Genomic DNA, 71,848 nt, shown 5'->3' on the forward strand with positions numbered 1-71,848 from the left:
TCTCTTGCTAAAGCATCCACTCCTGCCACTGTTGGCACTGGGCTAGATGGACCATTAGTTTGATCTAGTATGAAACTTCTTATGTTCTTATGAATATGAAACAGAAAAATGACATCTTTATTTCACAGAAAGGAGTACGAAGATGTTATGTTGCCTGTCTAAGATTGTATGCAGAGTTAACAGAATAGTTTGCCATTCTTACTTCCTGTCCCCACTTCCCTGCTTGGACATTTTCCTTTCCAGTAGGTGCATCTATACATGCAAGTGCTGCTGGGTGAGTTTACTTCAGAGTAAATTACTCTAAGGTAAACCCACCCTGGGCAGGTATCTACACGTGTGCCCATTTGGGAGCAAATTTGCTGCTGCTGGCAGCAGTCTGTCTGTTCCTGCGCCCCTCCAGCCTGCATCGGCCCCCTGCAGTAGCCAAGGAGATTGTGATCATGGAGCAGGGGCTAGGAGATACCTACTGCCAGGGCAAGGGGCCATTGTTCCCTCCCAGGCTCCTCTGGCAGAGCCCACCCCGGCAGCAGGTAGCTCCCGGAGGCAGGGAGCAATCTCCTAGCCCCTGCTGCCCAGGTGATCAGGAGTGAATTTGCTCCCAGTCAGTTGTCTACATGTGCCTTACTGCACGGTAATTACTCAGCAGTTAATTTGCTACTTGCATTTTCAGGTAGCAAATTAGCTGCTGAGTAAAGAAAATTACTGTGCAGTAAGGGTCTGCATGTGTAGACAGTGACTCTTACTATGCAGTAATTTGCTCTACTGCACAGTAAAACATCTCATGTAGACACACCCGGTTTGTAATAACAGAGAAGAATGAGTGTGCCAGTGGTAGGGTACCAAGAACCAACATATTGAGACATGCTACTCATTCGTTCTGTTCTGCAATGAGTTTTCCCTGGTGAGAAAAGAGACTCAAGGTTTGAGTCTTACACCACTGTGATTGAGTCCCTTGAAATCACTCTGAATTCATAGCAGTGTGGGAGGAGCCCCCAAAGACCAACTGGCATGGCTCCGAGTTTGCATATATGCATTTCTCACTCATGTTATTGAAGGCAGCCAGTGGTGAGCTCTCTCTTTCTTTGGCAGAACGTTTTAATTTCAAGATGAAGGAGTATCATGAGAAAGACTGGCGCCATGCTGCCCATTTCATTACCCCACTGAAGAACCATGCCGTGTGTCGGGGCCATGACTGCACCATGAGCTGTGCTTACATCGGCAATCCCCGCCCAACAGTGACCCTGTACAAGGGCAATGTGAATATCACGGCACACTCAAAATTCTGGTACAACTCAACAAGTGGTGTCTGCACACTGATGATTCCAACCGTCACCTCTAAGGACAGCGGAGACTACACCATTGCTATTGAGAATGAGTTGGGCCAGGAGAAATGCAGCTGCACATTGACCGTGTATGGTAAGTTGAGTTCTCCACTAGCACTGTTCTTTGGCAATGATTCTCTACCGGGCATGTATCTCCATCTTGGATGTCTGTGACCACAACTAACCTTGTCACCTCTCTGAAGTTGTCTCTTTCATTGCTGGTGAAAGACTCGAGGCAAAGACACAAAGAGTAAACTCTTTTCCATTTCTATGAACTCCCTTTCCCCATCCCTCTGTTTCTCTTGTTTCAGAGCACATGGAAGTTCCCCAATCCAACAGTGCTCTTAGTTCAGAAACAAGATGATCTGTTCAGGTCCCTTCCGACCCTAGAAACTATGAAACTAAGATAGTTTGGTTAATGGTGACTTGTATTTTTTATGTGGGACCAAATAAAACCATGGTGACATTGTACCAGCAGGACAGGTTGGAGATGTGGTATCAGCTGTGTTACTGTCTACTAAATTTGGAGTTTCCTAATTGCCTGGCAAGCTGGTTATACAGGATAGATGTTAGGCATCTGAAAATTGTATCTCATGAATTTTAATTTAGATGGCAACCTTTCTTGGAGAGTCTTTAATGGTGAATTTTTACATGTCAATGAATCCCGTGAGTTAGAACCCCAAGGGCAGCTCATATGATAAATCTTTAAGAGTAAAAGTTCTCCAACCCTTTGACATAGGACTGAAGTGCATTTATCCTTTATGGGCTCCCCTTTCTCAAAGTCCAAGCCTTGATGCTTCATGGCACGTCAGAGCTCTCTTAAATGGAAACTGAGAAAGACATTGCCCGGCACAGCTTGTAAAGAAATTGATACAGCACCAATAATGAGAGCTATATTTGGATGGATCTTTCAGCGTTATTTTCGTATGTGACTGTTGCTTCTGCACAGCTTGCTGACAAGTGCCAACAATAGCACTCTGATGCTTCAGTTCCTTCTGTCATCACTGCAAAGTAAAAAGTAGTTCAACCTGCATCAATTATAGGAGAATAGTGATGACTGCAATTACTGCTCTGAACTATAGTTTGATTTTCAGGTAGAGTTTTTTCCCCTGTGTTTATATACACAATGTGTGTAGGGGGAGGGTTTTTTTCCCTGTTCTCTGAGCTGAAAAATGTACAAACTCCTTTTTCCTACACTTCTATAGTGGAAAAGCAATCAATCTGTGTTGGTCTTAGTACACAGAAAAATGCAGATACAAAGTAATTTGTCTGAAATAGCTGAAGCCAGAAGCTAAAAACAAGGAGGCTAGAACAGACCCTGGAAGTCACAAAAGTGTAGGGCTTGCTTCCCACAAAAACTGTAATAAAATAACCTTTTACATTTATATATTGATGTCTTTTGGTGCACAGACTCTTGAAGCATTTTCCAAAAGTTCTACAGAAAATTATAATAAGCTGCTAGTCAATTGTCAGTGGTTATAACACCTCTCTCTCTCTCTTTTCTCCCTCTCTCTGTCTCTCTCTCTCAAGATAAAGATGATAAAAGCCTTCTGGACACCGTGACAGAAAGTTTTCAGAAATCAAAGCACATAATGTAATCAGAAGCTCCAGAGCTAGCTTTGTCCGGTTCAGCATGCAGAATAATACATGTAGTTCTGTCTAGTTTGACTTAGATGTGCATGGCTCAAAAATGCAGCTGCATTGCTTTCTATGATGTTTAATTAAGCCAGATGCTAACATGTGAGGCCTTTACTATTCAGGGATAGTTCTGATGTTTCAATGCTTATCCCAGAGAGAGAGTTTCCAAATGGCAGTGTGTAGGAATAGTACTATTTCCAATACAGGATGGAAATATATCCTTAAAATAAAAGGAGCCAAAGATTGCCTTGCTGCATTGGTTTTCTCCACATCATTCAGTCTGTAACTTGAAGAGGAGTTGAGCTGGGTTCTGTCTGCATTACCCGTCATTGTTACTGAGAGGCCCCAGCCTGTGGTAGGAGTCTTGTGCCAGGTACCATGTAAACATATATGCTAATGTGCATGTTGATACTGCTTCCATAGCACTCTGGAGAACACTGCCAAGAAATGTGCCCACTTACCTGCTCCTGTACTGCAAGTGCAAGACCCAGAAATCATGCAGCAAAACTGTCCTGGGGACACCTCCCACAACTGTTCTCAAGCACCCCAAAGACTGAGAGTGGGTGAGTGGGACGTGCTTCTCCGCAGTGTTCTCGAGAGTATTCTGGGAGCCATGTAGATATAACCTAAGACACGATGCCTGTTGTGTGGAGCACACATGCTTATAACTAAAAAAAAAAAGAGAAGTATCATTGCCCCCAATTAATAGATAAACCAAGGCATGGTGATCAGGTGACTCAAGCAATGCCACACAGGAAGACAGTGGTAGTCAGGAGTAGACCTCAGGCCTTCTGAGGCTCAGTCTAGTGGCCTGGCTATCCCTTCTCCCTGTAGTACAAAGTAATTTCATTTGCAGGAGCAGGCCTCTAGCTAGTAGCAAGCCGTTAACTATGGCCGTGTGTAGATGAAATGAGGGGCATGTATGTGCAACACTAAAGCAGATTAAATGCTGTTGCACTGCTTTAATGGTGTTGGTGTTTGCACACGTTGGCTGCGTATTGTGCAGTAATTCCAGCTACTGTAGCAAATTCAGCAGCATAATATGCCTTAAATGACTTGGGCCCCAGCAAACTAAAACTCCTCCAAAGAGTTTTAGTTTGCTGCCCTACAGCCATGGAGTGAAGCACCAGGCTCTGTGCAGCTCAGGAGCTCTGCAGGAAGCCCGTGCAGGAAGTCTGGTAGCAGCCTGGGAAGGCAGGCTCCACCCAATATCTTTTTTTTTTTTTTCCCTGGAGCCTTCCTGCCTGCCTGCGCTACACTGGGGCCTGGTGCTTCCCGCCGCATCAGCAGTGCCCCCGGGTCTGCCCATGCCAGGTGCCTGTGGGCGGGTGCTGCTTGTGGGGAGGGTGGGGAGCCACCACTGCCGCAGAGGGAAACAGCTGCTTTTGACTCATCAGACAGAGGGACATCTACCCCGAGCACTAAGTTAGGAAGGGCACTGGAATTACCCCCACACCCTTGCAGAGTCCCTGCCCCAGCTGCAAGAGCTGCCCTACAGCTTACCCATGCCCAGAGTCCAAAATACTCCCCTGTGGCAGGAGGTTTGGGCAACAGTTGGGGTGGGCAGAGAAGATGGTGGCAGCAGCCAGGGACAATTTAGGACTTCCTGGCATGGGTAGGACTGCTGTACCCCAGCAGCAAAGTCCCATTCTCAGAACCTACTACTTCCCCTGGCCTGCTCTCAGATAGGGAATTTTCACCTGGGTTAATATGAACGATAGTTTAGATCAGTGATTCTCAACAAGGATATCATGCAATATTAGCATTAACAAGTCTAAAAAGTATCAGTGAGTCTAACAAGGTTGAGAACCACTGCTTTAGATCCTAATGCTGCAAAAATTTAGGCCTGTGATTCCCATTGAATTAAAAGCACTTCTCACAGACTTTTAAGTTTCCATGCATACCTCTTCGCAGCATCATGTCCATAACGCACAAATAAAAAATTGGTCCATCAAATGTGGCCTTGTCATTAGTGACAGGCAAGATGATTTTGGGCTTAATGAAGCCAAAGTAGCTATTTTGCTGCATCAAACATAGGTAAAAATACTGGGTCCAGTGTCGAGAGTAAAATGACACGGCTTCCTCAGAAGGCACTACAGCTCCTAGCCTCCGCTGAAGACCTGCTCCTCTTACGGGAGCTCACTTGCTCCGAAGTTCCACAGCAGTGAATCAGGACATACATTTTGAGCTGAAAGCCTCATGGAAATGGAAAACTAGCAAACAACAGTTCCAGGAACTCAGGAAAATATTCAGCAAATTATCATTTTAATTATTTTACACAGATAATAAATGAGGGAGGGGAAATACATTCCAAATAAAGAACAATAGTAAAATCAACATAAAAATACAGTAGTGAAAAATCCTCGAGCAAGTGGCCGTACAACAACATGGTGACCTTTACAATCATGGCAAAATAGACAACTACCAGTAACTTAGTAACTTGAAAACACGGCTAAGTGCTGACACCATGGAGGAAGGCAGTTGTTTGGTTTGTATATTATATCTTTCACTAGGCACTGCCTGTGAGTCCTGGGAATGGAGGAGATACAGTTCAAATAGGAATCATCCATATTAAGATGTCAAAACTCCTGGCCCAGTCCTGCAGTGCTTACTATCACTATCCCGTGGAGTTTCCTTTATGGAAGGCCAGAAGCTGTGAACCTCCCTCACTTTGAATACTGCCATACTGAACTGCCCCTATGGGGAAAACACTTGACACTTGTTCTGTACCCGTCTCCTGCGAGAGAGGGTACAGAACCTCATCCAAGTAAGGACTACAGGAGTAGGCATGGGATTTATCAGCTATCCTGATTTGATAAACTTATCATGTGTGTGTTTGGGGGTTTTTTTGTTTGGTTTTTTTTTTTTGTTTGATTGCTTTGTTTTGTTTTAATTAAGTACCCAGGTATTTAGTTTTCTAACTAGTGCTAAAATTCCTGATGGTTTTTTTTTTTCTATTTTACTGCCAACAGGAATATATGGCAAGGACATGATCTCACTCCATCTGATATCACTGGAGTAGGGTCAGGCTCTAAACCCATCTTTCACAGAGCTAGCTGTGAAGGTTCAAAAGTAGCAAGTGATTATTAGCTGCAACACACCCAACTGGTACTTCACCTACTTGTAGTTCATTTTTCTTTCAATATCAATAGGGTGTCATCACAGAAATGTTAGAGATCACCTGAAGTGTTGGCATTCCAGCCAGCTTAGCCACCTTTTGCATTTTTTAGTCTGTCTAGTTTTATAGAAATCCATTTTATTTTTCTTACATTACAAGAAAAATACAAACATCAGCAGAAAGAAAACTAAACCTATGAGACACTGAAAGAAACAATAAACATTTGCATTGTATTTGCCTTTGAGTTCATATTAACATAAGTTTTACTTCAGCTGCTTCAAAATTATGGTCCATTTTACATGTACACTTCCATTTTTTGAGTGCAGCTTTTCAGACTTCAGCTGTGTTTGTACATAACCTGAAACATTTGTTCCTAGTAATCAGGAACAAATCTTGTATAGTCTTGAGGCCAGATCTGCAATCAGTGAGCTACAGCAATTTATACTGGTTGAGGATCTGGAGTCATAATTCTGGTTGTAAGTTTGCTCTGGGGCCTGGTGGCTGTATATACAAGCACATCTTCACCTGGAGAATCCTTTACATCCTTCATGTAGACAGAAAAGAAATCATTCCAAAAAAGACATCATGGCCTTACTGATTTCCTAAGGGCCTTGCTGATTTTCCTCTCCATTTGTTTTAAAGCCAATAAAGTTGACAATCACAGAAATCAAACTCCCCTTTTGTAAGTAAATCCCAGTTGTCTTTATGCAAGGGGAAAGTTGAATAGAACCACTGCATTTTCAATTCCAGTGTTTTCAAAAACAATTATGTGAGAAGAAAAACACTTTATTTTGGCTGAATCAGCAGAAATGGCCCCAAGCCGCAGATGTAGTCACATCTGCAGTTTCGGCTCAGGCCTTTAGATTAGCTAAGGCCAGCTACAAAATTTGGGATGGGATTTCAGACTTTTAAAGACCCTCTTTCCTCAAAGTTCAGGTGTGCCTGGGTCCAGAGCTTTGATTTGGGCCCAGCCCTAACAGATATCAGAGATAAATAGTTTGCATTTATTTTTTCCATCCAATACAAAACGTAAGAAGGCAGCTACATCACATTTGTGGAGAATTTCTACAGTCTCCTAGAAGCATTTATATAAAAACTAAGCACTTTTACAGCACATCTTGTCTTCAAAGCAGTGCATAAATATTAATTAATCCTCACACCACCCCTGTGAGGTAGGTAAGTAGTACTGTCCCCATTTTACAGCTGGGGTTAAAGACAAACACAGAGAACCACTCTTGCAGCAGAAGTAAACTAGTGTATCTCCACTGACTTTAATGGAATCACACCCATTTACACTCACTAAGGAACTGGCTGAGAGAGGTTATGTGACTTACCCAAGGCCACAAAAGGAGTGAGTCTCAAAGCCAGAATAAGCACTCAGGAGTTGTTGATTCCCTGTCCTGTGCTCAGACCACCAACTGTGCTGTCTCATGTGCTGTGCTGTGCTCTCCATGTCCAAACCAAGCAATTCCCCCCTTCCATACATCCACAATACAGAAAGAAACACAGCAATGAGCTTTACATCTGCTCCTTGCTTTGACCTTTTTCTCCTCAAGGTCACTAAAGAGCTACCTTAGAAATAACAATGGTACCAACACAAAAGGGTATGGAAACATGAACATGAAAACCTATGGGAAATAAAGAAAGGAAAGACACTATTATTTTCAGAGAGGAATTCTAAAAGTTTTCAATGGTGGCACCATCAGATAATTATGTGATTTCTTCAGCCATCCTATTTCAATACTGCTTTTAAATAAGTCTTACCCCAATCAATGTTCATCACTGCCTCAATATCATGAAGTAAGGACCAGGGAATGAAACACATCAAGTCATGTATTAAGATCTTCAGCCTGGGCAAAATTCCCATATAATTCAATTTTGATCTGTAAGCAGTGGATCTGTTGAAGTCTATGGGCCTTCTTCTCCTCTACAACCCCGTGCAACCCCAGTAACAAGAATCCAGCAACAAGAGTTTAAAAACAGAGTAAGGTCAGAGTCAAGTTCACTGTCCTCAAAAGAGGTTTGTGTAAATAAAGGAGTTTGGTACTGGGTCTTGCATACAGTAACAGATATATCAGATAGACTCAAGACAATCTTAGTGTCCCGCTGAATAGTGGATCTGCTATCACTTAAGGATTAACACACTCTGAAACAGGTGGCCTAACCTATATTACACAACCTCAGTAAGCCATGCACAGGAATTTTTCGGGGGACTCTGAGGACAGTGTACTGAGTGTAACTACTGGATGCCTCTTATCTTAGGAAGCTAAGACCAAGGCCCAAGAATACAATGTACTGTATGTACATTGCTTGTACTCCCTTCCTGTAAGGTTGTTGTGCCAAAAAGCACTCCTTAAAGATTTTGCTTCTAAAGGGAATGTAAAGTCAGGAAAATGGAACAAAACCCTCAAATTTAAAAGGCAAAGAAAAACTGTAGGAGAGGCAGGAAAATATTGGAAAAGAACCAGTCAGTTATGTGCTCTCCATTCTTATTTGGCTTTCACTAGTGTCACAACAACTATTATCAGCCCAGGAGAGAGGGTCAAACACAGACACTTGTCATGAACTGCTCCCTGTTTCTGTGTCCATAGCAGCTGGCATTTTCCCAGCAAGACACTCTCTGGGAAAATGGTTTTGTTCAAGTAGTACAGATTAAACCACACACAGAGCTGGATGGGGGAAGGGAAACTGATCTGGGAGATTAAGAGCCAGGGCCTGGGACACAGCCCAACTCTCACTGTCTTCACAGAGCCCCTGGAAGCAACAGCACATTTTACAGGAATCATACTCTATTTGTATTAGCTGCCGTACACTGAACTGGCAATATATTAACACTATTTATTCCTATTTATACTAATTAGTTCCTATCATCAGGTTCAAGGCCTGATATTGCCCACAAAATTACTGAAATCAGGTTGAATGAAAATTTTGGAGAAAACTAATGGGATCTTCTTCTGGACACTGAAGAATACTGATCTCCACAGCCGAAGACAATACTGTAAGTGTGGGAGCTTACAACATTTAAATAAAGGTACTAATGGTATTCCTTATTTTTTGCAAAAGTGGGGTAGGGATCCTTGGAAAAGACAGTGAGGAACAGATATGCCAAAGCAATAAGGGATAGTTAAATATTTCAACTCACTATTCATTGGACTCTGGTCACACTACCCAGCAAGCAGTTTTAGCACTGACCACACATATTTTCTCCAGCTGGCTTATTTTATGACAAGAAGAAGTTTGCAATCAGTCTGGCCATATAACAGCAAATGACATCTGCAAAGAGCAGCAAGGCAGGGTTCAAGCTGGGGCCACGAGGTAAGCAAAACTGATGAATGAAGATGCTGCATGGTATAAACCTCTTATAGCAGTTGATTTCAGGCAGGCACAGAATTCCTCTGGTGCCAATATTATGCAACAGCATTAGCAGGCGGAGATTATACAGGCCTGTGTGAGTTACACTACTTCCTCGTGCGTGCTCCAGCAGAAGATGACTCCAGAGGGTAAGCATGGTCAGCAAACATTGGTTATGTTCGCTGAAACATGCTGGGTGTTATGAAGGAAATGCTTGTTTCCCATACTAACTAGCACAGTGGTGCCCAACCTTTTTGCCCCACAAGCCAGACAGGTGGTGCCAAGTCCATCTGCAGGCTGGATCTAGCCAGTGGGCCCACCCTGCCACAGTGGGGGCCCAGGCTGGCACTCGGGGCAGGTGCTGCCAGGGCCCTATTCAGCCACATGGCAACAGCCTGACTTGGGGCTGATCTAGTCATGTGGGGTGTGAAAATCTGGCAGCAGGGGAGGAGCAGCAGTGTTAATCGGTACCGATCCTCTACCACCAAATTTCCCAACGTGTGGAGAGCTCCACAGGCCATGGCTCTGCAGGCTGCATTTGGCCCTTAAACTGGGGGTTGAGCAAACCCTGACTAGCATAATACAGATGATGTAAATCAGCATAACCACTGAAAAGCATTTCAAAGTAACCCATTTACACCAATTGTGAATACTCCCAACTTGACATTTGGGACTATGTTAGATCTGCTAGTGTCTCTTCTAAGTGCTATAGTTCCTCCAGGAAAACCTTTCCATTTCCCTTCAATATTTAATAACAGGGAAAAATGGGAGTGACCTTCCTGAGGGAATACAGTGAAGCTAGAAAGAGCAAAAGCTCCAGCTGTATCTGGACTAAGCTGAACAGTGGTAAGTCCCCAGGGGCCACAGGGAGCAGGGCTGTAGCAGAGACTCGGTGAGAGTATTGCCATTCGCAGAAGGAACACACAGGATCAGGCTCAGACATGCTAGACACAAATATGAAGCATGCTCAACACAGGGCCTTACTGTGAACACCTCACTCGCATTCAGAAGTAGTTATTCACCCAAGTAGCCTCACTAGAAGCAATGAGCCTACTCATAAGTAACTTCCCTGAGCAATGGGAGTAAGGGTCTCACAGTGCTTAATCACAAGATAAATGTTAAAGGGACCCTATTGGGATTCAACAAAGGGAACAAAAACTATACGATTTACTTGTTTCCCCTTCATATTCATTTGGAAAGCCAGTTGGATTCCTTATAAGTGGTGATCCACATGAAACACTTTGAAGCATTTTTTAAGCTTTAAAGAGAAATTGGGGCAGCAGCTCAGCCCATATATGCAGTCCTGCAATATATAAAGCCAATTCATTGGAGGGAATGAATGACTGGGAAAGAAAAAGATTCCAGTGTCAAGCATCCCACGTGAAGGAGGAATCACAATAACAGTTAGAAAAAATGGTTAAAACATAACCTCACTGGAGTTCTTTACAGGAAGGAAGGACTCTAAAGGAAGAAGAAAATCCTACTCTGACAAATGACCAAAGAGCCAGGAATGTAATGGAATGGGTTTTCCCATCTCTCTCTCTAGTGTCTCTGATTCTGTAATGAATCCATGGCATCAAGGAAAATGTGATGACAGAATAAGGGATACGCCATTTTGAATACACAGAACAGTTCTTTTCAGGAAGCTGTATCTAAAGTGGGAGTTTTACAAAGGCAAGTGAACATCAGGTTGGTTCTTTGCCATTGGCTGGGGGAAAAAAAGAAAGCAAATAAGACATTTGGTCTAGAAGAGCCAGTTTCATAAGAAAGGAACTACACAGCAGACATATACGATGGATAGTATTCCAAGCAGCAGCATAACATACAGTAGCATAACTAGGGGGTGGACAAACAAGAGAGCAGAACACAAGCCCCAGGCATTGACTTAGAAAAGGCATAAGAACGGTAGCCGCCACTGCTGCCTGCTTGCCGACAGATGCTGCTCAGGCTGCCAAGCTTCCTAGTTATACCTCAGAAAGCGAAGATTATGCATAATGAATGCCAAGTATTATCAATTATTAGCCTAATGATTGGCTTAATTGTCAGATTCCAGTCTCAACAAAAATTGAACCCAGGGATAAAACACAATTATGATTCATTACTGAGACTGACCCTCCCCCCCCCCCAACCCTACTGTATTATGTTTAGTACAATGCACCCTTGGTCCTGTTAATACCTCTGTTTGCATATGATGGTTGCTAACACTGTACAACTGTGCATGTACATATGAGTGTACACATGTGGCAATAGAGAAAAGCCCACTGACCTTATTTAAATAAGCAGATGCTGCTGAAATTCTGCCAAGCTCATAGGTACAACAGTTGCTTGTTCACTCTAATGAGGGATCCAGAGACCTCTGGCTGGAATAACTGTCACAGTGCTCAAAGTGCTATGTTCCAGATTGGATTGTGTGAAGTGCTTCCTGTTTTAATACTTTACCTTGATTTTGAATTCTTATGTAGTTGGCCCAAATATTGTCACTGATTCGGGGGCTCCAAAACACCTTTGCTGAAGGCAGAGTGGAAGTTCATGGGATTTCCTGGGTGACAAACTGAGCCAACAAGGCCACTGGTGACACAGGTGGAGGTCTGATATTGAAAGGTAGAGCCAATGCTCCATCACACCTTGGAACTGCTCTACAGGATTATCTTAAACCAAGATGACACATGCTGAAAAATGACTGCTAAAACTGCCACCTACCTTTAGGCACTTGTCCCTGGATTGTAATCTATCCACTTAAAGAAACCTTCTCATTTCCTGTTTTCACAGTCTCTGAATGTCATTGCGTTCTGCTGTTGTCACTGTAAGTCTGCCATGTTTTAAATGCTTGATAGCATTCACATTAGCCAGAAAAAGCCTGAAATGGCCTTTTAGGAAAAGCTTGAATGAATCTGGAACAATGAAAGAGCCTTGGTTCAAACCAAGTAGAGTGAGAATTTCCTGCCAAATGTTTTGCTAATGCATCTCAGTCCTGACCTGCAAGACCCTTTTGCCTATTTAATCACGGTCATCCTTTGAGCAGAAACTATCAACTGCCTCACACAATGTAGCGGTTTTGTAATGCATGTAAATGGGACTAGCTTAGAAACTAGATTAAACTCCTTTTCACTTATCACTTCAGATGGGATTTGGAGTTGTATGTCCAGAGTTGAAAGTAAGTCTCAACCCAGTGCACCATGCAGCCTTTTTTTATGGTCTCTTTAAATTAGCCCTCTCCTTCCACAGCATTCAGCACCAGCCTCATGCTTAACAAATACAACGTAGCATTAGAGAGGACTCCTGAAGTTTTCAAAGAAGAAAAGATCTATGAGTAGCTACTGCAGGAACAGTCTAAGCATTTCTGATGTGGACTCCACAGTGAAGTAAGCTGCATTTAGGGAGAGCCAGCTAAAAAGAAGCCCCAAAGATAGTGCTTCAAAGAAGCAAAACTATATCACCAATGCACCTAGAGAAAAGGAGTTGTTCTCTCTCAGAGATGAAAGCAGCTTCAGCACCCCAGTGATACCTAAGGAGTTCATGAACCTGCTGGCATTCCATCTAGTTCCTCTTTTTGAAGTCCTCTTCATCCCTGCTCTCCACAGCTGAGAGTGCAATGAGCATCTGGGCTGCGTAGTAAGTGGCCATGATGATGACATGTGAGTAGGGCACAGGAAAACAGAACTTGTTAACTGCAATGGTCAGATCTGACACCATGAAAAGCATTGCACCAATGCAGGCTGAAAGCTTGGTCCAAGTCCAAAGGTCATTGCACAGTTGCACCCCAGCAATGGCCCGCCAGCCCATGAAGCCGATCAGTGCAACGTAAACAGCCACCAGGTAGGTGAATGGGCCTGAGAGGTAGGAATAAAGGAAGGTATAACAGGAACAGGAGATGAGGACCATCACAATGCCAGCTTTCAGGTCCAAAGGCTTCATCCCGAAGGCTGAGGAGTACAGGATGTGTGTAATGGCAAACATCAGCAAACCTGGAAAGAGACATTGTCACAGTGACTGTGAGCTTTAATCAGAGTGACAAGCAAACATTACCCCATCACAATCAGGAACCCAATGGAGGAAAGGTGGGAATGTATAGGGTTCATTATTTATGATGAAGTCTCAGTCAGCTCCTAGCAGTAAAATTCCCACTGTAATGTTTTGAAAATCTGAACCCCTTTCTTCAAAAGAATAATCTTAATACAGAGTTGCCTGTAGAGAAGGCCATCCTTACCAGACAAAATGCTTCCTTAAGAAATGACCTGAGTACCTATAGTCACAGGAAGTGAAATCCTCTCTTTGATAACCTCCTTTGTAATCCCCATACATGAATTATCCAGTAGCAAAATGAGCGGTGGGTGACCAAGACACCAGATACCAAGACATCAGACTCAGGTGTCCTTTTAGAGGAGGTGCAGAACTGGTAGCCACCTCTGCAACCAGTCCAGCCCCTACCACCACCCCTGCTGCCACTCAGGGTGTAGGCCCTGGTCATTATACCTCTGCAATTATGTATAGAGAAGAAAAAAGGTAGTCTTTCAGACATGAGATTTTAGGCCTGCACACTAAGAATTGAACAGTGAAAAGAATCTGAATCAGCTGCAATCTAATGCAGCAGGCCATTGACTGAAAAGCAGATCACTATGTTATGGTACCAGGGGAGTAGGGACTCCGTAGTCACTGAAATAGCAGTGAGAGGTTTGCTGTACATGTTTATTACAACCATATGCCAAAACACTGTACTGAAGCATCTCAGTCAGAGGGAGGTGTCTTCACCTTTGGTGAACATCAGAATGAAGTTCCACCATGAGTGTTTCTATGTCCTACCAAGCCACTGCAGCACTGCCATACACAGAATGGAAGATGTACAGAGAGAGGTACGTCAGACACCACATGCAGAAAGCAAGGCACTGAAGAAGATGAATGATATGGAAAAAGGGAAGGAGGTAAAAGAGAAGTGCAAAGGAGAATAACCAAAGTAATTTGGGGAACAGGAAGTGAAAAAAATTCCAGGAGTTAAATGTAGGGACCAGGGAAACTACCAAGAAGCTGGAAGAAAAATTATTTGTTCTACATCAAATGGGAAAACACCATAAAGGCCTATATGAAATTAAGGAATGTGAGAATACTTCCAAGCAGATGTCAGGAGAGGTTTCTTTTCCAAAGGGTTTACTGACATTATGTAAAAAAGCCAGGGGTAGGATTAAAGAAAATAACATCAAGTTGAAAACATCAAGTTAGAAAACAAACCTGTGGGAAAGGCAAGGAAGGACTAGATGGGTATTGTTCATGGAAAGTTGTGGGGGGCTGAGGGAAAACTCAATGAAACTGAAATATTTTCCCATAAAAATCACAAACAAATGGCCTTTAGCTATTCCTAGAATACTAGCTCCAAAACCCTTTGTGACACAGGCAGCTTTCTGACATGACAGTAGAGGAAGAGCCATGGAAATGAAACAGACACCTATGAAGTGCCAGGGGAAGAAAAAGTCACGCATCAGTAAAAGTAAAGGATGAGACAATATGTCAAATGTATCCCTGGTATAATCCTACTGACCCTACTGGTTTGGTGCTGCTAAAGTAAATAATGGAGGAGGAAACAAGAAAAAAGGAGAACAATAAAAGGAGAATCAGAAAGAGGAAGAGGTTTCTGATACATTCTGAGTTAGACACAGATAAGAGATAAGCTGCTTCCAAAAAGCTCATTTTGGAGTGGGAGTGGCTAAAGGCCAGAAAATAGATAAAAGAAGAGAAAATCTTAACTACTGGAAAATGTATACATTAATTCTGTAATTGAAAGGCTTGCAGATTACACGCTCATACTTGGACAGAGCCCTTACTCAGACAAGCCTTCCCAACCAAGCTCTGCAAATACAAATTTCCAGCCAATTCAGCCTTTTCCCTCTGCATCTTTTTGTTCTTCTTCCCATTTCATTATGGACCACTTGCAGCACAAGCAACTGACTTGGCTACCTTGCCTGACCTTTCCCAATAGAGGAGGCTCCAACCTCATGTCAAGTGACTTGTCTGCTTTTTATGTCATTCCCTGCTTACATTGTTTGAATTGTTTTAAAATGTCTATCATCAAGTAAGATGAACTTTACAGTTACCAAATATCTACTACATATAAGAGGAAGCTACCTGCAAAGCTCTTTTCTATTAGCTGATTGAAAGAGCAGAAGAGGGGGGAAAAAAGATATCAGATCAAAAATAAGTCGTCAGGGCTTTCACTTCCCTATGAAAATCACAAACAAATGCCCTTTAGTAAACTCTTCTCAAAATTATTCATAGAAAACCAGCTCCAAAACTCTCTTTTTTCAGACTGAAAGCTATATTAATGGGGTTGGAAACAAAATTTGGTTAACATTTCTTTTTATTTGATACTTAAATTTGAAATGTCCTTAAAGAACAGTGTCAAAATTTGGACTATTTCAGCTCTAACATATGAGCTTTAAACAAGGAGAAACTGTATTTTTTTTAGAGGAGGGCAAAGATTCTGGTGTATATCTTGTCAGTAAGTGCCTGAAGCTCAAATCTGTCAGTTGTATCCTTCACTAGTATTCAAGATTGCTAAGGTAACTCAAAAGGCCAAATGTTTAACATCAGCCTGTGAAAAAAACTCAATATGAAAGCTGATATTTTCACAGTATATAATACTTCATAGGAATATTATATACACATTTTATGTAACTTAATGGGGAAAAAAATGTGTCTAAATCCCCCAAAGCAGCAGTTCTCAACCAGCAAGCAGGTGTTGGTGGGGGGGAGGTTGATGACACTGCCCCTTCCATTTTGTTCACTAGGAGACAGCTCTCAGGTATATCCTGGCTAGCTGAGAGGTGGACCCCCAGATCAGATCAAGGCTGTAAAATAACAGAGAGCCACGTGCCAAGAATGTTTTGAGAAACTCAGCTCAGTATCAAGGAGGCACAACAAAATTGTGGGCAATTAGGACATAATCCAAAGCCCACTGAAATGAGTAAACATCTTTCTGTTGAATTTTAATGGGCTGTGGATAAGCCCTTAAAGAGCAGCATTGAAGCTAGATTCATGGCATTTGGTTTTTCATAGTTGGCATCTCAAATTCTTCCCCTTCCTGAAAGAATCTGAGCTCAGGAGTATGCCAGAAAAGATAAAACATTGACCTGTTTGGGACGGTGGGACAGAAGTCTCCACCATTCAAGCCTGAAAACATCCTGAATAGGAGAGGCTGCCTCATTTCACTGCATTTTCCCAGTGCAGTTGTCAGCAGCTGCAGTCAATGGAGTGTTTGAAGCAACTGGGCTGCTGGATATTGATTTCAGGAATTCTATCAGTCCAATTAAATGAAGGAATCAAAAACTCATGATTTGCCCTGGCTTTCTGAAGCTAAAGGGAGCATTGCTGAAGGTGAAAAGCATTGGGATCTAAATTATTAGGTCCTGACTGCCCACAATTTTGTTGTGCCTCCTCTGACACTGAGCTAAGTTTCTCAAAACATTCTTGGCATGTAGTTTTTGGGTTTTTCGGAGGGGGGGTTTTGCCATGTAGCATTCTCTTTATAGAATATAGGCAGGATAACAGGGAGCCAGAGGCTCTTGTTACTATAAGAAGGAAAGTGCAGTGGGAAGGTCTGCAGGCAGATGAGTAAGGGCTCCCTCTAGGAGAGTAGCTAGCCAGAGAGCTATATGGATGCAAGTAATGACTCAGGAGCTAGATGCCAGGCAACAGGCAGGAGCTCAAGCTAGGTAGGAGGGAAACAAAGACAACACAGTTAGGAAAACAGCAGCCTGTTGCTCATTAAGTGGAAAGAGCAAACCTGCGGCCAGTCAGGAGCACACCTACCTGGAAAAGGTGGCACTTGGAGGATATAAATTTGGGTTCCTGAGGCAGTAGGGTTCTGAGTGCTGTAAGAAGAGATGTCTCTACTAGCTTAGGCTGTCTGGGAGCAAGCTGCAAGCTAGACAAGGTATTCAAAGGGTTGGTAGGGATCTAGAGAGTAGGGATGAGGGTCTTGTAGCAGCACAGTGACTCAGAGGAACTTCAAGCATATTGGTTGGAAACAGGTGGCTGATGTCTGCTTGTGACCAAAGAACTAGCTTGTGGCTGTAGAAGTAGACAGAGGATCATGTGGTGGGGTACCTGGGGCCTCCTGTGTCTCTAGGCCTGCAAGGAGAAGGGCCTGAAGTCTGGAGGGTTGGATGCCAGGTTAGAGTAAAGCCAAGATGCCAAAGGCTGAATTGAGATACAGATATGCTGTGGCTAAGAGGACATAGGCCTGAGCTGAGGTGGGAAAAAGGAGAGAAAGGCTAGGCTTAGGTCAAGAGGCTCATAGCCAAGGCTTAAGTAGAGGGGATGGAGCTAAGACGGGTCCAGGAGCCTAGAGAAATAAATAGGGCCTTGTATGCTGAGTGATGCAGACAGATGGGGCTAGAGGACACAGTGAATGAATCAAGATTAAGGCCTGGGGGTGGCTGGAGGCCACAGTTAATACCCATAAGGTGAGCTAGTGCCTGGGAACACAGATGGGGCCAGTTAGTAAGAAACAAGTACTAGTGGGGCACAACATGGGGTAACATTTGTGTCCATTGCTATGAGTAGGATTAGAGGTCTGGTGCAGCTAGCAAAAGTATAGATCCAGTGGGTACACTTGGACTCTGGGGAACAGCTTCCCAACATACAATACAACTTCCACCAAGATGAGCACCTCAGAGTAACCTCCTCACAGTCTTAAGTGGGACAAGAAAGAAATAAATCAATCCTTTCTTTCTGCCAGGGGTTCTCATAGTCACCCTCAAGATGCTCCTGCTTGTTAGCCTCAAAACTGTCTTGCAAAATCATCTTGGGCTGACTGATTCGCTTCAGCTAGGGCTAGGCTTTTGATGTCATGGCTTCTAGCGCCCACCTTCACCTCCAAGCATGGGACTCCCCTTGGCTTCTCTGCATTATAGTGGGAGCTGTATGATGTACAGTTTAGCTGTGATCTCTGAATAGGAAGACTGACTGAATACCCTTCACGGACCAGCTAGATGCTCAGGGCTGAATGTCATGGGGAACTTCCTTTTCTTTTTCCCTGAATGTTACTCCTGCCAGCCCAGGTGATAACCAGCAAGTGACCCCTGGCATATGTAGTCATCTGCCTGACCTGGACACCAATTTGCTGTCAGATCTCAGAATGAGGAAGCAGAAGTGTTTAGGGGCAATCATCCATGACAAGACTCTTCTAATTGCAATGGCTTTATGCAAGGGATAAGTCTCTCACCTTGCTTAAGTTAATACTGGATGAATAATGAAACTATGGGTGCCTATACATGTATGTTGACACTGCTGTGATGCACTGTAATTGCAATGCATTGGAGCAGACTCTGTTAATTGATAAGCTTTAGTTAAAGTGCCTCCAACAAGCTTTAGTTAACTAATGTTCAAATGAGTGCTTTAAAGCTCCCCTACTGGTATTTTTCACTGCAGGGACACTGATAGATGCTCTGGGCACTTTAATTAGCTCTCTGAGCCACTCTAATTAAAGCACTGCCCCTCCTTCCCCACCCCTAGCATCCTGGAGCACATGTATAAACACTGTATATGACCCAGCAATCCAGAACTAAATAATGTGATGGCCCAGTTACCATTTCATTCCTTTAGGACTGGCACATTGCTTACCATGAATGAAGTAACCTTGCTCCTGCCAGATGAGGAAGGCATCCCCTACTGATGAGAATATTAATCCAGCCAAGATCCTGTTGGCACTTCGATGTGCAATTAGGAAATTGATCCCATGTGCCAGCAGAAAAACCCATAAGCAGAAGATGGGCAGACACTTGATGAGGGCACTGAACCAGGAAGGGCTGGAAGTTGGATGCCAGAGGACAAAATAGACACAAGTGGCTTTAAAAAAAGGCACCAGTTTTGGGCCTTCACTCTTCACCTGGAAAAAACAATCAAAACAAGGAAAATCACTAGGTCTGTTAAAGCCTGCAGCACCATAAACCACAGAGTAAAACTGCTGTCTTGATTCTGAGAGGCTCCTTCCGTTCTAATTAAAAGCATTCTCTCTAGCAGCACCCACACACTGAACCCAAATGTCCTTGAACTTGAACATACTTTCCAGTTGCTTTTTCCAGTTCTGTCTTGGAGCTTTCCTGAGCTCTCTGCCAAATAGAGATATGGAATCTAGTTGGTTGGTGAGTTGGGATGGAGACCAGAGGGAAGAAGCAGATTTCCTTCTGTTTTCTAAGGTAGCATTAAATGATCTATTTCTCTCACTGGAAAAAAAAAACCTATACAGGGCCTGATCTCTCTATAATTTCTGTTAGTATTTTTATTTATTTCACTAGGTCTCTGGTTGTAGCTGTGTTGGCAGGAAAGGTGTTTTTTGAGTAGATGTGATAGTTGGTCTAATAAAAGAGGAGTAGTTGGAAAAAAGTTCTTGGCAAGCTTTCAGGTGCAGTCACCCTTCTTCAGGCCTGGGGAGTCTGCTGTTCTGAGACTCCAAGGAATGAGAAGCTAAAAGTGTGGCAGGGTGTCAGTGAGAATGTAAATAGGTAGAAATTAGAAAGACAAAACGTAAAGCAGGTAAGGGAGGGGAAAGCAAGGGTGGTGAGGGAGGCCAAAGGGAAACATATAATGATAAAATACAAGGTAGAAAAGAGGCTGTCTGTGGAAAAGGAAATAGTAGGAGATCAGGAAAACGGGCATGAGAGAAGCTTAGTGTGACAGGATGTCAGTGAAAATGTAAATAGGGAGAACTTAGAAAGACAAAACGTAAAGCAGGTAAGGGAGGGGAAAGCAAGGGTGGTGAGGGAGGCCAAAGGGAAACATATAATGATAAAATACAAGGTAGAAAAGAGGCTGTCTGTGGAAAAGGAAATAGTAGGAGATCAGGAAAACGGGCATGAGAGAAGCTTAGTGTGACAGGATGTCAGTGATCATATAAATAGGTAAAATTAGAAAAACGAGCTAAAGAAGGGAAGAAAACGGTGGGGGGGAAGCCGAAGAGAAATGCTACAGTGGTAATAATATAAGGTAAAAAAACAGAAATAGTTGGAAATCAGGGCAAAGGGCATAAAAGTAGGGGAGAGGAGGGGAGAAAAGGGGGGGAAGAATGTAAGAGGTCAGGTCAGGCAGGTACTTGGTGAATCAGATGTCAGGCAGATTGTAATGTGTCATAAATTTAATGTCTCTATGTAGTCCATGATTTTTTGTATCCAGTAGATTTATTAAGTGAAGTTCACAGCTTCATTTACAAAAGATGTTTTGTAAGTTCCCTTTGAGGATTAGAACGGAGATATCGGAGATCTCAAAAGGAATTTACAAAACACTAATCCGCAAGTCTGTTCAGGTCCCTCCTAAATCTTGTAGTCTGGAAGATACTTCCCTCTTTTCCAGTCACTTGGCCCTTTGCTGCCTCTGACATCTTAGAAATAAGAAGCCAAGTCCTGGTACAAAAACCAACAAATTCAGTGGAAATGTTTCCATTGGTTCAGTGTACATTGGGTCCAAAACACCAATCTGATCTAGGACTGCAAATCTACATGCTGCAATGCCAAAGTAATGGAGCCTGAATGTGACACAATACACAGGCTTCAACAAACAAACGTAGTTTGGGTGAGTTTTGAAGATTAAAGTGAAAAAGATGGAGGGTTTCCTCGCATGCAATATGTGAGAGGTAATGTATAAAGCAGCAAGACCACGGAAGATGAGCATCATTGGGAAGTCTGAGCTTGCCACAGCAGACAGAGCTTTCAAAGCTACTGTCTTATTGGAGGGAGGGTCCAATATTTTACTGTGAGGGTGAGATATTTTACTGTTTCTGAATACATTATTAGTAGGCTAATGTCAACATAAATTTTAAACACTCTATTAGCAACCAAGCTGTATACCTCACTCACAAACAGCACATTAATAAACCATAGACACATTATATTATATACCAGGTTGGTAATGACTCCCCTATCTAGTTTCCCTAACCAGTTGCAAATCATCATTTTTCCTCTTTGGCTTGTCTTCCTGGGGAAAATTTTGCCAGTACATAGTGAATGGGCAAGAATATTCTCAGACTAAGCCCCCCTGCCACCAAAGCTGCAGACACTGTAATGGAAATGGCTGGGAGCTACCAAGCATCTGTAGGTTGGAAGTAAGAAAAGATGAGAAAGAAATAGTCAAGAGAATCCTGGCTTGGCTTTCTTTTCAGATTTGGCATGTGGCCCAGTAGCCTGTCCTGTTTCTCTGGAGCAGCAAATGGGTCAGAAGTACTTTCTACTGATGGGCTGAGAGGAGTAGACCCATTGCCTGGTCCATCTCCCATTTTGAGAGGACAGCTTTCTGTGAACTAATGCAGTTAGGTTTACAGCTCAAACAGTAGAAGTCTCTGCTTAGCATGCCTGGTCTGAGTTCAGTCCTGGAAATTTAGGAAGTTTACAGATGTGTTGGTTTAGATTCTGAAGTCAGTGAGCTGCTTGTGAAAATGGAAGTTGCGGTCAGATGGCCCTTCTATGAAAAGAACACTCTGGCCATAGAAAGGCAAAAATCCCCTTTTTAATATTGTTTTTTTAATATCTTGTAAACTATTGTGATTCTAAATGCTATATACCAGAGTGTGCAATGGTCTGTTAAGGAACCCTACTGGTCCAGCACAGCCCTGGGTCTGATTCAGTTTCATACCGGTGCATGCTAGTGCATGAAGTTTGCAAGGATTGGAGGGGGTAGTGCAAGTCCCCTGCACCTGTGGGCTGAAACAGTAGAGCATGCTGGGAAGAAATGGCAGGGCATATATAACAAACCCCTCTGTGCCAGGGGTTTGTTATGGAAGCTGGGAATGTTTTGGACATGAGGTATGAAGACAAGTAAGTTCTTGATGGCCCCTGGAAAAAGGGATGAAGCGAGTAAAGAAAGAGGTTGTGGGCAAATGAGGCAGAGAGGGCTTGAACTATAAACTGAGAGGTGACTTCTGTTTGGGTACACAGCTGGGACTTTCAGAGAAAATAGGAGAAATGTCCCTTTGTGCAGTTTGTAAGGCAGGGCAGGTTATTCTGCCCATTGACTACATGTTACTTGTGCTATTGATTAACTGTGTATCAACACAAGCCAAGGCTGTGGTTTGCAAAGGGCCTTGAATATATCCTGAGTACAAAACTGAAGAAGGGAAGCTTTTGTAGTCTGGCTGGATGGCTAAACTGTAGCAAATCATGAAATTGCCTAAGAGAGAGGGCAGACAGACAAGGCTATGCTTTGATGCCAGAAAGGTAAGAGTAGGCTACAGGTAGCCTCCCATATGCTACCCTTTCTGTCGTGTGTTTGAATAAGAATCTATTATCTTTCCTACACTTACAAACACTATTTCCTCCCAAGTTGTCTGAACTCATCTCCTAAGTTTACACAGGACTGAAACACGGTACATAAACATTAACAAACAATTGTGGAGAAATTGCATTTGCAAGCCCTGAATTTCATATGTGTATATTAGCTGGATGCTAAGTTCCTGTTGTTTCAAAGTGACTTTGATTTATGTGCCTTTAAAATTGTTTTAAATTACTATAAAACCACTTCCATGATATTTACACTATAATAACACAGATATAATTATAGCAATTTTCCCATGTCTAAAGAAAATATTCCAAGACTTTGGCAGACTAACAAGAAGTCAAAACTAGGATCCTCCATCCTATAAAGGCATGCATGTAAGAAATTGCAGGATGTAAAGAGGATTATATGTGTGGGAAGTCAAGCATGTGCATCATTCTCTTCAAGATTAGGGTGTAGAAACATAAATAAAGAAGTATTTACTGCATTGGTCCCCAAACTATTATTTGTATTTGCTGAAACTTCCTAGAGAGGAGGCTGCTAAATAGTATTAACAGGATTTAAAATTTATTGTTTTCCATATAAGTAAACAATCATGGGTGAGGTATGACTTGCGATACCTGTACCCTGCTTCTTTGGAAAGGTAGATGAAGGTGGAGCAGCACAGAACTCAGCACGAGACAGACAGCCACTTGGTATAAAGCAAACTCTACACTGAAGTAAATGCTGTGACTGAAAAACAGATTTGTCGTTAGTCATTGACTTTCACTCCAGCTCAGACAGCAAATGCCTAAATCCATTCTGAAAAGGGTACTTGGGTCCCTAAATCATGCAGGTGTTTTTGAATGCTTAATATTGGGTGTGTCTACACGTGCAATTAATGCAAAACAATAAACTCCAACACACATCGTGCCAGAACTTATTGCTCCTGGGAGCCACATTTACATGTGCACATGGGACTGCAGCAAGTTGAGAGCTGGGTTGGGCTTAGGGATCAGCCTGCCAGTCCATGGCTGCTCCAGCCCATCCCAACATGCTGTGGAGGGACTGACTGGGGCACAAGGGTGCTCCAGTGCAGGGCTAGCCAGCAAGCAGCCCGTACCCCAGCCAGCCTTGTCAGCATCTATACACACATTCTGGTGCAGTAAATAATTCTGCCATAAGATAGTACTTGTAAATACAAGTACTAACCTACAGCAGACTTCATTAGTTTACTGCAGCCTAATAGGGCTGCATGTGTGGATGTGGAGACTTTACTGTGGAGGTAATTAGGCAGCTCTGCAGTTGGAGCTGACCCTAGGGAAGTGTAGGGCCTGGGGCATATCAGCCTGTGCAGGGTCCCCCTTAACACTGTGCGGGGGCCATGGTACCCCTGCAAAGGGGGGGGAATCTCTGTGCTTCTTCTGAAGCGTGGGGCTGAGCCACCAGCTCCAGGCGGGCCTCACAGGAGGGGCCACAGCTGCTCTACCCGGCTCCATGGGCACCCCAAGTGTGGGGCGCAGGGAGGTTCCCCCAATTCACTGTACCCTAGGGACAGCTCTGTCTGCAGTAAACATCTTGTATAGATGCACCCACTCTCTCTTAAAATGTGATGAGGTACAAAGGGGCGTAAATAGGAGTAATAGGCTGAAATTAGGATTGTAGGTGGGAAACTAATTTGGAGAATAAGGGAGGAAAAATTCCCTAATCATGAGATGCAAGGGCAGTGGTAGAACTGGACATGAAACAGGAAAACATTGTGAAAAACAGTTTTTTTCAGTGGCCCTAAGGAAATACAATGATTCTCTCTTCTACCTTGAACTTTTTTTTTCTAAAATGCTCCAGAGCAGGGAGTTAGGTTGCAACCTTCTCCTGCCAATAGCTGTCACAACCTGCTGAGGCTGATGGCTCCCATTAGGTTGAAAAAACAATTTCCATGAAATGTATTTAAAAATAAAATACCAATACTTCCATTTAGCAGAGTCTTTGAACGATGTTCTGTGCAAGCCAGCAAACAAAGAGACTCCTTCTCCGCCCACCCCTCAGGAGCCTGACTTCAGTAGAATTGTATGCGTTCCATTGTCTTTTCAAAGAAGAGCTGGGTTTTTCAGCTCTTGGTATCCTGCATTGTAAGTCTCACACTGATTCTGCCCTATTGAAATACCTGTTTTCACTTCCACTTGCGTGTCACTAAATATTTAAAGCAGTCAGCAGTTTTGCTGTAGTAGATTATGTTGATGCAAGTCATGGCTTGTCTTTTTTTCCCTGGTGTCCATAAGCTCGTGAGGCATTTAGAATAGCAGGTCTTAAATTTGAACCACATGAGAAGGTGATGGCTTTGACTTTCCATGGGTAAGTGCAGCAAACAGGCTAGTCATACACAGAGGAATGCAATCCTAACAGATTAGACCATTGGTCCGCTAAGTACCTCTGTGCATAGCCAACATTGATACTTCAGAAGGGGAAAAAACTTAAAGCAGGGATATCAAACTCACCCCAAGGCCCTGAGCTGGATCCAGACCAGAGGTGGGGGGCTCCTCCATGACCAGATCTGTGGACCTCACAGCAGTTGTGGTGGGTCTAGGTTTGGGGCCAGTGATATGGATCCAAGGGTGAGTGGCAGTGTGGACTGGGCAGCTGCACAGGTGGGGAGAGGATGGCAGTGCTAGTAGGGGACAGATGGCAGTGAGGCAAGGGCTGTATCTGAACAGCCCTCACTCACCCCTCTGTCACTGATCACAATTTTCACTGGGGCCAGGGACCCTGAAATTTTGCAGCAGGTCATACTCCACCAGCCATGCCCCCCAACTTTGGGTAACTTGCTGGCCAGATGAAAGAGTTTTACAGGCCGGATCTGGCTCACAAGCCATATGTTTTACACCCGTGACCTAGATCATGGAGGGAGGCTGGAGATCATGAGTGACTGGTGCCTCCTGAACTTGGGGGGGCACCTGCAGAAGCTGCTGATGGCAGCAGCCCTGTCAGGGGGGGCATGTGCACCCTTGTGCACCCCCTACCAGTAGCCTATGTTGGAGATCATTTCCCTGTTGGTCAGCATTGGTCAGTGTTCCTCAAAGTAGAGTGACCACTATAGTGTTTTTAATTGATAATCTGACAACCTGTACAGGATCAGTTTTAACATCTAGTGCACAGCAGTAGAGTGACAGGGACCTATGACCTCTCATAGGTGCCAGCTTGCTATGATCCCCTATTCTGTCCTGAAAGAGGAGTTGAAGATTTGCTTCTTCCAGCTCCTCTGAGTTTCCTCCCCACAGTCACTCACTGGCTTATTACTCTACAGATGAACGAACTTGTTAGATAAGTGAGAATTGCTACTGATAGAGTAAAAGAATTGCAAAGTACAAAAGCTTTGCCTGTTCTCCACTACCTACAGCAATGGTTCTCAGCATTTTTGGACTCAAGGCACCCCTTCATAACTTTCAGGAATTGAGTGGCATTCAATTTCAAAAACTAATTGATATATTACAGTGTTTACCTCCTTGCAGAGAGGCCAGGCACTACAGGTGGAAGATTGTCCAGGAAGGGACAAGCCTGAGCCTGTGCTTCTTTGCTTAGCTTATCTCCTTGTGGCACCCTTCAAAAGACCTGGTGGAAGCTCAGGAGGTCCCGGCACTCTGGTTGAGAATCACTGACCTATGGGACTAATGTCCTTGCTTAGACCTTGCAATAGAAAGGCATGCCTACGGACTGAAGACACAAAATTGTGCTCTCCAGGAAACTGTAGAGAGAGTTAGCCATGCTAGTTTGAAGGTAGGCAGAAGGTAAGGTGGGTTGATACCTTGGAGATTAACTGGTTCAGAGAGGCAAAAGCTTTCATAGGTGACAGCCTACATTTTTTAGGTGCGAATGTCAACGTAGGTATTTCTGTTTGCCCCGGTTCTGCATTGCCATTGTAGAACCTGTATTCAAATAGCACAAGGTGGCATTCCAAAATGGGCAGGCTCCAGGTCTGAGACGGGGGATCCAACAGTCCTGCAGCTTGGCAGTTCTCTGTCTCTGCTGTAAACTAATAAGCCATGGCAATGGAGGTGCTAGCTAGAACAGTTCTAAATTGTACTGGGGGCCAGACCAACAATCCCAGGATAGATGAACTGCAAGCCACTTCCCCCACCCACCTTCCATCCACTCTCTATCGGAGGAATGAATATGCCCCAACAAAAATGCTCACTTCCTCATAAGAAGGCTTTTGAAAGCACACTGCTACTCAGAATAGAGCGCTGGTTCATATTCCAATCTGCTGTCTAACACTGTGCACAAATCCTTGAGGAAGAGACTTTTCTGATTATTTTTGTCATGGAACCAGCTGACTCATTCCCTCAGTTCACAAGGACTTTCCTGAAATCTTCTTTTAACACTAGCTCTCCCCCAAGTTTGTTATGCCTTTACAATACAAAATGTTCAAAATGTGTTTCTAAAGCAACACCGCATGACCAGAGTTTATTGGTAAACCCAAACAGGCACCTACAAGGGATATTTAAACAGTCTCAGCAGCTGAGCATGCTTTGGAAAGAGCAGCAGTCATGCTACCTCTTGGGCTAAGTACAGACAGTCAAAAAGCTTGAGGCTGAATGGATTCAGTCTTTGCAGATCAGTGTAAACTGCAAAGATTAAAGCAATAAACAAATGAACAGACATTGACTTTTGATTCGGCAAATACAGGCACATGCCTTCTGTGGCTCAGGCCAGAAGTCAGGTGATGCTAGACTCTCTGATATGTGGCCAACATGAGCTGTGTGTTTGCTTTCTGTTCCTGCTACTCCTGAGGTCTCTGGGATTTGCAGTCCAAAATCACACTAGCAGGACTCTGGAGGTTTGCTCATCACTTCCTCTTCCTGCTTCCAGTTGCCTCTGGGGTTTGTAGTCCACAGTTACAGCCTACAGGAAGTCTGAGCAGGAGAAGGGGTGTTTAACCCCCCTCCCTGGCCCCAGATCCTAGCCAGGGTTTGCCTGAGGGGGCCAGTGAGCCAGCCCTCACTGCTCCAGCGAGGGAACAGAGGAGAAGGGCCAGCCCTGCTCTCTGAAGCAGACAGCACAGCACAGCCCAGGGCTGAAAAGCATGCTGGAGGACTCTAACTTGAACCAGGAAGGGGTCTGGGACAGAAGTTCCATAAAGTGGTTTGACCCAGATTGGTTAACTCTGATACTACATTCAACCAGGTTTATCTTAAACTGATTTGGGCCATTTTGAAACTGATTTATGTGCTCTGAGCTTCTCTTCTGTTACAGGTTTAAACCAATTTCTGATCACTTAAACCAGTTTATGTGTAACGTCTGTCCCTATCCTTTATGTCTGTGGCCCAGTAGTCTTTCACCTCCTATTACATGGGGGAAGAGGTTGGCCAAACAGGTTCTCTTTGAGGAAGTTCTTGAGATGCTTCCATTATATCTGGTGCACGTTAGAGGATTTGGGCAGCTATGAGTGTCTTGTGACCTCTAGAAGCAGTAAGAGAATTCCTGCTAAATTACTTCCTGTGGCATTCAGTGCTAGAAACAGCTGCAGTGTGGAAAAACTTTATTTTGCTTGGTAGAAGAGTAACATGAGGCTCCATTTGGCATAGGCCTGAACTGGAGACAGGTGACATGCTGTGGATGGTAAACATTAAAAGCCAAAGACCATCTAGAGCACAACACCTCCAACCTCTTTTGCAAAGCACACCTGCTGCAGGAAGCTGTCTTGCAGCTCCAGCCAGTAATTGAGGATTTCTGCCTATGGGACTACTAGTACAGACTTCATTAGCTTAACACTTTCACTTGCTGAAGCCCAATGGGCTTTGTGTTCCCTTCCTATAAGAGGCTTAGAGTGATGCCCCCAGCAATGCAAAGAACTGATTTTGCTGTGCTTCAAAGCTTTGCTCTTACTGGAACAGTAGAGCCAACAGCATAAAAAGCTTCTCTTTTTCTAAAGAGATGGTGGCAATTTGCCAGAGGACACAATTAAAGCCTTGGCAGCGGCCCTCAAAATTGTTGGGTGCTGAACTCAAATGTATTGCTGCATTAACTGTTGGCATCAGAAAAATCTCCCTTCCTGGGACCTCAGTGGAGGTGTAGAGAGAGCAAAGGGTGGGAGAGGATTATCACGCTGGCATTAACAAAGCCCTTCTGAGGGGATATGAAGTCCTACGCAACTGTGTCCTGAATTGGAAGTTGCAACAATTAGTTTCATTTTTCAAGGCAAAATGAATTCTGTGCAACCTGCAGTTATGTTAACTTCAGCTTAACCTTTTCCCAAGATAAGGAGGACATCATGGCTGAAACTAAAAACCAAAAGTTAGGGTTTTTTCCTAGTCAAATGTCTTGCCCCAGTCAGGCATACTGTGGAAGGAGTAATTCCATAGCTGCAGAACTTGGGAGAAACCATGAAACTAGGAAGCCAGTGCATGTTAAGGTGTCTATTGTTTTAGGAGAGTGGTGCCTGACCACCTGGGCTGTGAGCTGGATCAGGTGCACAGGATTGGTCTGTGAACCCAATCCAAGCATGGGTTCAGTGCAAGTGCTAGAGTGGGCCCACTTCCCCCAGTCCCACACATCCAACTTGGGCCTCATCTGATGCATGGGGCTATGTCCTCTGGCTGCAGGGCCTGGAAATTTGGTCGCAGGAGGGACAGTTGCAGTGTTAATTGCCACTGTTCCCCTGCCACCAAACTTTCAGACCTGGGGGGAATCTAGTGGGTCAGATTTGTCCCACAGGCTGGAGAAAGAGCACCACTGTTCTAGGGTGGTGCAGTGTCTGCCCACAGGAGTGAGCACCATCCTCCCACTATTAGAAACTAATAAAACACAGCAGCAGCATCTACCTCCCTTTTCACTTGCACTGCCAAGGTCCCCTCTCACCTACTTTGTCAAAAACAAAGCTAAGCATGGTAAAGGTTAAACTTGGTATGGGTAAGGCAAGAAGGAGCTGATGTCCAAAAATTGAATAAATTCGGGTCTTGAGTGTGGAAGTGCATTTCCCTTTAAAATCAAAGGAGCATCATTCACCCCACTGGTGATACCAAAGGGGGGAGGTCTGCCCTTCCAATTTCCCTGTAAAGTCAAGGGCAAGATAGTCATGAAGGTCTCTTTCCTGCTTTCACTTGTGTTTTCCAGTTTCTCAGGAGACCAGTGTCCCTGTCATCACCCCCTGATTCAGTCCAGTATAGCAGGTGTACTGTGGAACTATCTACCTATTAGACAGAAACTACATCTCTGGAAGGCCTTGTCCAGTGTAAGTTTCAGTCCATCTCTTTAATGAACCACCATTCAGAATATTATGGGGAAGGGGGAGAGGGTAGACACTGTCTCACTGAATTACAGCCAAGTAAGATATTTAAATAAAATATGAGAGTGTGGCAACTAACAGGTACAGTGAATAAGGATAGGGTGCTGGTAGTAATAGAAGCTGGTAATCAAGGAGAAGTAGTTTGATTGCCTAGAGTTTATACAGGAGGAACTCTTCTATCATTGCACAAAGTAGCAAACAAGGTGCTTTTGTTAGAACCAGCACAATAAACTAGAATGATAGTGGCAGGTGGGCTCTCTAATTTCTTAGCAGAGCATTCAGATAAAGGGGTTGGATGAGGATTCATTCTCAGGAAGGATGGAGGGGGGAAGGGGGAGAGGGAACTGGATTATTTAAGAGGCTCAACTCAATTTACAACTTTTTTTTGGTTCCTACAGATCTGTAGCTAAAAAAATAGGACACATTGGATAGAGCAGATGTCTGAGTCTTAGCTGTGGGTGTAATTGGACAGTTTCTTCTTGATAAGAGTCAGAAAACGCCTCTGCACTTATTTTGGGGGGGTACAACAGTGCCTGTTACTGCTTTCAGGTTCAGAATTGCTGGTAGAACTGGAGGGCACTCTTCAAATCTTCTAGAAACTCAGATTAACCCCATAAGTATGTATCAACCTTCAAGTGCAGAACACTGCACATTGACCCCAAGCAAATAAAACCTACTGCAGTTTGATGCAGCATTGTGCTATACACCTACAGGGCCAGCGTTAGCAGTACTAGCATTTAGCATTAATCAGTTTGTTGCCTGCAGCTGTATTGAGACACAGCAGTGGTACTGAATGTAATTATCTAGTAGGTACCATTACACCAGATCACAGATGTCAGTGTTTTATTTGTATTTATGTACATACCGCATGCTCCTTTTCCCTTCAGTTGGGTCATGTCTTAAACAAGGAAGCTCTTGGAATGGTGACAGGTGGCTATGCTTGGCACTGGCTTGTCCAGGTCTGATTGCTCCGGTCTCGTGGAGCCGGGGTGAAGCCCTATAATCAGAATCACTCGACCTCTGCCTGTTGCAGAAGCAAAGCTGCAGATTTAACTCTCTCATCGCTGCTGCTGAATTGGCAGTAGCAAATATCTGAGCAGTAGGGTAAAGGGAAGGTTCAGCCCCCAGTGAGTAGGTGCTGTGGTAGAGATGACTGAAAAATCTTTCTTCATTCATGATCCCAAAACAAGGTGCACACTGTCTTGTGGGGAGGGAAACATATGGTATGCAGATGCATATGGGTATGGTCTTTCCTGAGAATAGGAGGGAACTGGTGTTCCACTAGCATTGTGCAAGTATTTTTGGCAACAACTGGTTGTGTATAGGTGACCAATGTATCTAATACCTTACAGAGCACAGGAGCTATTAATCCCATAAGTTTGGGTGAGGTGAGCATGCCAAGGGTCACTAACGTATTTGTCCTGGACTTTATACAGGAGATGGAAAACTTTGGAGTCATTAACAGCAGGACTTGACTCTACAGCCTTCGTTTTGTGGCTGACTCAAGTCAGATTAGAGACGAATACATTTTGCTCTGTACCCAAGATCTGGCTTTCTGCACCAAAGGTCACTTGGAAGCTGTTCACTGGACTGTTGTAAACAAGGTTATCTGTAAACCTTTCTTTAAGAAGACAGGCATGTGATTGGAATGAAGGGCTGAGGGACGGCTGACTGTAATGCCTCATTCCCTAGCAAGTGCTGGTGGTTTTCAAGGTAGCAGCTATTGCCAATAGCCATTACTACGAACAGCTGGAGATTATACTGTCTTGGAGGTAGAAAGGAAGGTGCAGAGCTCAACCTCAACTAGCCAACCTCAACCTCATCATGGTCAATCAGCTGTTGGAAACCAGGGCAAAAAAGTCTTGCTTTCAAGATAGCATCATATACCTTAGATGCCGTTGAAGCAGTATCAGTATGCTGTATGGGAGCAAATGTTTCTCCTTTTTCACCACACTTTTCTTTGTGCACGAGAGGAATTTGGTGAAACAACCCAACAGACACAAAACCTTTTCATTAGTCTTTCAAATGTCATCTTACACCTCATATCTGCTGTGACACCCAACTCCCTCCACCCCCATCCAGTTGAAGACTTAAGTGCTTGTATATTGTTCTTACAACAGTATTCCTAACTCTTCCTATTACATTTTCTACACTGTATCTGCTTCTGTTTCCACCCCTTTTTCATCATACTGTTGTAAGATGTTTAGGGCATGGGCTGCTTCTTGGATTTGTGGTATATATAGGATAGCATGTTTTGTACTCCTGTTCTGGAGCTTCAGGGGGCTCACATAATACAAAGGATAGTTTCTCTGGTTGAAACAGAAACAGCCTTCTGCAAGACATCATTTTTGGAACAATTGCAGAGGAGGCACTGGGCTCCCCAAATGAATGGCATTTGCAGAAGAAATGCTTTGGCTTGCCAGTACAAGAACATTGTGCTGCTTTACAGAAAAACCTTGGTGTCTGATCCTGGTGATGGCTTCCAGGTTTTCCCAAGACTCTTTATCATTTATATTGCATCCTATTGCAGGGGAGAAACTGGCACAGATTTTACACTACCAAGTCAAAGAAGCAGGGTTGTATAGTTAGGTTTCATGGCAGTCTAAAGGTTGCCAGGCTGGGAAGTGGAGAGCTCAAGAAACTGGCAACAGGACACAGAGTTTCAAGGTCTGATTCTCACTTACTCTGATCCTAGACTTCAGGCACAGATGCCTCAAGATAGCAATGATGGTGTTAATTTCCTTCTGTGTTTATAATCTAGAGCTGTGATGGGGCTTAGCTGGTCCACAGCAAATCCCATGTCTTCTGTTTCCTTCCCACCCTGGAAAGTGGGCTAGCTGAAATGCAGTGCATTATGGGTAGTATTCTACTGCCAGACTATGGCATGAATTAATGTGTAGTGTGTTATCTAGTTGTGATAGAGCTAAGGAAGAGCCTTTGTGTATCACTATTCCCAAGGAGGAAATTCTGTCCTTTTTTATGGCCCTCTTACACAGCCAGAATGGCACTTCTGATTCTATGTTGTTGACTCAAATCCACTCGGGTAGGGCGCATCCATTCCCTGCACCGCTAATTTGCAGCATGAGGGGCTTTTTGATACTGGGAGATCCCGGTATCAAAAAAAACCCCTGCACCTAAAAAAAAATGTGAGATGGCACATTGGGTGGTGTGCCGCTGACAACTGGAGCCACACTCCAACTGCCAGCCAGGCTCCCTGCTGACAGCTTGTTATGGCTGCAGGCCCCGGAGGCCCCCAGGCAAGGCTGCTGCGGCCAGTTCAGATGCTGGCCCCCACCCCACCTACCCCACCTGGGGCAGCGTGCTGCACACTACGGCATGCACACACAGGCATTCCCCAGGGACAAACAGTAGCGGCCCATATTGTGCCAGTGCTTTTTGTCCCTGGGGAAACGTATGTTCCCAATCATGGGGATGTACCCATAGTTAGCAACTGGTAATTGTAACATCCTAAGGTCAGTTTCCTGGCCTCTGTGAAAAGGGTTGGTGGTTTCTACCTGGCTTATAGTGGAGTGAGAATATATGTTAAATAAACTCCTTGACAGGAGCTTGCTGGCATCTTTCTTGGAACCATACAGTATCTGTAACCAGACAACCTGGGGTTGTGCAGCATGGGTGGTAGCAATTTGTTCTGTGCAAAGAATGGTGCAGTCTCCAGGGCTGAAATATATATAGTTGATATTTCACCTCGCCACCCCACACTTCCCAGGGGAAGGCAATTATTTTGGGCAGAGGACTGAGTTTTGGCAAGCCATCGAGGGCCGCATGACAGTCAGCCAGAGGCAGATGAATATTAATTTTCTAAATTTTTTAGAGGCCTCATGGGCCAGATAGAATGGGCTGGTAGGCTGTACCTGGCCTGCGGGCCGCATTTTGCCCACCCCTGCCGTATGCATTAGGGGAAAGAAGTTGGAACATCTTGCTTTTGATCCAAAAGACATGTACTAGACTTGTGCTGAAGGCTGTAAATGTGTACCAATCATTCAGGCTGGAGAGTCCAATATGCATGGAGCTGATGCTAGGTGTATCAGTCCCTTGGGTGCAATTGGCTTTTGAAACTGCTCTCCTAAATGAGCTTGTCTGATGGGCTGCTTGGCTTTTGTAGACCTTTGACTTTGGCTTTAATACCACATGGCCAAACTCTCTGGCTGTCTTTGCACTGTAGAAGCCATACAAAACTAACTTAAAACAGCTAGGGAAAGCCAAGAGACAATTCCTGCACTGTGCAAGAGAAGTCTTCTGTACCAGCAGCCTTCCAGCCCTGGCTGTAGTACTGAGTAGGTATTTAGGGACAAAAAGGAAACACTGTAGACCAGCAGAGCTCTACTACATCCTTTCTCTTGTTAGTTTTAAACCTACTAACCTAACAGTTTCATTTTGTGTCCCTTAGCGCTAGTATTTGGAGAGGTTTAAATAATAAATCCCTACTTACTTTCTCTACAGCACTTAATATGTTGTAAACTTCTATCACATCCCCACCAAATCACTCTTTTCTAAGCTGATAAGTTCTAGCCTATTTAGTCTCTCTTCACATGAAAGCCCCTCCATGTCTCTAGGCAGGCAAGGTTCTTTGGGTAGATGTGATATCTTTTATTAGACCAACTGAGTAGTTGGGAAAAAGAAGTCCTTGGCAAGCTTTCGAGTGCAGTCACCCTTCTTCAGGCCTAGGGAGTCTCTGCTGTTCTGAGTGTGACAGGATGTCAGTGAGAAGGTAAATAGGTAGAAATTAGAAAGACAAAAGGTAAAGCTATGCCCCTAATCATCCTGTTGTCCTCCTCTGTACATTTTCTATATCCTTGCTGAGGTGTGTGGGCCAAAACTACAAGTATTCAAGGTGTGGATGTGTCATAGGCTTATAAGGGTACATAATGATACTCTTTGTTTTGTTTACAATTTCCTCAATTCCTGCTTTTGACTGGTATAAGACAGAGCTGCTCCCTACAGAGGAAGGAGGGCAGGCAGGCATGGAAGCATGCACAGTGGGGAACTAGCTTTCTGGGTACAACCTGTGAGGTGTGACCTGGATTTCTATGGGCCTCAGCGGCCATTTACATTATGACAAGAACTAAAGAGCCACTGATACTGGAAAAAAAAAAACCCAGCTGGGCTGTATGCTACTATAACATCATAATAATATAATGTAGTGGCCCTGCTTAAGATTCCAAGGAAACTGCTTTCCTTTGGCAAGAAAGCAACAGGAGGGAGTTTCTTATCTTTAGGGTTTCTGAAGGCAGTTGCAAAGTCCTGTTACAGGAATGCTTCTCAGGCTCTGTGGATACAGTGAACTCTCTCACACTCTTCCTGGCAACTCTGGATTTTGCAAGTTAAAGGAAATGCATGATGTACACAGACAGAAAATTATGGATTTCAATGGAAATGTGAGCCAGCGGGTCAGCAACTCAACACAGCAGGGAGCTTTGCTCCATGGGCACTGTGGTGCTGATTGGACTCTGGATCTACAGCAGTTGGGTGCAGGTATCTATCACTAAGAAAAAGCATGTAAGAGGTAGTGCAGATTGTATGGTTCCCAATTTAGAACTGAATAGATATGGGCATAAATACTTTAGTTTCATATCATATTCTTCACACCCAGTTTTGAATTGCTAATGCTAAAGATGAGGATAATGAAATACACAGAGTTCCCACCAGCATATAACATGAAGCAGTAACAACTATCCTCTGCTTTTTCAAATGGACTTTAACATGTTTTTGGGAGAATGGATGGTTTTAGGAAGGGCTGGAGCAGAACACTAGAGATAAAAATATTATTTCCAGGGTCTGCTGCAGACCTCTGTGACCTGGGGAAGCCTATTTCAGATACTAGCCTCAATATGGGTCCAATACCTCACCAGTAAAGTTAATGGAGACTCTCCTACTGATGTCAGAGGCAATTGCCTCTGACTTCATGTGCACCCTTGCAAATTCAGTCACAGGTTCAGGGTCCTATGCACTTCCAGCAGGCTAAGGACTCTAACAGGCCAATTCTGGATCCTTTAAAATCCAGGAGATGTTGCAGGTTCAAATAATCTTGATTCTGCATGCCTGGGAGTTCAGCTGAAAAAAAATAGATGGGGTTTGGTACTTTCAATATGAGGGTGTATGTGCCAAGCAAGATTACTAAATGGATAATTCTCAGCATTTCACAGACATCAACTAGCTGATCCTCCTCATAGGATGTATGCTACCCTGCCCATTACACGAATGGAAAACAGTGATAGAAGTTAAGCAACATGCTTGAGGTTGTGCAGTTGAATGAAGCAATGGTCATAGAATAAAAAGCTGGGAGCTTTTCTCTACTTAAATCATACTCCTTACTTTGCTGCTGTTGCAAAACAGAAGGAGATAGATAGATGTTGTCTGATAAAGATCAACGCTAACACTTGGGTAATATAAATCCGTGCAGCTGTACTGAAGTTACTGGAGCTGAACTGACTTCAACCAAGGATCTGGCCTTTCTCCATGATCTATATGGAGAGATGTTCAGTGGTAGCTCCTGGCTTCAAAAGTACCCTAAATCTTTGGCAATGGGTTTCTTCTACTAGTAAAGATGTTGTAGCGAGGATAGAAGGGGAGTTATCTTAGTGCTTTGGAAATAACTCTGCATCGGGCATTATATCTTGAAGTCCTCTTTATAAAGTGCTGGGATCTGAAAGACAGGAAAAACTTCTATGTTTAGACTACGGAAACTCTCAAGAGTTTTGCAAGTTTTTATTGTTTAAAGGTGGGGGCTCCCCTTCATTTTTCAATACTATGGTGTCTTTCCAAATCCATCTGAAGAACCTACAGGAATATTATTGATGAAAAAATGTTTAATAGAAAGAAAGAAACAGAAAGCCAGGTCACAGGAAATAGTGGCATAGTTGGAAACAGGACTAGATTCCTCTCTTACGCAGTTTCAGTAAGAACACTGCCTCTCTTTGAAAATGTGGTCTAGGTGCCTACTTCCTGTTCCCATGTGAATTCTTGCCACAGAAGGAAACATCATCTGTCGGCTAATGGAGCCATATTGATTTGTATACCTTTTATTTTTATTTTTAACATACATTTGCTATGCACGGGTACTGAGACCTACTCGCCAATGTCATTCCTGATTATGTTAAATCTGGAATGGCTGCATTGACTTAATAGGGTGATTCCAGTTTATACCAGCTCAGGATCTGGTTTCATGATCTTAAAGTAACGTAAGAGCGTGCAGTTCCTCCAGTTAAATGGAGCTAGTTTCTTTCCTCTCTCAGTAGTATTCCACTCTGCGAGTCTGGTAACTCTCTACAAGGATCAGAAATCACTTTCATCTGAACATGCCTGAAAGGAATCAATGGAGGTGTCCTGTGAAGATGAGGAAAAACCATCATCTGTCTTGTCACCTCCAAGTTGTTATAGCAACTAATTATCTTTCTCCTCCTCTTCATCACCTCCCCAGAAGCAGCTTTTTTCATGGTTCCCTGGATACTTGCTCATACAGAGAAGTGGATGCAGTGAGACTTTCTATTTAAACAACTGGATTTATCTGGAAGTCTACCTCTAGTGAAATGCTTTATAGATAATGGCTGCCTAAACAATGAATAGAAGAAAAGACACACAGGACAGAATACCAGGATCAGGGATTATGGAAATTAGACCTTTTTTCACTACGAAGTCACTGTGGATGTAAACATAGTGTCCATTTATATCTTGGTTCTTTTGTGTAGTCAATCAACATTTGCAGCAGCTTTTTACTGTTAGTGAGTATGCACATGGGAACAGGAGATGATTACCATTTGCCACATTTTCAAAGAGGGTCTGATTTCTGATCTGGTTTCAGTGCTGTTATTACTGACTTGCACCACCAGCGAGAAGAATGCAGCCCCGTTTCCAACTAGGCCACTATCCCCAGTGGCTTCTGCTTGTTTGCCACATGTGAAAAAAGTATTGGATGCGTGCGTTGTAAAAATCTGCCTCATCCTTCCTGTACCAAAGTTTCTGTGGAAACTGCTGTATTTGCCTGAATCCAAGACAACTTGGAATTTAAGATGCCTCCCACCCCCCAATACTTAGAAATGTATTAATTTGTTATAAATTTCCATGTATAGAATCTAACTAGTGGAAAGTCACCCTAAAGTTGTCCCCCTCGACTGCGGTGGTAGGGAAAGCAGCATTGGAGATAAGGAGCCCCTGTTCCTTATCTGCCTCTGCCTGTGCCTGCCCCCTCGTGCAACAGCTGGAGATCTACCAGTGTTGAAACCCTCTGAGGTCACTCCTGTCCCAGACCAAAGCCCAGAGTCAAGCATTTGTTCCTTTTACTCTGAGGTACTTTAAAAATAGAGACCATGAAGAGCTGAAAGTCGGTCCATATGCAAAGCACTACCCAAGTGCTAATTTTGCTTGTGTTTACACTTTTTAAAGCCAGATTAGCACCACTGTCTCCACATCAGTGAAGATGCAGTAGAGCAGTATCTGGCTATATCTATCTCCTGCTGCAGCATGTAAACCAGAACTGAGTCATCTCCGCCTGTTGAACCTCCTCATCCATGCCTACACCTTCTTGCACACCTCCCCAGTCCTCTTGAGGAATGAGGGCAGAGTCCCTAATCAGAACTGCCAATAGCATTGGCATCCTCCTTCAGAATGCCCTACCAATCCCAGTGTGGATTGACAGAGCTGATTTTCTGCAGAGAGAGAACAACGTACTTGGCCATCACCTGCTGGGGCTTCCAAAACCACACAATTTGTTCTCTTCCTTCTCATGCTGGCCATGACCTGTAGCCTGAAAACCACAACTAAGCACCACAACTAGGATCTTTCCATGTGAAAAATCTAAGCAGCAAAACTAATAGACATTTTTTTTCCTCCTCCAGGACAAAGAGAATATATTTGGCTTTGTTCAGTAGCATTTGCTTGAAGGATCTGGGAAGCAAGGCATTTACATGACCCATATGGCTTGTCTAGCTCTGTTCTAGTGACTATAACCAGCACACTTGCCACTGTCTTGTTTAGTGGTTCCTTCTCTTTGCCATTGCTTACATTTTTTGTAATTAACTTACAAAAAAATGCAGTTGTAGCGAGATGCAGTCTGCATGGCAATAACAGTTACTGTTGCTGACTTGTAATGATTCCTGTACAAACATTTCATTGATGGCTTCCCTCCTGTGAGGAAGAGGAGCTAAGGACTTATCTAAGGGGCAGTGTCAATGATATGTGACTCGATCAAAACAAAACCTGGGTTGTGAGAGAGAGAGAATGTGCTTTTCCCTCAGGTACTATACTGAGCAAAGCTTGATACATTATGGAAGGAATTTAACTGCTTCTTATCTATCAAATATTTAAGATGGGAAAAAAATATTTGATTCATTTCGCTTCTCCAAAAGAGAAGTGCACACCCAGTTCATCAGTGGAGAGAGATCAGAGACCTGCTTTCTGTGACGATCATTGTCTGGCCATGTTTTCACCTGCTCAGTAGCCTATTTCCCATTTCTCATGAGAAAGTTGTCCAGTGCTATATATAAGTGCACGTTTTACACCTGCATGCATGCCCCACTGTGACCTGACCTACAACTACTAGCATGGAATTGCTAGATCATGAATGGGGAGGGAAGCCGGGCTGGGAGGGGAAGATTTTGAAGGGTGAGAAGCCACTTATCAGGAAGGGAAATATTTTGAAAAGCCCTTTAGCAATCCTGATGTGAAGCCTAACTAAAAGAGAAAGCCTCTTTAAACATGAAGCACGACGCCTTTTCAGTAACACAGTCACTTTTCCTGAGTTTGCCTTGTTCTTTATGTTTCCCAGTTGCAACAAAACCCACAGAATACTTCCCATAATCCACACCATCAGGATGTGGGCTCAAGGTGCTGTATGAGAATTTGGGACATATGTTCACCACCAGTCAAATTCATTCTTGCTATATGTGCTTGCATGCTACATGCACCCCTTCCTTACTTGCATGCTACATGTACCCCGTCCTCAAAAATCAGCACTCCAAAATGAGGATGGGGGGTGTTATAAAAATGGGGGAAACTGGTTTTCTTCATCAAAGCTTCACTGCATGGAGTTGTGAAAGATAAAGACACTGTGCTACAAGATGACTGCCAGTGCTCTCCCCTGACAGGAAACAGGAGGGGGCACAGCCAGTGTTAACCCTTTCACAGCCACTCAAATGGGCACCATTTTTTGGCAAGTTTGACCCCACAACAATGGTATGTTGGATATGTAGTACTGTGGTGGGTGCTCTAGGCCAGGGGTTCAACCCCCAGCCTGTGGGCCAGATCTGGCCCATGGTGCAATGTCTTCTGGCCCACAACAGTCCCCAAGGGTCTGGAAATTTGATGGGGTGGAAGGAGGGAAAGGGGGGGAAACAGCGACACCACTCCCCTGCTGCAAAACTTCCAAACCCAAGGGAACCCCAGGACCCTATGTGCACCTGATCCCAACCCTCAGAGCTGGGTGGGGATGGTGCCAGGCCCCCAGGGCCCAATCCCAGTGTTTGGGGCAAAGGTGTCAGGCCCCAGAGCCCAATCCTGCTGTGTAGGTCTTGACTGAACCCATGGATCGGCCCTGTGCCACTGTTCTGGCCTACAGGGCCAAAACCCTGAGCCTCACTGCTCTAGGCCATAAGTCTAAAAAAATCCGTTTTCATACATTGTGCCTCTGAAAAACAAGATGTGTGGGATATGAGAAAATATAGTAGTAGTAATACTGCTGGAGGGTTATAGCTCAGGATTTTCTTCTGCAGAGATAGCCAGTAGAGCTGTAAGCCCTTTTTGAAAGGGCAGAAGAAACTGTTGGGGGGGGGAGAAAGGGATGCTTAGCTCATTGTTAGAAAGCTCTTTGATACCGCAGCAATGGCTGCTATATCAACAGAACCAGAAGCTCTTGTGAGTTCAAGTTGAGCGGTTTAGTGGGCACCCCCGAAAGGCTGTATTAGGGCACAAATGGTACTGATAACTTTGTTTTCTGCTACTGTTTAACACAACTTGAACACTATCAGCAATATACTTTAGAGACCAGCTCCACTGTACAACCACTGTATAAGCATGGCTCCACTGTATAAGCATGGCTTCAAATACAGTTGTAACGTGGTTCAAAACATTGCCAAACTAAACTGCCCTGACGCAAACATCCCATCATATTGCATTATAAATGGGCTTAAAAATGCTTCCAAACCTTATTTTGTCTCCTCAACACATGTGGTGGGGAAAAGGAAAACAGCCTCCATGAACAGTAGTCATGGCAGAAATGTCAGCACAGAGAGTAGTTACTTGAGCCTTCTCTACTGCAGTTGCTACCAGTGCTGCCCCTTCTCTTCTACAGAATTACTCTTCATGATTTCAAAGGCATTGAAGGGAGTTGGATGTCTAGCTTTCACTAAACTCTTGGGGTGCTATTTCCAAGCTTGATGATCTGCTCAGGTCTCTTCTGACCCTACCAACTATGAAATAATACCCAAGCCACAGAGACAGCAAGGGAGCTTGACATAACCAGTAAGCATGAGCTAAACACAGCTTCTAGTAATGGATCCCATGCCAAACTGTAAGTGTTAGGACAGATGGGATAAAACCAATGCTATTCTTCTAGAAAGTGTTGCTCTTAAGGCTGGTGCCAGTGGCTACAGAATAAGAAGAGATGTAAATAGCCAATATCTAGTAAGCAAATGTACTCCCCATCTAACCCATTATGTTTAGTTGTCTTGTTTTCAGACACCAAAAAGACTCCATGGCAAGGAAAAAGCCTCCCCAGTGGGTCTTACTTCTTGTTCTTCTCTTCACATCCTTACTCTTTATGGGTCTTGCTGTTCCTCACAACTGCACCATTTCCTTTTGGATGCCAGGGAAGGGAGTGTGCTGTGCCTCCCCTGGGCATGTGCGCTCTGCTGCTAAGCTGGATATAGAGCAGTTGGCATCCTGCCTTCCCTTCCCCAACCCAGAGCCCAGTAGTGCAGTTCTGTGGTACATCTCTAACTGCCAGCTGCCTTTGGAGGAAAAAGCTAAAAACTGTGCAAAACCCTAGCCTGGTCACATTTAGTTAAGGAATTTTAATACTGCACAATAGAGAAGAGAAGGTTTGGGCAGGATGAGACTCCAAAACTGTGTAAGGGCCTACAAGGCTAGAAGGTGGTAAAAACTTAGAATTGAAACTGTTTAGAAATAGCAGGGTAACTGCTCTCAGTGTGCTGTGACAGTGTTTCGGAGCAAACAGTGGGAGCCCCCTAACTAGGGTCACTTTGAATGGAATGAATAGTACTGAGGAATCCATTGGAAGTAGATCTGGCAAGAGGCTAGGATAAGATGACCATGTACCATTTCTGGGTCAGCTCCTCCGTTGGTCTAAATCTGCAACTCCTTTTCCATTCAGAAGAGCTTTGCTTTGATTTACATTAATTCTGAGGGTCTGATTCTTTGCAAGGTGATTCTACTGCAGGTGGTTTATAATGCATCTGTGGTCACTGCAGGGAGTGTGGAGGTAGTTCAGTAAACTGCACTAGCAGTATGGGGTTCAGCACTGGGTAACTGACTGCTGCTAGGGTCATATTGAGGTACAGTGCAATATGCATTTGTGCAGCTTATACATTTCTTACATGGTCTAGGAGCATCACTTAGATGAGAAGAGCCTATAGTATGTGTGGAGAAGCACTTCCTATTTACAGTGGGTTATTTTTTTCTGCTGAGTAATACCCTTTTGTGGTAATGTTGGTAGTTACAAATCAAACTTTGAGTTGTCCAGCTTTGCCTGAGGAAACTCCTTCCTCATCAGCAGACTGCTGCATTTAGGAGACTTCAAGAAAGGTAGGGAGTGAGAAATGTCAGGTAGCTCTACTATTTATGCAGATCATCAATGGCTACATCTGGTATATTCTGCCCAAAGTAGGGGTGCACCAATAAAGAGCTTCTTGGCCAATACTGATAGCTGATTATTAACCTGCCATATTGGCCGATACCAATCTGATAGCTGATTTACAGGAATGTAGCCCAGCAGCTTGGAGAAAAGCCTCCTGCCTGTAAGTTTATGGGAGGGAAGAGGCAAGGGGGGCACAGATTGAGGCCCCCACAGTGAGGGAGGGAATGGGGAAGGGACAGGAGCAGCCACTGCCCAACCATGGCAGTGAATGGGATGCCGGGGCCAGAAGCAGGAGGGAGATGCAGGTGGCTTGTCCAGGGGCGTGAAAGGGGGGGGTGGCTCCCTGCCACTACATGCATTCCTGGGTGAGGCATGAGGGCCATGTGCCCCCCTGGATTGGTGTATGGGGCAAGTGTGAGCTGCCGGCTGTGGGCTCAGGGCCAGGGGTTGCATAAGCCTCTTCCCAGTGTGGGGCTGGGCTGGGGCTGTCCTTAGAGCAGACAGGGGCAAGCTGGGCTCAGCTACACAGGGCACATGGCAGCAGTGGTGCTAGGTGAGGTGGCTACAGGGAAGTTGAGGTGGCTACAGCCCCCCCAAGCCCTCCCTAGTGTTGCCCCTGCTGCCTTTGCCTTGGAAGCCCTGGTGCCCCAAGCAGGGGTGGCACTGGAAGAGCTTGGGGGGCTATAACCACCCCAAAATTCCCTGTAGCCACTGCTACTGCATGCACCACACCGGTGAGCCCAGCCTGCTTCACCCACTCCAAGTGCAGCCCTGGCCCAGGCCCCCTACCAGGAAGTGGCTGGCACAGCCCCTGGCCCTGAGCCTGCAGCAGGCAGCCCACCCTCATCCTGAGCACAAATCCAGGGGGGTACACGCCCCTCACACCTCCCCCAGGGGTGCAGGCAGTGGCGGGGAGCTGCACCCCACACTCATCTCCTGTGCTCCCTGAACGAGCCACTCGCAGCTCCCTCCCACTCTCAGCACCATGGTCCCATTCACTTCCCTAGCTCAGCAGCACCTGCCCCTGTGCCACTCCCTCCCTCCCTTTCACCACGGGGGGCCTCTAACCACTTCCGCAGGCCCCTTCCCTCCCCTGTACCCTTCCCACACCACCCACAGACCAACTGGCAGGACCCTGATCTCCAAGCTGCTAGGCTGCATTCCTGGCCACGTGCATGCTGTGGCTGCCCACATCCACCCGGCATTTATCAGTGACATTATCAGCCAAAAAAAGCCAATTGCCGATTTAATGTTAATTTTCCTGTTATCGGTTCTGATATGATATGCAACCAATTATATTGGTGCACTTCTTGCACAAAGATTATTACCTTAAGCAGGAGGAAAACCCTGTTCTGGTATAATCCTTTTGCCTGACCTGACCAGCATTGCAAGGTGTTTTGAAACTACTCCAAGCTAATCTGATTTTGCAACAGGTCCCAATACTTTGTGGTTAGTGAAGGAAGATACATCATTCAGCCTACTAGTCAGCTAGCTTAGCATATTACAACCTACACATGCATATAAAAAACTATGACTAATAGGGAACTGCTTATATAAATATACAACATGAAGGAAAGGTAAAAGACTCCTGAGTTTTTTGTTTACAACCCTGTTGAAGGACTAGAATGGTGACCGCCTTAACTTAATACCTTCTTCACTGTAGAGCTGTGGTTCCCATTCCCGGGTCATGACCCAAACGAGGGTCACTGGGGGCAATGCCAGCAGTGCTGCACGCAAAAAAACAAGCCACGCTGCGTGCCAGGAGCACCACCACCACTGCCGCCACACTCCACTTGCAGCAGCGAGTTGCGGGGAGGAAAAAAAGGTTGGGAACTACTGCTGTAGAGAGAAAGTGCTGCACCTCTGGTTCCAGCTTCTTGGCCCATCACCACTCTAGTTCTCCTCAGGTTTTACCAGTGATCTATCCAACGTAAGGAGCTGACGATCTGATATTTCATGCAGAAATCTCAGTAGGTTTCATTATGCATCAGAAAGAAAAACTGCAGAACACTTTTTTTTTTTTGCTTTGCAATTTACCTTTTAAGATGTAAGTCTGTGTATGTTGCTTGGAAAACCTTAAAGTGCTCCATGTTCTATGGGTGTCAGTCATGGAACAACGATAATTGGACAGGATGTTGTTTGGACTCATTCCATTGCCCTCCTAACTGAAGTATGTCCTTTCTGAATTACATCTCTGCCTATTAATTGCTCAGGCTTTAGTGAGCTTGTAACTGGACCACTCTGATTCATTAGCCTTTAAAAGTAAAGTCCTTGGGATTCTGGAATGGAATATGTTGATTATTTACTGAGTTAAGATTTTTCCCCCCAAAATATGAGATTTCACTTATGCTGTTTGAGACAAACTTATACCACGTGCAATTGTATTATAATCAGGGAAGTTATCCTGCTTTTGTAGGGACAGTGCAAATGCACTGAGATATTGAAACTCAAAGATTCCCCTCAAGAAACAAAAGAGCAGAATTCATGCTCAAGGACTGCGTGAACCTTGCAACCTATCTGGATTCGTGATGTAACAATGCATGTATAGCTAAGGGGTGAATGAGCCTGCCAGGTGCATCATAATGATTTGGTGGTGGGTGGGGAAAGGGGAGCAGGGAGTCTCTAAAATGTGTCTGACAATGCAAACTACTGGAGGGTAGAAAAGAATAGACTTAAAAATCCTTTCATCTATTTGTCTTGGTGATTTCTTCAGAATATCTACCTCTGATGTAAAGCACAATGGAAATGCTCAGAGTGGCTTGGCTATTGGCCTTTTCAAAACAGGAAGGTAGTGGATCAGCACAGGCGTGGTTGTTATCATCAACAGATGGTAAGTGCCACAGTGAAGGGACTCGCTTAAATTTGCAGGGTAATGCTTGCTTGTTTCTGGTGCAACTATTGATAGGTTATTTTATTTCATTTCATTTTTTAAATGTATTCAGCTAAATCTTTTGGGCATTTACTCACATGCTCTGGGAGGTGAGAGGCCCTTTAAATTACAGCAGCTCAGAGCTGCTCTAATTAAAAGCACCCAGAGCATCACATGCATCAGTGTCCCTGCACTGAAAAATGGCAGTGGGGGCACTTTTAACTAAAGCTTGTCAAGTGAGCTTTAGTTAATGAGCCCCCCGCCACCATTTTTCAGTGCAGGCACATTGATGCACGCGACACTGGGGTCTTCTGGAGCGCTGTACTTACCACACTCCAGCAGACTTGATTAATTGAGTCTTCTCCGATGCATTGTAATTACAGCGCATCACAGCAACCTTTATGTACATGTATAGGTGCCTTTTCTGTCTTGAAAACTGTACAGAACATGAAGATATCCAGTAATATATAAAAATATAGATTCTTGCATCCTGGGACAGCAAAGCTCTTTTCTGTACATTAAAGATTACACATTGCATCAGCCTATATGCATAGACTGAACCTCAGAAGCACGAGCCACTGCCACATCAGCTAATGGTCCAGCTCTAATAGCTAATGAATGTGTAAACTTGTACATTTCTTCTGCTAAAGGAGTCACTGCTTGACATGAATTATCTTCACAGAGCTTCACAAGTGCCCTGTGAGAATCAAGCAACATTATCCTTGTTTCACAGAGAGAAACGGCGAAACAGAAATAATGGCTTATCTAAGGAGTCTAGTTGTTAAGATGGAGCTTGAACAGGCCATGAGGGGTATTATATGACATCGTGGTTTGTGATCAGAGCAGAATAGGCTTGGAGACTCAGGAGGCCCCTTCCAGTTCTATGACTCCGTAGCAAATCTGCAAAACTAGAGTGTCCTGGCTTCTGGTGCCCAAGCTCAACACTAGCTCAAGCTGCCTCATGAACCAGAAAGCTAGTCAGACTGCGTTACAAAGAACTGTGCAAGACAATCACGGAGGGAGCACCTGTCAAATATTACAAGAGTGTAATAGGTGACAGATGACGACTCTTGCCAACAGTTATATATTATAGGGTGCTGCAAGACTTATGTGGGCATCAGAATAATGTGGGATAAGTGCAAAGTCCTGCATTTGGTACAGAACCACTCTATACATGAATACGGATTGGCTAGGCTACAGCATCACAGAGAAGTACTTGAGGGACCATAAACTGAATCTGAATAAAAAGTATATTCTTTCTGAGGAAAAAAGAAAGCCAACAACATTCTGGGCACATCTACACTTCCCTAGCAATGCACAGCACTAAGCTCTGGAGCTTACTGCTGCCAGGTGTGCATCTGCACACGCACTTGGGACTGCAGCAAGTTGAGCCAGGGTGGAACAGCCCCGGCTGATGGAGGGCCCACCGTGGGGGGGTCAGCCTGCCAGCCCAGGGCTGCTCCCCTGTTCAACATGCTGTGGAGGACCTGGCTGGGGAACGAGGGTGCTCCAGTTCAGGGCTAGCCAGCAGGCTGCCCCCAAACTGAAGCACACTTGTGCCCCAGCTAGACCCCCAGTGTCTACACATGTGCTGCTTTGGGTTTTTTTTACTCTGCAGCAGGGTAGTACTGTAAATATTTGTATTTACAAATATTATCCTGCTGTGGGGTACATTTTGTTTATGCCAGCCTAGTAGGAGTGCACATATAGACTAAGCTGTTTACTGTGCAGCTAGTCAATACATGTCTCATGTAGACATGCCCTTTTAGTTGCCTGAACAGGGAAGTGATTTTTCTAACTCTATTCAGCATTGGTGAGGCCTCACCTGGAGTACAAAGCGCGTGTGCAGTTTTGGGGTCCACACTTCAAGAAAGATGCAAGCAGATTACAAAGAGTCCAGCAGGAAAAGACAAAAATGGTTGGAGGCCTGGGAAGCATAACTTCTGAGAAAAGGCTGAAAGAGCTGGGGTTATGTAGTCTGGAGAAGAGAAGACTGGGTGCATCCACACAAGCTTGTGGTCACTGTGCAGTAGGGTTGGAAACGACCCATGCACTGCTGGGACTATGCAGTAACAGCAGTTACTGCACAGTCAGTACTTGCTTTAATAAGTAACAACTGCGCCATCAGGCGCACATGTAGATGCACCCACTGAGTGAGGACTGAGTAAGTCTTCAAGTTCCTGAAGGATGATTATAGAGAGGGTGGAGATGCACAGACTTTTCTCTACAGCTGTAGTGGTCAGAACTAGAAGCAATGGCCTCAAACTGCAGCAGAGGAAATTTAGCTTGGAGATCACAAAGATCTTTCTGACTGAGGGTGGCCAAGTACTGGAGCAAAGTACTTAGAGACAATGTAAAATCTCTGTCCCTGGAAACTTTCAAAGCAGGGTTGGACAGACATTTGGGCTGGGATGGTTTAGTCCAGGATGATCCTACCTTAAGCTTGGGGCTGGACTAGCTGATCTCATGAGGTCCTTTCCAACCCTAATTTTCCTATGATCTTGGGACAGCAGGGGGTACCAGTAAATGTGCACATATGACGTCCAGAGACTCCTTTTCACAGCAGGAGGAGAGGGTCATAGGGTCTCAAAGATGTACACTAAGATATTTAAATAATGAAAGCATAACTAGTAAATGGTTGTTTTACTGCTGGGTTAGTGTGGGGAAAAAAAGGAAAAGTTATTTACATTGGTCGAGGAGATTTTGCTCTCTCAACAGCAGCTGTTCCATAATGTTACATGAGAACTTGAGGAGGGGGAAATAGTCTACTGAACAGATGGGACTAAAGAGTTAAAACACTTAGGATTCAAAAAATTGTCTAGGAAAGAGCTGAGAGCAATCACTATAAGAGAATCTGTTCTCACCATAATCACAGTGGAAACTACAGCGCTGTACCATTGAAGACTTTGGTAATGGCCAAAGCAAAAAAAAAAAAAATACAGAGCATCAACGTCCCTAATTCGGGCTGCAGAACCAAGAGCTGGCACCGTTCTGTCTGCAGGTCTCAAGGAGAGGCTTCAGGCCACTGAAATTTCTCTGATATGACTGTGGGAATTCAGCTGTCACTACTGCCAGTCAAGGAGGGAGAGGCAGGGGAATCCGTCAAATCAAGGAAGTTGGAGAAAGTAGGCGATGGAGTGTTCAGATGAGAACAGCACAGAGCCATTGAAATGATGCAAAAGGCCACACAAAAATTACAAACACAGTAGTTTGGTTTTGAAAGAGTTTACCAAACAATTTTTATCCGGGGAACCAGGAAAGCTAAAGGAGAGGAGAGTTAGAGGCTTCTAGCAAAGAAAATCAGAACAGACTATACAGCATTCAGAGGCTTTGATTCCTGAAACTGTCATTTGTTATAACTTATGATTGTCCTGATATTGATGGAAAGGCACTGGAGAATCCCAGAGAAAAGATCCAGCAAAGCAGGAAAATAGCATCCCGTCTATTGTAGCAGCCCTGTCTGCTGGAGTACACAGGAAAGTACTTCTAAATAAAAGTGACTACAATGCAAGAGTTGCAACATTATCTCCCTCCCCCTTTTACTTTTGATCAGAATCTTAATGTGTCATATCAGCAGAGGGGAGTTTTCACTCCTAAAATTAATATTGTAAAAAAAGGAGCCAATACCTCAATTCTCCTTCTGGCAAAACTGCTGCCATAATTTGGGGAGGGAGTTTTCCCTTCTACCAAGAGAAAAGGGATAAAGGAAAATAGTGAGGCATCATACTAGCTTCTGCTAGTACTAATGAAGAAGATGGATGATACAAGGACATACCCGAAAACCTTTAACTGTTTTTCAGACTTCTGATTCTTTAGGTCAAATCTTGCTGCATTTCATGGGTGTGATTTTTGCCCTTTTATTAGCAAGCTGCTTTGTTCCATTTATAAAGATATTTTTTTCTTGCTCCTCTGAATTTAAGATAGGGCTGTAATCCTTCTCTTCCTGTCTGCCTCCAAAACTAGACTATTAGTTGACGCTCATCCTAGATCACTGGTACGGTGATGCAGTAATCAATCTTATGAGTAATTGTGCTACATTAATATACTAACATTTAACAGTGGATTTTTAAAAAGAACAGAGCCTGCCTAAGGGAAAGCTTTTCTTCTTGAGCAACCTAAGCACTTGAGTGCATTCTTGATAACCTTGTTAAGAAAGGGCGATGCGAGACAGTTTCTAGTTCTTGTTGTTGTACTGCCATTTTTCTACTGCTATCCATACCACTTAAAGTGGTGGTACACAAAGCTTCTTGTCTTTCATTTCACTGTGAATATTGCATGGATAACAACAGGGTGTTTAGGAGACAAGGGCAGAAATATTTTTTTTTAAAAAACCATTGTCCGCTGAGCTGGTTGTACCAAGGATTTTCTTATCTCTTCTAACTGGACAGAGGCTAGGACTATCTTTTTAGTAGCTGGGCACTAGAAAGGGACAGGTGGGCAGCACCACTGCAGCACCCTGGTAAAACTGTTGCAGTACCTGAGCCGGATTGGACAGCCTCTCTTTCTCCCTCCCCTGCCAAACAAATTTGATCAGGGCGAGAAGGGGGATCCTGGCTGGACTGTGGGATCTCCCGCGGCTTGGGGGAGGTGCCGGTGAGTGGCCAAGGCTGCGTTACAACCTCCCCTCCCCGGCCCAGCAGCTGCCCCACATCCCTGCACCTCCCCCGCATCAGGCCAGGGCAGATGCACCAAGGCGCAGCCCCGCAACGCCCAGGCAAGGCCAGGACCCCCGCAGCACCAGGCCGGTGCCCCGGGCCGGGCCGGGCTGAGCGCGCCTCCCCCAGCGCTCCGCACCCGGCTGGACCCCAGCAGGGCAGGCAACACAGTCACGCTTCCTAGTCACGTGCCCAATGTTTTCATCCCAGCGACTTGTCTCCCCCCCGCCTCCCCCATCTCATCCTGCTGCTGCTAGCGCCCAGCCCAGCCCAGCCCGGCCGGCGAGGGGAAGCTGGTAGCGGACAGGAATCAGACTCTGCCCCCCTGTTATTACCCCCCGCCCGCCCTCGCCGAAGCAGCAAGCTGATGGAGAGTCGGCTCGACCCTGCCTAGGCAGCACCGCTTTGCCGGGGCAGAGGATCGCATGCCCCCAGCCCAGGCAGGACCTGCCCGCCACGCATCCGTGCAGGTCCAGATCGCTGCCGGCAGTGGAGACAACGGCGCTCTCCCCCGCTGGCTCGTGCCGTGGCCGCAGAGCCCCCCGTGCACTCACCACGGTGACCGGGGACACCATGTCTTCAGCCTGGGCAGGCTTCGGGCCGAAGCGCGGTTCCCGTCTGTGTGCCTGCCGGGTTCCCTTTAAATAGGATCAAAACAAAACAGGGGGTGGGAAGTGTATCTATTTTTCTCAATGCCGATTGTTTTGTGTGTTCTTTTTTAGAACGGCGTGACGTCACAAAGGCCGCAGCGAATGCGCTGCGGGAGAGAGGAGGGGGGCGGGCCCCTACCCCGCCCCCATTCCAGCCTCCCGCCTCTTTAGCCCTCCCCGCGGCAGACCGCAACCTGCAGCTCGGCGGGGGCGGGGGCGGGGGCTGGCCAGCCGTCCCGCGGGCAGCAAAGCCCAGCGCGCCCCGGCCCGGTTTGAACACACAAGCGTAGGTGGCAGCACGCGTGCCACCAGCACGGGTACCTGCACCTCTGGGGCCACTGGCGCCTAGGCATGACATCAGAGCCTGCAACAGAATTAGGATTTTTGTACCCGAGTCCTCCCAATTTCCACCGTAACTGAAGGTCAAACTGCACCTCATCTGCCCGATCCCAGAACCCCTTCTCAGCATCCTGGATCCGCTGTATGCAGGGGTCTGCAAAAAAAAAAAAAATTAAACCAGCTCACTGATTAACAAGTCTACCTAAGTGAAGGAGCAATCAGATCAGAGACCCCTGACACCCAGGCTCCCCAAACCCACTCATTTTCAGAAAGGAGAGATTCATCTTTTCCAAGAGTGGCAAGTAATTCTAGAATATGGCATCAGCAGGGTGTGAATTAAGGAGGAGCTGGAGGGGCTGAGTCCCAGAACAGACCAAAGCCCCCCTGTAAGATTTGAAAATCATAACCTGGAGAAGGGGGTCTCCAATCAGATTGCTCCTTCACTTAGGTTAATCAATGAACCAGTTTAATTTTTTTATGTGGATTCCCATCCGCCCCAGTCAAAGTGTAATCTGAACCCTGGTCATCAGTGCTGAAAGGACAGGGGAAAGATCCCAGTTCTGTCCATTTGTGTGTGTTGGCCGCCAGATGACTGATGAGCCCAGATAACGTGCAGGTAATAGCAGCCTCTGTGTGGCACAGCAGATTGGGAAGAGGATGGGCAGCAGATAGGGTAGGAAGCAGAAAGCAAAGCAGTACATTGGGCAGGGCGCACAGGGAAGGAAGCAGAAAGAGCTGCAGTTCAGGCAGAACAGGATGGTGCAGAAAGCAGGGGAAGGGGATCAGAGTGGCACTCAAAGTTGGTGATGGGCTAGTTTGTGGCATGCCTGCCAAAAAGGTTAGCCCTTGCTGACTTAAACCCTAATAAGAAAAAGTGATTAGTAACGTCTCTCTAATAATTTTGTTGACTGCCAACTGAATTACACATACATTACATAGATGCCCATTAAAGCATAACCAATACGCTCATGTCAATCCTTTTTTTCCCCTTATTTATTATATTCAGGATGCTGTGTCCCATATTCCAAGATGAGGAAGATAAAGAGTTGGAAAACTGAAGTCCCTAGTCCTTGATGGCTTAAGATACAATCCTTGATGCTGCCAAACACCCATTAACATTCAGACAGCATCTGCTGAAGTCAACATGGATTCACAAAAGTTTGTGCTCCGTATTTATCTTATTTAGTTAATCAAGGTACATATCTACCCTGCCTTCAAACATCTACTTAGTCAGAGGTCATTCAACATGTTCTGAGGTACAGTAAAATCTCTGTTATCTGGCACGAGTGGGGAATGGGGGGTGCCGGTTATCTAAAAATTCCAGTTATCTGAGAGTTATACTCAAGGAAGACAGTGCCATACGTGCAGTGCAAATTTTCAAAGAATTAGTGTTCAGTACATTACAGGATAACATACTGTATAAAGAATAACATAGAATACAGATAAAAATGCCACAATAGTCAGCCACCCCAAACGCCATGGCAGCCCAGCTGCAGTCTGCTGCAGTCGGGGGAAGGGGCATGCACACTCAGATACCCTGCACGGGTACCCTCAGAGCTGCGCAGCAGGCAGCAAATCAGCGCAGTGCCATGTATGTCCTGTTGCTGAAATTCTGGCTAATTAAGTATTCTGGTTAGTTAAATGTATAACAGAGATTTTCCTGTAGTATCACAGTCACTGTAATATTAAGTATCTTCATAGATGGTCTGTTCTCCTGTATGTATCAGTTTCCTTCTTACTCTGCCATAAGCAGGTCAGAAAACTGACATCATCTCTGGTACTTGTTAACCAGAAATAGCGTGTGATTTCTCTGAAAATAATTTACTTTTGGCTAGAAAGGTATTGGTTTGGCTATGGCTAAAACGCTTCAACAGTAGAAATAGATTTAGCAGAGCCCAGATTGGAAAATAGAAAATGATTGGCAGATGGAGTGTTCTGAATGACTAAGAATGAGATGACTGGCTTGGACTTCAGCCACCAGGCAAATCTGCCAAAAAGTTCGAAATCTAAAGACATTCCTTTGCTCATCTATGGTTCTCCCTATCTCTTCATCGTTGACTTTCGGTACTTTCAGGTTTGCCATTTCCACTTTTGGCTCTGGCCCTCCTGAGGTTTCTAGAACAAGCTTTCATTTAGTATTCCAAGTCCCAGGTATTACTTGACTTTAATTCTCCTTTCCCATTAAATTTCACTGGGCCTGATTTATCTTTTGTCCTGAATCTTGTGCTGTCATACTTATGCAAAGTTTATGTACAGAGACACTGTTCTGCTGCCTTTTCTACACTCAACACAGGCCTAAGTGACAAGGCAAGATTCAGGGCAATAAGGAACCAAGACCCAATGTATCTTCTCCTCTAAAAATATCCTTTTCTCTGTCCTCATTTTCTCCTCTTAGTACTCTCTTTTCTCAACCCTTGTCTGGGTTAATCACCTGCAGTCAGTGGCCTCTAAATCTTTAGGACCTCTCCTTTCCTTACTCATATATATTTCTTCCACCTAAATGCCTACTTGCCATTCCCATGTCCCTGTTCTACACACTGTTCTCCTAACTCTTCTACAGATCCGCATAGCAGCTTTCTATTCTTTCCTCTGCATTTGAATTCAAGTCTCATAGCCCCTCCATCAGCACGCCATTTCTCCTCTCTGTTCCCCTTTCCAGATTCTAGTCTCATCTAACAACCAACCCCATTTTCCCCACTATCTTCATTATGTAAAAAAAGGAAAGGGTTTTATTTCCTGCTAGGTGTGTGAGTATGGCCAGCCATTCTGTGGGTTCTCCTTTTTTGGTTTTCACTTTCCAAAGGTCAGGCATACGTCCATAGAGAGAGATTCTGTTCACAGGTAATTTCACCAACTGAGGACTGAGGTTTTGTAGAGGCCGATGTGTGCGGCTGCACAAAGGTATTTTATATGCAAAGCACACCTGCTCAAGCATTTTGTTTAATAGAGATAGGATTACTTGCATACTTAAATTGAGTAGATGATTAAGTGCTTTGCAATTTGGGGCCTGTACAAGTTTTGTTTTTATTATCTAACTCACTCCATTGGGAGTGAAAGCAGAAGCATCTTTGCAGAAACTGCATTAGGTTTGTGGAGCTATTTGTGAGGGCAGAATGGGAGCAGGTTAGAATTAGCTGTTCAAAGGCCAAGTTCTGTTTTCAGCCGCACCCTTGCAACTCAGTCGATGTCAAGTGATGCGAAAGTGCAAATAAAGTGACAGCAGCATTTGATCAAGTACCAACTAAAACAACAGTGATATTTTGATTCTTTTGGACATGGTCCTAGGGGTGGGGGTGTTTGCAAACTCACTTGGCACTGACTACCACCAATCAGAGATGTGTTCTGCCAGTGCAGAAGCTTCACTGGAAATCTGGTGAATGCAAACCAATAGTTACTGTAGTTATATTAGTGACAGGTAAGAATCAGGAAAACAGACAGGACTACTGCTTCATACATCGCAAAGTTGTACCTCATGATCTGGGAGCTGAAGAATGTAGCTAAGCTTTTAATTGCATTGGTCAGTGCTATGATCTTTACTACTTTTGTTATGCATATTATGATATATGCCATCAAGCCTCTTTCAGGATATCAGCTAAAGTAAAGATATTGATAAGCAAGAAATGCCCTTCCCATATACATGCCTGTATAATGAAGGCCAGATCTAGCCCCAAGGAAGTTGATGAAAATCCTAAGTACCTAACTTCCCTTAAATGCGACTTGGATCTAGATTTTCTTTGCTAAGTATTTGAGTGTGTTCTTTTATTATATGCATGTAGGGCCCTACCCAAAGCCCTTAGAAATCAATGGCAACTCTTCAGTACTCTTAAATAAAATCCTTGAATCATGTATGTCAGTTTTCAGGAGTCCATTATTATCATTTGCATTGTTGTAGTGTCTAGAAGCCTGACTCTGAAACACACATCCCCACTAAACTCTGTACAAATTTATCACAAAAAGCAGGCCCTATCTCAAAATAGCTTTCATGCTAGAATGGCTACCTTTGCAGCTAAAAGGGCTCAGTAATTGAAATCCAAGAGGCTACATCCAGGAAATCTACAGGATGACCTTAAATCTCTTTATTTTCTAGGTTTTTCTTACCCATGGGCCTATGTGGTAAAAAAGACTTCAGGTCTCTAGGTGCATCTAAGCACATGGTAATCCCGTATGTCATTTTCCCATTGTGTAGCCAACAGATTTGCTAGATCAAGTTATGCTTTCTGATGTTGTTGCCAGGGGTGTACATTCTGCTTCAAAGTTTCAGATCTATTATTAATACTAAAGTGCCTGGAATGAAACCATTGAGAAAGCAGAAAACAGATGTGTGATCTAGTAAGTACTGGAAATGTTTTACTTAAAGAATCTTCCCAGTCTGACCTTCCACAGTCTGCTCCTTCCTGGCTTCACTGATCAGTTATTCAGAGCATTTTGTTACTCATCCCCAGCCTATACCCATATCATAGAGCCTGAGGGACTTATCCAAGGTAATGTTCTAGAAAAATGGCTATTTCAATTACTCCTGTTTCCACTTGAGTCCAGTAATGTTCTTTTGGATTTGCATATAGGGTGGATCCAGGTTTTTGTAAAGGGGTGTGTGGGAGCAGTGACCAGTACTGCAGGGGTGGCTGTATATCCCTGCTCCTGCCCTGATCCTTGCATGTCAGCCAGTAAGTTTGTTCCTGATCTCTTCCACCTGATAATATCTTTGTATGAAGTAATACAGACCACCAGCTCTATTCAGCTTCTGAATGGTCAGGGGCCACTGGCCTGGTCTCACACCACATTAGCCACCTGGCTCCTGAGACGCATGCTGTGCTGCATGGGACCCTCCTGCACCACATGTGCTGCCCTCCTGCACTGTATCGCACCACCCAGTGGAAAGGGCAATTCATGCTGCATCACATTTGTGCCCTTATGCCATGCCAGCTCCTCCCTGAGCCTTCCAACCATGAGCTCCCTCAGCCCCAGTCTGTGCTGTGCCACCCTGACCCTCAGAGAAGGGACGGGGCAGGCAACAGAAGCTGGAGGAGAGTGGGGAAGCCTCTGCTGGCAGCAACAAGGGAGTGGTACCTGGGCCAGGAGTCCAGGGGCCATGTTAACCCCTGGGGGGCCAGATGCAGCTTGGAGGCTGCCAGCTCGACTGCTCTGATACACACTTTTTCCTTCTGGTGGGCAATTCTAAGCTAGTACTTCTGAGGCAAGGGTTTTTTGAAGCCCAGAGAAGTTATCCTGCTTATCCCAATGGAACTCCTATCATGACAATGGGAACAGGACCTACAACAGCATATGACTCAATGAAGTAATGAAATACTTAGGCCCTGATTGTGCAATGAGCTCCAGACAGGCAATTACTGAATCAGCACCATAGATGTTATCTTTGTTTTTTGGGGGTCAGCTAAGTCACCATTGCTTAATGGGAAAATATGATTACTCTTGAAATATTCCTGTTCTTTCCCCTCCTGTATGTCTTTCCTCCTTACTTCCCCCCTAGTTCCTATCCCAGGAGTTTCATTCCAATCCTCTTCTCCATGCCAGATGTTAAAACAATCTGTAGTAAAGTAAGTCACACTGATGTTTTTAAGGGTACTGTAATTTGGATTCAAAGTGGTACAAAACCAGAAAATAGCTGGTGCGAGCTTACAGCTGCCAGGGCTGTTTTTCAGGTTGTTCACCTGTTGTACTGAACTTTGATTAAAGGGTGGCACAGATGGAATAAACTGATTGATGAGACTATTCCAGCCTTCCAGTCTCAAATCCAATTTATTAAACACTTAAGCAATATCAAAATTCTGAGAAGTCTGTAAAAGCATCCTTATGTAGGTGTTCCAAATGCTTCATGATGACTTGCCGGACCGGGCAGTCACAGCACTGAGGATTGCAATTGCAGTACCTAGATGTTGTTTGCATCTCTAGCTTCCTAAGTGTTAAGTTTCTTCTTTGGCTATTTATAAGTTTTTGCAACTTTTTTTCCTATGTGATTGACAAGCTTCTATATATGGTTATGCCAAGGGTTCCTTCACAGCAACTATCCCCCTATTACTTTGTTAACCTTATTCTGTCTTTCAACTTTCTTATTGCTAAGTAGGTCATTCTTATTGCCAAGTAGGTCAATCGTAAACTGGTACAGCTTGCCCCACATCCAGCTAATGGCATTGTTTTTGTCAAAGCCTTAAATGGCATTAGTTATGTCAATGGTACTCACCAATCCAGGAAGACCCCACTGCATATGATCAAATTGATTCCAGCCTGAAGAGCTGGTATTTGACACGAATTGCTTACTGTTAGCATGTTGTTTAGTAGCTGTTCCTTTGGTGGGCTGTGGGCCTTGTGCGGGCTGCAAGGAGTTGATATATGTCCCCTGGGCTCCCACTCTGCTGCTGCTCCCCCCATCACTCCAGCTGCATTAGCAGCTGGGGTCTCTGGTCCTCCCCTCCCTTCTGTAACTTCCACTTCCTGAACCTGGCTGTGGGGAGACAGCAGCCTGATGCATAGGTGTGGTGCATGAGGAAGGGCAGCCTGCAGATGGGAACCTGAAGGTGCAGAGTCTGAGCAGCATGCAGCCTGGGGACTGCCTGTGGTTCATGTTGGAGTGGCCCTCATGGTGTTGCAGCTCCTACTGGTATGGCTGACAGGCATTTGGCCCCTATAAATTTAGGAGTTGGAGAGCCCTGCTTTAGACAATTCTTCCAAAAAGAGGAGAGAGGAATTATCATTCTTTTCTTCATATGTCTATTCTGGAAGGACTCAATGGTCTACAGCATAAAACAATGCACATGTGTATTACCCTTCTAAATCAACTACAGGCATGTGACAAATCAAAGGAGATTAAGACAGATTGTAGATAATCTTTTCATTAAAACAAACAAAGCAACTCCAAACTGCACTAGATAAAAACTGATCCTCCACAGACAAGTGAAATTATTTTTTTAAGGCTGCATTTACTATAATTTTTTTAAATATGTCTACTTTTCCTGAGTAAAAAGCCCAGAAAAAGTTGCATGTAATAGTACTGAACTATCTGGAAGGTTGAGGGATTTCAGTTACTGCACAACTCAACTGGCAGCTGGTGGCTGCTCAGGTAAAATGAGCATACATAGTCAACTAAGTGAAGGGTAGGCTTCACTGGAAGCAGCCCTCCAACTAAAGGGGGAAAAGCATGGTTATAGTGCTAAACAAAGAGGGAGAAAGGCTCTCCATGAATCTGCTCACAATTAGGGAGACATTAACAATGTAGCTAAACCTTTGGGGGATCAGGCACCTAGTTGCAATAGTGGACAGTATATCAAGGAAGTGCATCTTTAAACAAAAGCTTCTAAAAGTTCCTAACTGAGAAGCTTGCAAGCTGCTAGAAGGGGAGTTAGGCCTTGAGACTGGAAAGTCATACATTGGTTGTCAAAGTGACAGAAGTCTGTAGTGCTTTGTTTGTGATTTTCAAAAGTGACTAGCCATTTTAGGTGCCCCACATGACATGTCATAATGGGGCATGATTCTCAGAGAGCATGTTCTGCAAATCCGGCCTCTTTCATCTCCTTGCAGTGGAGCACTCATTTTTTTTAAAAACTTGAACTTGGGCAGTAGCTGCTTTTCAGACCAACTGAGCCATTATTGAGTTCAGATGAATTGTTCCATGGGGAAGAATAATCAGTATATTAGACTTCCTACACCACTAGCAACAACCAATACATGGATTTTAGATTAGGCTAGAGTTCCAAAGATTTTAGGGGCTATTACTACAAACATATTTTCATTAGTAACTAACAGAATATTAATAGTGCTTTACATAGGTGGACCTAGGATTTTGAAAGAGGGAGTGCAAATGGTGTGGTACATCATTATATATAGCACATTTTTCTCCAGTTAAAGAGAAACTTGAAGCATTACTAATATGGTTGGGGCCTACCGCTTCGTTATTCAGCTTAGGATCAACGCAAAAACACATACAACTTTACAGGAATGTCTACTGATTTGCTAGATAAATCATTTTTTTTAAAACAAACTAGGCAAAAATAGTCAAAAAGATATTGTGTTATTAGTCCTGCCATCATTATAGTTAAATGTCCATCTTTTACTCAGATTCATGAAACAAAATCTAGCTTTCGTGAGTGTCTTGACAGTGCCTCCAATACTTTTTTGTCAGGCATTTCTATGCCCAGGTTAATGTTACCAGACCTGAGATGAGATCTTTGGCTGTAGCTAAAAACAGCCTACAGTGCTGTGAAATAGGAGGGAGGCTTACCAGGAATGGCTAAGAGACAACAAAAATGCAAAAAGTAAAGGGTAGTTTGACTAGTGGAACATCAAGACTATTAAAAAGGAAAGACAGTTGTTAATACCTGTGAAATGAAGAAAGATGAGCAGGAATTAGGCAGATTATAATGAGTCACTAAATCCACTGAATCTTTCAGTACTACCTGAATAGAAATACTGCTGCCCATCCTAGGCAGCTGGTTTTACAGTTTGGGTGGAGCCAGAATCAGGGGGAAGAGAGGATAGTGGTGTAGGTGCACTACTGCAACCCCCTAGATCTGCCTAGGGTGCTTTTGAGTCTTCTAGGGATCCTGAGCACTACTAGAAATGTGACCCCAGTCACTTGTTGGCCATAGTAGTGATAAAGTGTCTTTGCACAGAAGGAAATAAAAACATTTAATCATTTGAAGTCATGCACAGCTGTTACTTCCAGCACCCTTTCCATACTCACAGCTTAACTTCTCACTTTGATTTCTGCTAAGCATTAATTATGAACGTATATGTTTTTACAGATTTTCTGTTTATAATTATTCTGGCAGCAAGGTTATCATCAGGGTTGGATGGAAAATCCTGCCAGTTTTATTGCTAATTATGATTGCTCTGGAAATTTTCATCGCTTCAGAAAATGTCAAGAAAAATCAGGAAAAGCATTTTTTGTAAAACTTTCTGCATAAATGGTCAACTTTTAATAAATAAATTATACATAAGAGTGCCATCTTTTGTTTTGTGGCAACTGACAAAAATAATCAGTTTACACAAAAAGCAAATGCCAAATAGTTGAAATTTGATAGAAAACTTTTTATCAGCTTGACTCCTGAAAGTCGTCGTTGTCATCTCTCTTTCTCTTTTTTCCCCTTAGTTACTGTTTTGTGCTATTTTTCAGTGGCCTAGAAAGCTCTTCCACATCTCTGTGCCTTTGCTGCACTAACAAGATCCAGAACAATTGTGCTCCATTCTGTAGTGCCCACATGCTGCCGTATTCATGGTACTTTTTTGTTCTATACTTGTTCATTTTGATATTGTTGTGTACTCCTATGTACCCAGTAGTGCCATTAGTCTGTAAGCCCTGTAGGCAGGCATTCTGTCTTTGTCAGGAAAACTCCATTTGCTGTAAAACCCTATGCACTATGGGGTTTGAAAGACTCCTGCTAATTTCTGTGGACTTTTGGGTCAGGCCGTACTAGATCATTATTGATAATAAAATGAACTAAACAAAAGAATATATGCAAATATAATGGCTAACAGAAAGAAGAGGGAAGCTATCAGGAGGGCAATATTATGGGATGAAATTATTCATGAAGGGAATAACACACAGAACTGTGGAAAAAGCTCACAAACATCGTAACAATCCAATGCATCCGCTTCTTCTCTTTTATAGAAAATTTGAGCATATTAATGAAAAGCTACATATAGCCCAAGACTCAGAGGTTCCTGGTAGTTTTATTACAGGGCTGGAGTGTTAAAATGCTACAGTTGTCTTATCCATGGCAAACCAGGGGACAGTGAAAGAATTAGGGAAAAGTGAACCAATTAGCATCTGAGTGGAAGGTCTCTTCACTTTTAAATCTTTCCCCATTTAGAACAGAACTGAACCCATTTATTTTCCTGGAATCATTCTGAAAGACTCATTTCACCATTATTTCATTGCTTGTTAATAGCTGGGCCCAGGAGTGCCTAAAATTTTTCAGGCAGAGCTCCATTTTCCATTTACAAGTGCATACCTAGTCTAGGTGTCTTCCAGTTCTGAGCTGGCACAGGCTTTTACATTAATGGGTACCACAAAAACAGTACTTCATGCAAGATTTACAGTGGTGCCACAGTTCCTTGTTACTGCGGAAACCAATGCCTTTGTGAAAAGCCATGAATACAAAAAATTATTAATTGAAACCAAAACCTCAGCTTTGTTTTCTTTCTCCCACTGTAGCATTCCCAAAGGAACAGCTGAAAGTCTCGTGCAGAGGGTCCTGGACTCTACTCTGTGACTAAAACCAAGTTCCCTTTTGTCGCCTACCCACAGCTGAACAATTAGAGGTTTTCTTTGCAGATACAGCATTAAGTCAGTCATAAGTCAGCTGGAGAGGCCCTCAGTTGCCAACCCTCTTCTCCTCCCCTACAAGAATAGCTTACAGGGAACTGAAAATGTAAAAGAAAGACTGTGCAGTCTGTCCTTCCATGAATGTCCTGCCACGTGAGAGGCTGGCAGAAAGAAATTTCACACACAGTGGACCAGCAGCATGCCAGTTTTGCTGGATGTGCCTGGAACAGGTTGAACCGAAATAAGTGCAAGGGAAGTTAATGAATTAATATGTAATAAAGTATGTATCACCAAGACAGAAGTGAATGTAGCAATACAGGCAAAAAGTGCAAGGTAGTCACCAATAGCTGAAAGGCAAATGATTTAGGACTACATCAGGGCATACCAGCTAGCTTTCCTGACTGTATGTGACAAGCTATTTGCAAGCTGGCCCTTTAAGAGTCTGATTTAAATCCAGCAAACCCCTCCCCCCCCCCAAAAAATAAAAAAAATTAGAGTAATCAAAAGGGGCTTTTCTTCCTCGCTCTTAGGCATCCAAGGAATTGACTCTATTCATCTGTGCACAGAGTGAGCCTTGAGCTGTAGATTCAAAGAAATAGAGACAGAGTTCACTTGGGTACAGTAAGCCAGCCCAGAGCAAGAAGCCAACAACTCATGCTTCCTCACCTCTGAAGTCACCCCTCCTCTATCCAGCAAAACCAGGTCTGATTTACAGAAATGGTTTTATTGCTTCATCTCTCCTGCTTGGCCTACAACTGAGAGGGTATAGAGAGCCAACTATGCTGGACAAAGCAAATGGCTCTTATGGCTGAAGGAGGCACAGTGCTAGAGAGAGAGAGATGCTAGTTTGCTCCCTCCAGCAGTAGTGGAAGCCCAACGGGCAGTTAAAAGTGCCTGGAACAGGAAATGGATGGGCCTTTAGTGAGAGTGTGAAGCAGAAAGGAAATGTTTCTAAGAAGGTCAGTTTATAGTATACCTTTCTGGCACAGTTTGGTACCTGGCAAAGATAACCAAGCAAGCTCAGGTACTAGAAAGAGCCTCACCATAGTAACACAGAGGTTCACCCAAGCTTATAGACCCTGCTTCTCAACAGAGCCACTTAGCTTGTTCAAAGAACCAAGCTGGCATGACTATATTGTGCTTCCAGAATCTGTTCTTGTTCTTTCAGGCCTAGCTGGGGTATCCCTATCTTTCTTCCACTTGAATTCCTATTTAGCATTCTCATGTCCCTGCTCCACACTCTCTTCGCCTTACCTTTCTACCAGTCTGCTTGGCTTTCCATTCTTTCCTCTGCATGTTGATTCAAGTATCATAGCTCCTTCCATTACCATGCCATTTCCCTTCTCTACTCCTCTTTCCAGCTTCTCCTATTCTCATCTAACAGCCAGCTCTACTTTTATATGGCACTGTCTTGAAGCAGAACTCACTGCGTGAAATTCTGTGGCTCAGTATATCCAGGAGATTAGTTTCAGTAATCCTAATGGCTCATCTGGTCTTAACATCTCGAAATTCAGGAGTGGAGGAGTCAGGAAAACTGAATTCCGGAAAGCAGCCAATGTCAGCAGCTAGATCGTAGACTCAGTGGACTCGGATGGGGATCACCTACAGAATGAGGAAGTGAGGCAGGATCTCTGAGAAAAAAAAAAAATGCCCCAGGGTTGTTAGTCTAATGCTGTCATTAACTATGTTAAGTTCTGTATGGAATAGACTTGTTTTGAGGTGGAGGACCATGAATAAGCAAGCTCTATTTTCTGCAAGGTTAAGCTATCTCTATCTGTAGGTCAGGTTCCCACACAGGCACAAATATCACCCTGAATCCTCACTTTTGTTTTGTGACAGAACTGTAATGAAGGACGTGAGAGTGACCTATAGCACATCATCTAATGCACATGTTTCTTTTGTTTGTTTTACATGGGACCTGACCCATGGAAGCAGTAGTGTAATGAGCAGTGGGTGACCAGGGCACCAGCCCCAGGCACGCACTTCGAGAAAATGCATGAACAGCAGGCACCACAACTCACCTAGCCCCTTAAGCTTCTGCCATCACTCAGGACACAGCCCTGGCTGTTATGCCTCTCTATGGAAGTCAATAAAAAGCATTCCACAGATTTCAGTGCGGATCAGATCATACAATCACAAAAAAGTAGGGCTGGAAGGGTCCTCATGAGGTCATCCAGTCCAGCCCCCTGTTCAAGGCAAGACCGTCCATGACTAAACCATCCCAGCCAAGTCCCTATCCAACCTGCTCTTGACTGTTTCCAGGGAGTTAGACTGCACAGCTCTGTGTAGCCTGTTCCAATGTTCCTCAAATCTCCAGCTAAATTTCCTCTGCTGCAGTCTGAGTCCATTGCTCCTAGTCCTGTCCTCTACAGCCACAGAGAATAGTCTGCCTCCATCCTCTGTGTAATGGCCCTTCAGGTATTTGAAGACTTATCAAATACACCCTCAGTCCTTTTCTCCAAACAAAATAACCCTAGTTCTTTCAGTCTGTTATGCTTCCCAGGCCTCTAATTATTTTTGTCACTTTCTCATGGACTCTTTTCAATCTGACCATGTCCTTCTTGAAGTGTGGGGCTCCAAGTACTCCAGATGTGGCCTCACCACTGCTGAACAGAGTGGAAGAATCACTTCCCTTGATTTGCAAGTGACACTCCTGTTGACACAACCCAGAATTTGTTGGCTTTTTTGGCCAAAAGAATATCACTGGCTCATATTCAGCTTATGGTCATCTGTAACCCCCAGCTCCTTCCCTGGAGCCCCAGAGTGAATCGTAACATCTCCTTCCCAGTTCAGTTTTGAAACCACAAAAACAAACCCTCTGTAAGAAGGGTTGTGCTGAAGGCAGAGCCTAATACATCAGAAAGAGAAAGATTACATAAGAAGAGTGAGCTACATTTCCTGCTACACAAAGGAATTCAACCCTTGTGAACCGTGAATTATTCCAGGTAGTCCACATTCCTCTGGGTAATCAAGACCCAAACTGACGAAGAGGAGCTGAAGAAAGTTCTCACCGACCTAAGCAAGTAGGCAAAAAAAAAAAGGCAGATGAACTTCAATGTCAACAAGTGCAAGGCAGTACACATAGGCATATATAACCTTCAGTAAATACAATATGCTGGGTTCTGAACTGGCTTTTACAACTCAGAAAAGAAACCTTGGAATCATTATAAGTAGTTTTCTAAAAATGTCAGCTTAATGTACAACAGAGACCAAAAAAGCCATTGAAATGGTGGGGACAATTAAGACTAGAATAGAAAACAAAATGGAGTACATCATCATGCCATATACAAATCCAAGGTGCACTTGCCTCTTGCATACTGTGTGCAGTTATGGTCTGCATCTCAACAGGATGTAGTAGAACTAGAAAAGGTATAAAGAAATGCAACGAAAATGGTCAGGGGCATGGAGCAGTTGCTATACCAAGAAAGATTAAAAAGAAGACCAGGACTCTTTGGTTTGAAAAGTAGAAAGCAGAGGGGGATTGTGACAGGAATGTCACGATTGGAGCCTCTCCGCGTATGGCTCCACCCTCCTGTACTGGGCGAACTGCCTGCTTACTCGCCTGCCATGCCTTGATCTTGTTTAATTAATAGATTGCTGTAATTAGCAGGAGGCTGCCCATTTTTTCACGCGCCCCGATGACAGGGGGTGCTATCTGCGGCTCCTTGTCCTTCCCTACACCGCAGCCCAAGCCTCGCAGACAGTGCTGGTGGGATCTTGACTGGCCCTGTTACGTCTTGGCCCTCTTTTTGCCCTTGGGGCTCCTCACTGCCCCACTGCCCTCTCGGGGTCCCTCCTCACTCTTGGGGCTCCTCGCTGCCCCCTCCTCACTCTTGGGGCTCCTCGCTGCCCCCTAACTCTGGTGCTTTCTGCTGTCCCATAGCTCCAGGGCTGCTTCCTGCTGCCCCCTCTCACTCCAGGGCTGCTCCCTGCTGCCCCCTCTCACTCCAGGGCTACAGGGCTGGGGCCAGTGTGCCTCCAAACACTACTGTGCCCTCTCCGCCGCCAGGAAACCCCACGCTACCGTGGTGTCCCTATGAGGCCTCCTCCACCCAGTCCTCCGGTTAAACAGTAAACATAAAAGACAAAGCCCCCAGGGTATAACATAAAGCTAAAACCATCCAGTCAAAATCACTACCCGACAAAATACTCCCGCTCATGGCAGCAACCCGCGGATACTCATGCAGCCAAACGCAGTTACTCCTCTGGCAGCCAAGGAGTGAGGAGCTCAGCCTTCTCGCGGCAAGGGCCAAGCTCCTCACTCCTTGGCTGCCAGAGGAGTAACTGCCCTCCTGGCCTCATGCTTGGGCTTAAGAAGGGGCCAAGCCCTGCCCCTTCCTGTCAGCTGACCCCCTTGGTTCCCCTAGCAACCAGCACCTGTGCTGCCCTGGAGTCTGGCAGTTGCGCCTCCCCTTTCTCACCGCTAGGGGCCTCTCCTGAGCTGTCCCTGTTCTCAGTCGCAGGGCACCTAAGTGCTCTGTGACAGGGATATAACAGAGATATCTATAAAATTATGATGGGTGTGGACCAAGTAAACAAGGAACTGTTTTGCATCAAGTCCCAGAATACTAGAACTAGGGGGCACTGTAACAAGGAGCAAAATCCCTGTTATGAAGAATGGAGAAAGAGAGCTGGAAAGGGAGACCAGGACCTTCTGGGCCAGCAAAGGCCAGATGTAACACAGTAAGTCAAATGACTAGAAGGGAGGAGTGGCCTGGACAGATAAAAGGTCACCCAGAAAAGACAGAGGTGCAGTGGGTCCCTCACCACTGTAGGGAGCAGGATGGTCTTTGCTACAGCGAGTGAAGGCCCAGATGGACAATAAGTAATCCTGGAAGGGGAGTAAGTTTTGTTGTAGTTTCCCCTTTTCTTTCTGGTTTCTTTAGACCTCAGGCCAGTGGAGCAGCACCCAAGGTAAAAACTCTGTTATCCTCCAGCAGAGGAAGAACTTTAAATAGAGATTTCACCCTGCCCTTTCCCCCCCATCTTTTTTTTTTCAGTGGCACCCATTGGACCAGAAGCAGCTGCAAGGGGAGATGTGGAGGCCATGGAACAGTGTTTTAGGACTCTGCCTAACCTACTTCCCATGGGGAAGGGTGGAGCCGCTGCACCATAGCCCATAGGCCTGCTGCAGTGCTGCAAGGCATTGAGCAAGGTGACTGCAAAGTCCATGGTCTTGGCTTCTGGCTCCAGAGAAGTGGAAACCTGGGAGTGGCCCAGAGCCCAAGGCAACTGGATTGAGAAACAGAGATGGAGGAAGCTGGCAACGCAACAACCTGACCAGGAAACTAAGGGTACTATCTGGCACAGAGAGCCCCACCAGCAGTGGGACCTGGCTTTAGGAGTCTTCTCATCTTCTGCTTTCAGCAGCAATAAGACACCTCCCATATTAACTCTTTTTTCCAACAAAGCATGGCAGGTGAATGAGACTAGGAGGACTCTAAGGGGGTGGGGTGGCAAGATAGACTGTGACAGACAGAGGGACCAGCTTTCCCCTGGTACCTGCCACAGGTATCCACTGAAATTAGTAAGTGAGAGGTTTAAAACTAATGAGAGAGTACTTTTTTCTTGTGCAACACAGTTAACTTGTGAGATTCATTGCCACAGGGGGTGGTAGGGTCAGATCGTGTAGCTGGACTCAACAAGATTACATAAATTCATGGATGGTAGATCTATGAATAGCTGTTGAACAGGATGGTTGAAGATGTTTCCTCTGGCATCTCTAAACCAGTAATGGTGGACACCAGAAAGAGTACTGAATATGGGACAGGTCACTTTAGCAATCTGGTTCAATGGTCTCCTTCTAGCATCTGCTCTTGCCACTGTCAGAGACAGGATGCCGGGCTGGATGGACAATTGGTCTGACCCAGAACAGCACTTCTTATGTTAATCTTTCAGTCAGTTGACTCCCATTTTGCCTCTGATGTTTTCGCTTTCATCTTTATGATTTGGCTCAGGGGTCAGCAACCTCCGGCACATGTGCCAAGTATGGCATAAGAGACCATTTTGCTCAGTACGCCACCACCAGCCCTGGTTCTGGGTAGCTGCTGCCAGCCATGGAGCCTGGGCTGATCCCAGCAGGTGACTGGGAGGCTGCAAGCAGCCTGGGCTCCATGGTTGGCAGCAGCAACGCAGAGCCGGCTGCAGCCGGGAGGATGCAAACAGCTGCACCAGGCTCCGGCATCAGTGCACCTCAGAGCAGACGGTGGGGGAGGGGCCTAAGGCATTGCAACCCCAGTCTCTCCCCTGCTCCCAGCACAGAGCTTACTGGGCTCCAGAGCCTGGCACAGCTGTTTGTAGCCAGCCCGCGCTGTGGGCAACTGCAGCAAGCAGTGGGCAGGCTTTAAACAGCTGCACCGGGCTCCACAGCTCTGGCATCAGCTCCACGCTGGCAGCAACTGCTCATGCACCTCAGAGCAGAGAGCAAGGCAGCACAGCCCTCCTGCTGTCCACTCTGAGGTGCACGTGCAGGCACCGCCAGCATGGAGCTCATGCTGAAGCTGTGGAGCCCACCCTCATTCTAAGCCCCCCCATTTTGTTTTTCTGGCATGCTGGCACTCTGGCACCTTCCAAGGTAGACATTTTGGTTTTTTCGGCACTCCAGCAAAAAAAACATTACCTACCTCTGCCCTAGGGGTTACTTCCCCCCTACTTTGTGGCTACTCCACCCCCAAACTTTCCAGGCAGTACTTCCCTTTTAAGATGGCCCTAGCTGTGCCTTAGGGACTATATTGTAGCCTCCTGCCACCCCCATAGCCAAGCCTATGTCTCACAGGTGACTCAGTTGCTGTTTGGATGGGACCTCTGGGCCCCAAACCAATACTGAGCCCCTCAGGCCCTAAAACCCTTATCCTGGCTTCAGCCTTCCCAGCTTCAGGCCAAAACCAGGATAAAGGTTTGTTGTCTGACTGTTGTCTGACTGAGCCCCATCAGCCTAGGTCCACTACCTTGGATCCAAGCTTCCTGGGCCTCAGCCCCATACGTCCTTGAACACAGCTAGTCTCAAAACACAGAGCACCCTCCTCTGTGACCTTCAAACCACCCCATCAGTCACATCCCAGATGTTAAATGTAAATACAGAAAAGATACTCAGAACACAAAGGGTTAACCATCCAGTTACAACTCATTCACAGTTCTTTCAGGGCCATAACGTTGCAGCAATCCCAAGGAGCCAACTTGATTCTCCCAGCCCCAGGTTACCTACTTTTCCCTGGCAGTGGGCTCTGTCCGCCACTCTTTCCCCTGCATCTTGCAGGCCCTAACTGTCTGCCGTAGCCCAGAGACAGGGTTTATATGCAGCTAATCCCTGCCCCTTCTGGACATCTGAGTGCTGCCCTTGGAGATGTACCCAGAGGTTCCTGTTCAACCTAACCAGCTATTTGATTCCCCTTGCCCTGAAGCCCTCTTTTGGTTAGCTGTCTTAGGCAGTAAGGTTTGGGTTCCAGCTGTTGCAGTAATCTGCCCCTGTGGGCCACCAAAGTCTTGCTCCCCTGTGAACCCCACTCTTCCCTCCTGTTCCTCCACCTCATATAGTTAACAGGATTGGGATTCCCTCTTACACAGTTCGTTTTATTTCAGTGGCTATGGAATAACTAGTCAAGATCAGTTATAATGTCTAACTTTAGACCCCCAAGCTTGAAACTTTTGGTGGCTGACTTTTGGGAATCTCAAGGTGCATCATAAACATTCATCAGATCCCAGAAGTAGTTAGCTGGGTTAATCTGAACCTAAGGCAAGGTGGCTCCTTAGCAATGGGCCATTTCACTGTACTGAGCATGGTGCCCTCCCAGTTGCCATTGATTAGATCTTGATATTTAAACACACTACTGAAAGGCTCCATTAAATTAGATGCTTAGTAAAGACTACACTTACTGAAGAAAATCTTACTATTTAAGTAGATAAGTGTGGAACAGATTGACTGTCTAACCTGCCTGGGTTGCTCCTGGGTCCTAATGATCCTTGGATTCCTATCTAACCCCTTCCTTGTTGTGTGGGACCTATAAACTCCATCACAATAAGAAACCAAAAAGAAAAATTATTATACTCATTTTACAAAAGCGGAAGTGAGGCCCAGAGCAATTAAATGATTTCCTCAGGGCTTTGTTACACCTTATGCTGTAGGTTGTACAAATGTTGATCAGAGTTAGTGCTAGCTTGGAGTTTGGAGCAATCATACCCTTAGTCTAAAAACCTTCTCTGATTGCCCCCTGCCTGCACACCTGTGACTTCCCACTAGAGGCCTTGTGAGCAAGGGCAGAGCTAGAAGCTGTAGCTACGAGTCATAGTTTCATAGTTTCTAGGGTTGGAAGGGACCTGAGTAGATCATCTAGTCCGACCCCCTGCCACGGCAGGCAAGAGTACTGGAGTCAAATGACCCCAGCAAGGTGTTCATCTAACATCCTCTTAAAGACCCCCAGGGTAGGAGCCTGTACCACTTCTCTTGGAAGTTGGTTCCAGACCCTATCCGCCCTGACCATGAAGTCGCGCCTCCTGATATCTAGCCTAAATCTACCCTCTGCCAGCTTGTAACCATTATTCCTGGTCACTCCTGGCAGTGCTTGGGGGAACAGGGACTTCCCCAGTGCCTGCTGATCCCCTCTGACTAGTTTGTAACAGGCCACTAGATCCCCCCTCAGCCTTCTCTTTTGGAGGCTGAACAGGTTCAGGTCCCGTAGCCTCTCCTCGTAGGGTCTGCCCTGCTGCCCCCAATCATGCGAGTGGCCCTCCTCTGGACCCTCTCCATGTTGTCCACATCCCTCTTGAAGTGCGGCGCCCAGAACTGGACGCAGTACTCCAGCTGTGGCCTGACCAGTGCCGCATAGAGGGGGAGAATCACCTCCTTGGACCTGCTCGAGATGCATCTGTGGATGCATGACAAGTGTAGTTGGCCTTCCTGACTGCTTCCCCACACTGACGGCCCACGTTCATCTTGGAGTCAATGATGACTCCGAGATCCTTTTCTGCCTCTGTGCTGACAGGAAGGGAGTTCCCCAGCCTGTAGGTATGATGCCGGTTTTTCCTCCCCAGGTGCATCACTTTGCACTTGTCAGTGTTGAATCCCATCCTGTTCTTATCCACCCACCCTTGTAACTTGTCTAGGTCTGATTGTAGCCTGATGCTTCCTTCTAGACTGCCCACATCCCCCCACATCTTAGTGTCATCAGCAAATTTGAACAGGGTGCTTTTTACCCCCTTGTCCAAGTCGCTGATGAAGATGTTGAGCAATGCAGGCCCGAGGACCAAGCCCTGCGGAGCCCCACTGCCCACGTCCCTCCAGGCTGAAAATAACCCATCCACCACCACTCCCTGGGTGCGGCCCTCCAGCCAGTTGGCAACCCAATTGATTGTGTGAGTATCAACACCGCAGTCCCCCAGTTTCTTAATGAGAACATCGTGAGAGACAGTGTTGAAGGCCTTCCGAAAGTCCAGGAAGACTCTGTCCACTGCTACCTCTGCATCTAATGATTTGGTTATCTGATCATAGAAGGCCACCAGGTTGGTCTGACAGGACCTGCCACTGATGAACCCGTGTTGGTTGCCCCTAAGCATGAAATCCTCTGCTGGCCCCTCACGAAGTCGCCACTACAGGGCTGGTGAGTCAAGGCTGGTTTCTATAGGCAGGGGTTTGAGAGATACTGGAGGACTTCAGCTTGGGGAGCACATCCATGGGGAATGGCCACACCTTGATGGAACAGGACCTGGGAAGTACAGATCAGAAACAATCCTGTCCTGGAGTGGCGTAACTTTGAGCTACATAATGAGTGCTCAAAACAACTTTAGGGTGTTAATGTGCAGACAGTCCAGGGGTTACGAGCTCCAGGAGCCGCCCAAAATTACCATGTAACAAGGCCCTCACATAAGCAGTCAGTGGATGCAATGGGAGGGATACTCTACCATCATGTCATATTGAGTACCTTTAGCTGCCCTTTCTTTGCAAGTTTTTTATGACTTTTTTAATGGCCCTGGTTACAACCTCTAATTAAATCTCATTATCTTCCAGGATTGGGAGAGGCAGGAAATAAAAGAAATGGAAACTGCGATAATATAGATTTGATATATTTCTACTGAGCAAGTTACAACTCTTGTCTTCTTCTGAAGTGTAAAATTTTTGACAAAAATTGGAGAACATAACATTGATGCTGATCATATTTTCTTTATGATGCAGCCAGGAATGAGCATCCCCAGTGACTGAAATGAGCATCCCCAGTGACTGAATAAATAATACATTTGTTTTTATGCTTTCTGGGTTTTGAAATTATTGTTCTGTGTACTAATTATACTTCCTGGCCAAC

General features: G+C 44.9%; 2 protein-coding genes across 2 annotated transcripts in view; one reads left to right on the forward strand and one right to left on the reverse strand.

The window, feature by feature from the left end:
• The window catches only part of IGSF22 (immunoglobulin superfamily member 22), a 42,668-nt gene extending 39,296 nt beyond the window's left edge, over positions 1-3,372 (forward strand). Inside the window, exons 21-22 of the mRNA XM_019551009.1 lie at positions 1,090-1,416; positions 2,853-3,372. Coding sequence (XP_019406554.1) covers positions 1,090-1,416; positions 2,853-2,920 — 395 coding nt within the window. The 3' untranslated portion in view covers positions 2,921-3,372. The remainder of the gene's footprint in view (positions 1-1,089; positions 1,417-2,852) is intronic.
• Positions 3,373-11,886: 8,514 nt separating this feature from the next.
• Positions 11,887-51,028, reverse strand: TMEM86A (transmembrane protein 86A). Its single transcript, XM_019552038.1, has 3 exons — positions 50,843-51,028; positions 19,042-19,306; positions 11,887-13,394 (listed from the first exon to the last, which is right to left on the reverse strand). The coding sequence occupies exons 1-3, from the start codon at positions 50,861-50,863 to the stop codon at positions 12,967-12,969; spliced, it is 714 nt and encodes a 237-aa protein (XP_019407583.1). The 5' UTR covers positions 50,864-51,028; the 3' UTR covers positions 11,887-12,966.
• Positions 51,029-71,848: the final 20,820 nt, after the last annotated feature.

This window comes from Crocodylus porosus, unplaced genomic scaffold (assembly GCF_001723895.1).
Source record: "Crocodylus porosus isolate Cpor-Errol unplaced genomic scaffold, CroPor_comp1, whole genome shotgun sequence".
NCBI classification, from domain to species: Eukaryota; Metazoa; Chordata; order Crocodylia; family Crocodylidae; genus Crocodylus; species Crocodylus porosus.

Excerpts from the sequence above, each read along its gene's own strand:
- TMEM86A (XM_019552038.1), bottom strand. The coding sequence starts at position 50,863 with ATGGTGTCCCCGGTCACCGTG. Across the intron at positions 19,307-50,842 it reads TGGTGTCCCCGGTCACCGTG|GTGAAGAGTGAAGGCCCAAA; the intron begins GTGAGTGCACGG and ends TGTTTTTTCCAG. Across the intron at positions 13,395-19,041 it reads GCAAGGTTACTTCATTCATG|GTTTGCTGATGTTTGCCATT; the intron begins GTAAGCAATGTG and ends GTCTCTTTCCAG.